At 40.4% G+C, this 72,089-nt stretch overlaps 1 protein-coding gene across 1 annotated transcript; it reads right to left on the reverse strand.

Annotated features, from left to right (window-relative positions):
• Window positions 1-12,300: 12,300 nt before the first annotated feature.
• LOC127574014 (corticoliberin-like) lies at window positions 12,301-13,733 on the reverse strand. The gene is made up of 2 exons (XM_052022607.1): window positions 13,652-13,733; window positions 12,301-12,804 (listed from the first exon to the last, which is right to left on the reverse strand). Exon 2 carries the CDS (start codon window positions 12,793-12,795, stop codon window positions 12,301-12,303), a length of 495 nt encoding a protein of 164 aa, XP_051878567.1. The 5' UTR covers window positions 12,796-12,804; window positions 13,652-13,733.
• Window positions 13,734-72,089: the final 58,356 nt, after the last annotated feature.

Here is a 72,089-nt window from a genome sequence, read left to right on the forward strand (position 1 = left end):
TTGAAAAAAAACAGAACTAGAGCTAGGGACCAATGAGCTTTAAAAAAAACACGAGAAACGAAGAACAACTGAATTTCAAAACAACACAGAAATAAGGGTCTCCTTACTTCTAATAACACAACACCACTAAGGTATAAAAAACTCAGTGTGGAATATTGGGCCCACTTTAACAACAGCACAGGAGACAGTGGGTCCCTGAATTTTAGAACAAAGCAGAACAGAAGCCTCTTTGTTTAGAAACGGCGCAGGAGTCAGTGGCCCCTTGAGGTTCAAAGTGCGGAGACTCGGCCCCTGAGTTTAATAACAACGGTTCAGAGGTCAAATATCATGCTCCACCTTATTGCACTGCACTTTCTCTGTAGATGTGACACTTTACTCTGTACTGTAATTGTTTTTACCTGTACTACATCAATGCACTCTGTACTAACTCAATGTAACTGCACTGTGTAATGAATTGACCTGTACGATCGGTTTGTAAGACAAGCTTTTCACTGTACCTCGGTACAAGTGACAATAATAAACCAATACCAATACCTCCACCTCATCTGCATCTGCTGCCTATCTCCCAGCATGGAGTTCTTTTCCCACAGTCATGTATCACTCCAGCTTTGTCTAGTTTCCTACCTTTCTCTCTGCAGCCGATTTTGAGATTATGTTCCCTATGTCCAAATTAAATTGATCGATTAGGACTAAAATGACCCCAACACTAAAGCTGAAGCATAAAATTTCCAGTAGTCTTGCTAACCAAACAAGAAGCATCCATTTGGCAAACCTCTTTTATCCTCTGTCTCTGATAACTTTCTGTTGATGCTGTTACATTTCCTCTAGTAATCATCCGAAAGTGGCGAAAACAATGAGAACAGGAAGATGCCCGGGAAACAGATCAAAATAGCTATCAATGGTAGAAAGTTCAGCAAGGTACCTGATCACTATTACTGGATCCAATGTCAACAGAAGCCTTACGTCTATCTTCTTTTTATTAATTTCAGATTAGTACAAAATAATATATATAACATTAGTAATAATTACATGTTGCAAAGAGATCAGGGTAAAAATCATAACAGTTAATATATATAATCACAAGGAGTAAAAGAAAGTAATCTAGACCGCCCGCTCTCTTATTAAGTGAACATAATATAAAAGGAAAGATTGAAAAGAGATTTAATTATATGAGAAAAGAACCCCCAAATAAAAAAAAACCAAAAGAAACCAAAAACTTCGAAAAAAAAACTGGACTGATATTTCTTCAATTAAAAAAAAACATTATTATGTCGTCAACTCCGCTCCTCTGTATTCAAGGGTTATTGAGAGGGATCTGAAAAGGGTCAGCTTATATCATATGGAAGTATTGAATAAATGGACTCCAAACTTCCTCAAATTTAAGGGAAGGATCAACAGTACCACTCTTAATTTTTTCTAAGTTTAAACATGCTATAGTTTGAGTTTGCATCGATCTTCTGAAGCCACTGAAATGGGCATATTAGTTCCACTCCGCTTTTAATACCTTTATAAAACAATTTTTCGGATTCGTATACACTCCACCTTCCACTACTTCAGGCATGTAATCCATATCGTCTGAAAAAGCTAATGATGGCAAACTCCACTTCCGATTTGAAAAACACTGTGATGCTGGAGGAACTCAGCATGCCAGGCAGCATCTGTGAGAAAAGCAGGTGGTCAACGTTTCAGGTCAGGACCCTTCTTCAGGACTGAAGATAGGAGAAGGGGAAGCCCAATATATAGGAGGGAAAAGCAGAGCAGTGATAGGTGGACAAAAGAGGGGAGGCGGGGTGGGCACAGGGTGCTGATAGGTAGATGCAGTTAAGAGATAGTGATAGGCAGGTGCGGGCATGTTTTTCATCTAGATTCCAGCATCTGCAGCCCTTTATTTTTCCACTTCCGATTTACTGCCTTGCTTTCATAAAGTCATAGCGTCATAGACTTCGGAAACAGGTCCTTCGGCTCAGCTCGACCTTGCCGACTAAGGTGCCTTCCTGAGCTAGTTCCATTTGCCTGCATTTCGCCCATATCCTTCTAACCCTTTCCTATCCATTAACCTGTCCAAATGTACTTAAACGTTGTAATTGGAACCGCCTCTACCACTTCATTGATTAACCCATGTACTTCTAAATGCACAATAATTTTATTTAAAGTAACGTGTATCTTTCTCTAACCCAAGGCCTTTGAGATCAGTTGTCCGTAACTGCATTGTCCGTTTACTGAGAGCAGATGGGTCAGCACAAAAATAGGACCGAACATTATTTCAACATGAAAAACTGAGAGTCTCAGGGGGAAATGTATAGTGCCCGATGGAAACAATCAATGGAATTATATTAATATAGGAACAGGTTATCATTCTTTGCTTGCAAGTTTTCCGTTTTGCTTTGAAATAAATTAGATAATTGTAAAAATATTGGTCAAAGGAATGCAGTAAGAAGTGTTTTCACTTGCACAGTATTCAACACAAGATATGTTCATTCAAAGTTGTGTATGTTTTCCATTTAAGTAGCTATCAAACCATGAACTCTATAATCAGTCAATCTTATCACGCTAATTCCATTCCATAATGCTGAGTATTGTTCCTTTATTCACTCAGTTTATTGACAGTGGTTGAGAAGTTCTTCCAAATAATAGTCCGGGAGACAATAATAGCTGCTTAATGAGGTTGGGTTAATGACAAATCACTAATGGGTAATAAATAAGGGCAAATCTTCGCTGGGTTTTCTGATGAGATTACAGAGAGGATGGATGAGGTCAATGTACTTGATGTTGTGTAAAAAATCATTAAAAGAAGTTAAAACCATGGGATGAAAAGGACAGCAGCAGCTTTGATAGTAAACTTGATAAGTGATGGGAAAATAATTGCAGTGAAAGGCGGATTTTTGTTGAACTGGAGGGAAGTATGCCGTGGAGTTCCAAGGTTCAGGCTTTGGGTAACTGCTCTCCTAGATAGAGACACGGGAGTCTGCAGATGCTGGAATCTGGAGCAACACACAAAAAACTGGAGGAACTCAGCGGGTCAAGCAGCATCTATGGAGAGAAATGGACAGTCGACGTCGACTATGCGTTTCCTTCCATAGATGCCGCCTAGCCCGCTGAGTTCCTTCAGCTTTTTGTGTGTTACTTTCCTGGATATACTTTCAGAGCTTTTATTTGGCCATAACTTTGAGATAACAAAACCTTTGAACTATGGCGAAGGAAAGGGATGATCGTTATACATTTCAAAACTGCTTGTTGGAATTAGCAAATACCCGGGATCTGATATTCTACATGAAGGGTGTGAGGCGATCACATTTTAATAGGAAGAATGAGCAGTGACACTGCGCTAAATGGCACAATTCTTCTAATGCTGGAATAAAGGAGAAACCTTGGTGTGTTCGCCCAGCAATCTTGAAGGTGGCAGATCAGATTAATGCAGCAACACTAAAGCAAAATCGAGATCAATGGTTTTAGAAGCAGGAGCATAAGAGTAAAAAAATTCAGGCAGTTAAGTTAAAGCTATATAAACACTAGGTTGGGCCCAGCTTGGGGTACAGGGTGAAAATCGGAGCAAAGAATAATTAGGGCTTTTTGTAACGAAGAAAGATAAGTCTGCCAGGTACGGTTTGAAGTAAATGGAATGGATATTCCGAAAGGTCTGCTCTAGATACAGTTGGATATGTATATCGCTTTAGAATAGCTCTGGCATAACCAAGGTCTATCTTCAGTGAGGGGCGGATGCATGTACGTATGAGTCAAGAATGTAAATGTATTTGAGTCAAAAAAGCAAAAAATCCCTGTACATGCTGTGCCTGGCGGGTCATCCGAAGCTTGGGGTACTAACTGTGCTTCATGCCGAATGAACCTGCATTTGTAAGGTTTGTCGGACCTGAAGGTACCGCCAGCGACCCTAACAATTCAATGCTCCAGAAAGCTTCCAGTCTGTGCTTAAAACTAACTGAGTCTCCGTCTATTCCCCTTCTTTCAGACTGGTTCTGAAAACGCGGCTCCAGTCCAAAGTGAAGAGGGCGGCGGAGGCGAAGCAAACGACGACGAGACACCCCGCCACGTCTTCTCCTTGTCCCGGTTAAACACACTGGCTAAATAGAAAAATCAAATACACACGACAAAGCCGGAGACACGTCTTAACCTTTCCAGATGTTATTGTAAAAATAACCTAACGTTCACTTCCCTCAGCATTTGAGGCTGTTGATTTGGGTTTATGCTTGTGGATTTGATGATGGGATACCTCAGGTTGTCTCTTTCCCAAACCCTCCGAGTTAATTTCACTACTGACTGTTAGGGATGACAGAGCCGCGAAAACAGTTTGATGTACTGATGGGAATTTCTGGTAACTTTGCTGACCATTCCTTATGAACTTTAATGGCAGCAACATTCAAGGGATGTGGGCCTCCCAGGTTGAGATAGCACTTAATTGCCCATCCCTGGTTGCCCTTGAGAAAGCTGTTTTCTTGAACCGCAGCAGTCCCTGAGGTGTGGGTATACCCACAACGCTGTATAGAGGGAGTTTTAAGACTTTAACCCGGAGACGGCGAAGGAACGGCGATATATTTCCAAGTCAGGATGGTGCATCTTCTGTGCGGTGGTGTTCCCGCGCTTTTGCTGCCCTTGTCCTTCTACTTGATAGAGGTGGTGGGTTTGGAAGGTGCTCTCTCGGGGGTCTTAATGAGTTGCTGCATTAAGATGGTACAAACTGCCGCTACTGTGCGTCGATGGTGGAGTGAGTGAATGGTTGTGGATGAGGTGCCTGCCAAAAGGGCTACTATGTCCCCTAGAGTGTCGTTGAAGCCGCACTCATCCAGGTAAGTGGAGAGTATTCCATCCCGCTCCTGACTTGAGTCTTGTGAACGGTGGACAGACTTTGGGGAATCAGGAGGTGAGTTACTTGCTGTACGGTTGCAAGCCGCTCCTTGGATGTTAAACCTCATTTCATTTTGGTGAGGTGGCGGGGCGAAGTGGGTGGAGGGGAAAGGCTTCTGAAGAAACGCAAGGCGCGAGTGCTGCCTTGTATCTTCAATTAAAAGTGTTCTGTGTGCAGTTTATTTAGAACATGCGAAGGCACATTAAGGGAAAGGAGAGGCATGTCGCGTTTTCTTCCTCGTTCCAACATCTCATCCTCTAAATCTTGGCATCTGCCGTAAACGTCGTCCAAGTCTCCAACTTCACCATGTGGGATGTGTTGGACCTGGGCCAGTGGCATTTTGAAAGCTCCGTCGAAAAGAAACATTTCCAGTAGATTTGGAGCAAGAGGAGAAGGATTGTTGTACGCTTTGGCCCGTGGGTTAATGTATTCCTCTTCGAAGCGAATCCTAACTCTTGCAACTAAGTGCTGCAGCTCCGATTGTTGACCAGGGCCATGTTTAGTTGATACGGAGTTCTCTAAGGCTTGACATTCATCCCCGGGTACGAACGCAACCAGGGAGACAGCAGTGCAAAATTGTAAAGAAGAATCAATAAAAATATCTGATGGAATGGTGCTTCCAGTTATTGAAAAACATAGTAAGTAATCATAAGATACATCAGCAGAAGTATCTCGACGCAGGCACTGAATTAGTAAGTCAGAAGCAAATAACTTAAATCAAGCACCTCAATTTTTGATACCCAGTGGAAATAAATCACTAATCATCATTTGTTCTTGGGCTTTTTCAACCTTTGATAATCACATCAGTAATTAAGTCATTGATCCCAACGTTGCAATGACAACTTTGTACCCTTGTGTTCTTTGCTGAGGAGCAAAACAAAAGATATGGAAGGACACATACACAGCCGATGGGCAAGGACTTGATAGACTGTACATCTAACGCTCAGCATTTTTCACAAACTATCTTAATCGGCTATACCTAGAAATGCATAATCTGTATTTCACTACACCTCCAAATACACGACCACATCTGTAAGTCAATGCTCGATGGAAGTTCAGCGGGGTTCATTCTTGGTGAAACAAACACACCAGACATAGAATTAAATCAAAATACTCCAGAGGTTGGAAATCTGAAATAAAATTGAAACCGCCCCAAACACACTAAAAGAGCATTAACACAAGGTATCAATCAAGTTATTTCAATAGTGCTTCACATGAAATGTGCGTTGGTGCTGTTCTCTGATCCAACAGCTACAGTAATTAAATTATAACATTGAGACGGGTTAAATTCACAATTGCGAGCAATTTCAAAGTACTTTGAAGGACCAGTAAGAATAGAAAGAAATTAATGGGTAAGCACTAAATACCTTAATAGGATCAGATGGACCTGCTGTACCCCGCAGTCCTGTTCTCTCCAGATGAGATTACAAAATGATAAGAAGTTATTTGGGGTACAGTCTGGCTATTGTATTTTTATATCTCCATCTTCCCCTTGTGTGTCACGACTGCATCCTGGTTGGGTGACGCAAAGGTTATCGGAGAATTCATGGATGAAAAGTGAGGGGAAGGAGACCAAAGCGCCCGACACCCTTTCTCCAGCACCGACACACACACATTCAGCACAGACGCAAAAGAATTACTCTTCAACGCACGTATAATGTGGCAATCTGTAATGAGCACTGTGTAAAGAAAGAGCGGCCTCAGTTCCCTGGCAAGAATTGGACCCAGTTCTGTTCTGTTCAATCTGGTGTTTCCCTGCCAATTATACATCGGAAAGTGGCTGCACTAATTTGAAGTTAAACTGGCAGATTCGTGGCTAGTGAGCAGCATTGGAAGAAACCTGGATTGTACTGGTCCGAATGTCTTTCATTTAACGAGATTTGGGTGTTTTAATTAAGAATTGAAAATGGAACCAGGATTTAACGAAAACAGAAGTAACAGGAGAATACAATTGTTACGGAATTGGGCTTTGTTCGGTATTTTCTTTAGTGCGCCGTGTCTTCTTTAGCGTGTACAATTTTACTAGCATAGTGAAAAAAAACTTTTGGCATAACTCTCAGAAGGTGTGTTTTGCTCTTATTTCATATGTTTAAAATATGTCGATAAACGTCGAAATTCTTTGTAAATTTCTAACACTTAGAACTTACTCATGTTGATTGTGAAAATTTCAAAATTTCAATTTGACTTTTTCAACTGTATCAAAATACATGAGAGGTTCACATTAACGTGATCAAATTTCCAAATCCTGAACATATTTCCGGAGTATGTCAAAAAATTATCCATCAATTAAATAACGATATATGTTCTCGTATATAACATGACCGAGATTATGTTAATTACTGTAGGATTGTGTGGTTTGACTGATAACAGCATGTTTTGTCATAAAAATTGGCAACGTTAATCCAAGTTGAACTACAGCTCACTAACATTGTCTTTAACATGGATGTGTATTCTACGTCGATCCATGATATTCGACTTCTCATCCCATTGAATGGCACTACATCCAAGTCAATTCATTTAACTGTAAAAAAAACCAACGTATCTTCATAATAAGGAACTTAATTTGCCTTTTGGGCTTTTGGATCCACTCTGTTTGGATCAACGATTTGAACCAATTTTGTGTCTTTACGTTGCTTCTTGTTATTATTGCCAAAGTTCTGTTGCACTGATAACCATGTCTACCTTGCTAACAGATAATCAGAGATTGATAGTAAAATTCATTATTTTGCATACAAGTGTCCATACTAAAACATACCCTTGAGGACATGTTAGAGAGAAAGCAATACGGTGTGAATTGGAAAGATTTGTCTCGGAAGATTCAGTATCATGAAAAGCAACTATGGCCACCTGATTTCAGAATTGCGAGCAAATATCAGATAAATTCCAGCGGTATATTACTCCTTACCCAATTTCATAAAAATGTTTCAGTATTTAATTCTTTGGAAATATTATTACTCCACAACTGGCATCTTCCCGTTGCAGTGGATCCCCTTCAAAGAGAAAACAATGTAACCTTTTATTTTTATATTACCTTAAAACCTTACATTGTATTGTCTAAGCAGCAAGGGAATAGAACATTTAATTTATTATCTTCTCTGTTGGTTCAGGGATATATTTTCAGTCCTTGCACGAGTGGGCAACATTTTACATACCTTCAATTTATCTTTGTTTAATTTTTTAATCCCAATTTTCTCTGACTCCTTTCTTTCCTGCTTTCCTCTCCGGACGACAAAGTTTCTAGAGTTTGCATCCGTGGAATTATCGACTTTCGAAATTCTTCATAATGCTAAAAATAAACCGTCACTGATTATGCTCTTAGCCGGCACTGCGCCAATGGCACAGGTCTCCAATAGCTCATGCCCCCACAGTTAGAACAAAGGTAAAACGCGCGGGCGCGCACACACACACAGTCTACAAACTCATGGGCACGGACACAGAATTTCACCATTCTTTTCCTCTCACCACCACCCCCCACTCCCGTGGTTTTCCCTCGCAGTCCCCAACCGATCCCCTCCCTCCTTCACGCTTTACCAACCTCTGTCCTACTCGCCTTCCTGCCTCTCTGTCTCTCTCTCTCCTTAGCGCTTCCCTCACCTTCCCTTAACCCCTTCCCTTCTTCTTTCCCTCTCGATGCCCCTGCTCTCTCTATCCCTGTCCCACACCCCCTCCTCCCCCCACCCCACCTAAACCCACAATACTATCCTCTAACTCTCCGATGCGTCGCTCAGCGCACGAGTGAGGCAAGTCACCGACTGCCGCCACTCGCCCTCTACAGGGCGGCTCCCCGATGAACAACCGCCCTCACCACGCACTGCCACCCCCACCCTTGTTGCTGCAGCCCGCAACCCAGAAATTCAGCAGGCGTTACTTCAGTCACCAGCCGAGCGTCCCGACGTTGGCGGTTTGGGGTCTGGCACTGACCTCGGACGGTCTGGCAAACTCCAGCGCACAACTTTTCAGCCGATGGAGGTGTGTTCATTGGGCGGGTGTGGGGCAATCTCACTCATCTCCCCCCTTTAAAAAATGCTTCGGCAAGAAGGATCCCCTGACTTTATAAACAGTGTGGGAGGCAGTGCTTCATAATTACAAAAAAAAAGAACGAGAGACTGAGGCCAATGAGTTTTAAAAATCACGGGAGACACAGAACTCTGAATTTTGAAACAGCAGATTATTGAAGTTCTTTTTACCTAGAACACAGAAAAATGAGGACCACTGGGGTAAGAAAAAGACTGTGTGGTTTGTAAGGCCCATTTACTTCAATAACAGCACAAGTGACTGTAGATCCCTGAGTTAAAAACAGCGCAGGAGTCAGTGGAGCCCGGAGGTTCAAAGTGCTGGAGACACGGATCCCTGCGCTTAATCACAGCGCGGGAGTCGGAGGCAAAATGCCACACAAATTGCAACTGTCACCTGTCTCCTAGCGTTGAAATGTTTTCGCACGGCCATTTACACTCTTCGACAACTTTCTATTTAAATTCTTACATTTCCTCTTGTACCATACAACAGAATCGTTCGAAAATGGCAAAATGGATGAGAACAGGAAAATAAAGCAAATGATAAACTGCTGGAAGACCTCAGCGGGCCGAGCGGTACCTGTGAGGCGATGTTTGGGGCGGAGACCTGCATCAGGACTGAGAGCGTAGAGGGAAGTTAGCCAACATATAGAAGTGTGAGGGTGGGGGGGGGGGGTGAAGAGACAGAGGCTGGAAGGTGATAGGTGGAACCAGATGAGAGGGGGTGAGCTGAGGAGCAGATGGAGCCAGGTGGCGAGAGGGGAGGGTAAGGACAGAGGCCGGTTGGGTGATAGGTGGAACCAGATGAAGCAAGGACAGTGGGCAGATGGAACCAAGTGGGCGTGGGGACAGGATGAGCCACGGGAGAAGAAACCCAGGCAGGCAGACATGTGGGTGATGGGCAAACGGAAATAGGAGGGGGTGGGGCGACGAGTCCAGGCAACGGGGGCGGGGTGGGTAGGGTGGAAAAGGTGGACTGGTGGGAGTGGGTACCTGAAATTGGAGAATTCAGTGGTCACACCGTTGGGCTGCAGACTAGCCAAGCATGCCAGTGCTACATTGTACATTCAATTTAAAGGGTTCTGTGATACTTCAAATACCACGGTGTTGTTGTTATAATTTGCGTTAGGCCATACCCCGGCAGTGGAGAGGACAGACAGGTGGGTGTGGGAATGGGAAGGGGAGTAGAAATGACCTGTAACCGGCAGCTCAAGTCGCCGTTGCGGACAGAGCGCAGGTGCTCTGCAGAACATAGTCTACGCTTGGATTCGCCGAGATAGTTGGGGTGAGCTAATATGGCATAAAGCTCAACAAGATAGCTGATCGCCATGAGTGGATCCCCTGTCAACAGAAGCCTTGCCTCTAACTTTTGAAGTCACTGAAATGGGCACATTTAATTAGATCCTCGTATGCTTCCACTTTTAATATTTTACAAAGCACTTTATTAGATTCTGTTACTTTAGGCATGCAATCCATATCGTCATAAAAAGCTGCTAGGGATGTCAAACACTTCCCATTTACTGCCTGGCTTTCCTTGATTAACCCATGCAGTTCTGAATGCATAATCATTTTATTTAAAATAACGTTTATCTTTCTCTAACTCAAGGCCTCTGAGGTCAGTTGTCCATAATTACGTTGTCTCTGTTGCCCGAGAGCAGAAGAGGCAGCACAAAAATGGGACTGAACATGACTGCAACATGAGAAATCGAGAATCACCAGGAAAATGAACCATCACCGATGAAGTCTGGAAACAATGAATGGAATTATATTAATATAAGAACGAGTTATACTTTGGAACTTTTCTGTTTTGTGTTTCGAATAAGTTAAGGTAATTGTGAAAATATTGGTCAAGTGAATAAGAACCGTATATTCACCTTGCACAGTGTTCAACAGAAAGTGATCATTCAAGGATGTGGTATGTTTTCTCCAATTAAATCGCTATCAAAATATGAACTCTTTGACAAACACATCTTATCATGCTAATTCCAATCCATAACTGCTAAAGTATTGTTCCTTTAGTCATGCCGTTTAATGCCGGTGGTGGGGAAGTTCTTGCAATCAATAATTCAGGAGACAATGGCAGCTACTTAAATGGGTTTGGGTTAATGACGAAAAATAAGGGTAAATCTTACTGATTAACTTGACAGGGTTTTCTGATGAAGAAACAGAGACGACAGATGAGGACAATGAACTTGATGCTGTGCAAATAGACTTTTAAAGACGTTTGAGAATATATCACACGTTGGGTTGATTGTTGAAAGCCATGTGATGCAAAGGACAACAGCAACATTAACAGTAAACGTAAGTGGTAGAAATAATTGCAGTGAAAGGCTATTACTTAGTTGGACTGGAGGGAAGTACGCCGTAGAGTTCCAAGATTCAATACTAGGGCACCTGTTCTCCCAGATATACTTTTCCTTGGGGGGTCCAGCTATAATTTTGAGAGCTTTGGATGACAAAAACTGTGGCTCAAAAAGGGATGGCAGTTAGGCACACAAACTGCCTGTTGGAATTAACAAATACCCGGCACGATAAAGCCGGAGAAGCATCCAGAGCAATAACAGTCATTGTAAAAATAACCTGACGTTCACTCAACATTGGAGGCTGTCGATTTGGATTTATGGATTTGAGGAGGAGATACTTCAGGTCGTCTCTTTATGAACCACCCTGAGTTAATCTCACTACTGACCGCTCAGTTAGGGAAGACGGGGCCGCGAAGACACTAAACATTTTGATAGACTGATGGGAATTTCTGGTAATGTTACCGATCATTTCACGGCAACTGTGGTGGCCGAAACTTTTCGTGTTAACCCTTATCGCGGACCCGCTATCGGTGAGGTGACGGGGCGTAGCGGGTGGAGGGGGAAGGCTTCTGATGAAACGTAACGTGCGAGTGCTGCCTTGTATTTTCAATTAAAAGTGTTCTGTGTGCTTTGATGTTTCGAATACCACGGCGCCTCCTTCTGACTAGAATCTGGCCAGCAGGAGGTCCTCAGTTCATTCGCCCAACGTGTTCCCGTCACCCTGGTACAATGCACAATCTCGACGGAGGTGGGTCGCGCAGCAACATGAAGTTTATTCCGTTCTTTGCTTTCATTGTGTGTTCATAGACAATTCCCTCAGACGTCTTAGAAAATGAACTGGATTTTTTATTAACAAACACTGCCTCCACAATAAAGCGTAAAGAAAGTAGACCGTCACCGTGCAGCTTTGATCAGAAATATAAAAGATTAGGCATTCTCTCGCACAGGATAAATGTTTGGGTATGTATGCGTTTATTATCTAGAATTCTACAGTGACCGTCAAACGCACGTTAACTTGCAGAAAATGTGCAGCATTTTTACTTTAGCGCCTGAAGAACAAACGGGAAGGGTGAGAGCAACGCTGTGTCTGTGTGATAGACGGCAGACTGTGGTCGGGGCGATTCTATTTCCCGACTTCATCCATGATTTTCTTATTTTCCTCTGCTTGCTTGGCCATTTGCTCCGCTCTAGCTATCGCCAGCAGTTTATTTAGAACATGCAAAGGTACATTAAGGGAAAGGAGAGGCGTGTCGCGTCTTTTACCGCGTTCCGACATCTCATCCACTAAATCTTGGTATCTGCCGTAAACGTGATCCAAGTCCCCAACTTTACCAGGTAGGTTGCGCTGGAACCGGGCCAGTGGCATTTTGGAAGCTCCGTCGAAAGGAAACATTTCAAGTAGATTTCGACCAAGAGAAGGGTTATTGTGCGCCTTGGCCTGTGGCTTAAGGTATGACTCTCCGAAGCGAATCCCAGCTGGTGAAACTAAATGCTGGAGCTCCGATTGTTGACCAGGGCCGTATTCAGTTGATACGGAGTTCTGTAGGGCTCGACAGTCATCCCCGGGTACGAACCCAACCAGGAGGAGAGCGGTGCAAAGCAGCAAGGGGGTCTTCATGGCAGAGAGCTGGGGTTCAAGAAGACAAAACTAGATGAAAATTGCACCTTACTTCTAGATTTCTATCATCTGTGGAATTGTTAGGAAGAATGATCGAGTCGTTCTTTTAGTTAATTAAGAACTAATATTAAATGAGGCAAAAACACATCGTTGCAGGAAGTGAACTGGTAAGTCAGAGAGGATATCAATTTAAACAAGTACTTCAGTTTTCATTACCCAGAGGTCATACGTCACTAATCAACATCTACTCTTGGGTTGTTTTAAACTTTAGATCATCATATTAGTTCCAATGACGGCTCTCTTCTGTCTGAAGTTATATTTTATTGAGCCAAAAGATACGACACGGAAGAAGCGTGCGCGCACGCGCGCACACACACACACACACACACAGGATGGACAAGGCTTTGTTTGACTTTACATCTAAAGCCCAGATTTTTCATAAATTAGCTTAATCACTTATACCTCGAGAAACACAATCTATATTTCCCTACACCACCAAATACACGACCAACTCTAATTCAACGCTTATTGGAAGTTCAGCGGGATTCAATCTTGGTGAAACACCATCAGACACAGGATCAAATCAAAATACTCCAGTGGCTGGAAATCTGAAATAAAATAGGAACTGCCCCAAACACACTAAAAGAGAATTAACACGAGGTACTAATCAAGTTATCTCAACAGTGCTTTACATCAAACGTGCGTTGGTTTTGTTCTCTGATCCGACGTCTACGGTGATTGAATTATAACATTAAGACAGGTTAAGATTCAGAATCGCGAGCAATTTCAAAATATCTTTAAAGATCAGTGGCAACATATCAGAATAGAAAGAAATGAATGGATAAGTAATAAATACCTGAACAGGATCGGGCCGACCTGATTTACTCTGCAGTCCAGATACTGATCACCTCCAGATGAGATTGCAAGGTGATAAGAAGTTATTTGGGGTATAGTCTGGCTATTGCACTTTTATATCTCCGTCGGCGCTTTATGTACCACGACTGCATCCTGGTTGGTGACGCAAAGATTATCGGAGCATTCATGAATGAAAATTGTGGGGGAGGAGACCGAGGATCGATCAATACCAACACTCACTCACACTCACACACACACACACACACACACACACATCACGGACGCAGAGGAAATACATTTCAACGCAAGCACAGGCTGCTTGTAATGAGCGGCTTCAGTTCGCTCGCAAGTGTTGGACCCAGGTTCTGTTCAGTTTGGTGTTTCCTTGCCAATTATACATCGGAAAGTGGCAGCACTAACTTGAAGTTAAACTGGCAAATTCGTGGCTTGTGAGCAGCGTTAGAACACGGATTGTACTGGGCTGAATGCCTTTCACTTAACGGGATTTAGGGGTTTTAATTAAATGATAAAAATAGTACCGGTAATTAATGAAACTGGAAGTAAGAAAACAGAGTTGTTAGGGGATTGAACTTTGATCCGAGTCGGAGCTGCACTGTGTTACCCGGGGCTGTGTTAGCGGGGTTGTTTCGTTCATACTGGTTATGAGGCCGGACCTGCGCGGAGACAGGAGAGACTGGGCTGGCATTCCATGGAAGCGGGCGAGATAGGATTGGAGATGTATGGAGTCGGGGAGAAACTCATTTGGAGTTGCATGGAAACGGGAAAAGCTTGGATTGGAGTTGTATAGAACGCAGAAGAGAATGGATGGTCTGTGCAGTCGGGGAGAGACTTGATTAAAGTTGTATGGGGCCCGGGTGAGACTGGATTGGAATTGTATGGAGGGGACGGTTGGGTTAGAATCGAGAATAAGCACCATCTAAAGGTCTAAATATTATAAACCAGGTAAACGCACCTCGAGTCGACATCTTCCCCCCCGCCCCCCCCCCCCCCCCCCCCCCACCCCCGGACTGATCTCAGTGGCGCCTGGTTCCCTAAAATATGAATCGAAAGAATAGTATTCTACGGGAAGATGGACTGCGCCTAAAGGCTCTACGCGCATGGAATTTACATCTTGAACAACTTGTGTGCCCCGAGTATGGTGGTGGGTCTTGTCAGATTGTGTGTGTCAGTTCCTGCCGGAGATTTAAATGGCACGGAGAGAATCTGCTTCCACCGACCGCCTCTGTCAACGGCCCTTCCTGTGGAGTTTGAGGCGGGCTGAGAACAGACGTGCGGGATTTGAAGGAAATATCTGTGAGACCCGCCTCTCCCCAGGCAGGACAACGACAGAGTTCGCCTCGCCTTTTACCCCACCAGCCTCCACATCATCCGTCCCATTTCCGCCAGTTCCAACGTGATCCCAAATTCCTCCCCCTTCCCCTTTCTGCTTTCTGCAGGTACCACTTTGTTCGTGACTCCCCGGTCTGTTCATCCCTCCCCACCTGCCCTCCCCCCTCGCCCAACACGTTCCCCTGCAACCATCAGAGGTGGGACACCTGTCCGTTCACCTCCTTCACCACCATCCAGGGACCTAAACAGCCCTTCCAAGTGATTCAGACATTCACCTGCACCTCCTCCAACCTGGTCTACTGCATTCGGTTCTCATGATGTGACCTCCTCTGCATTGATCAAACCAATTGTAGACTAAGCATCCATTTTGACGAACACCTGCCCTGCGGCCACAACAGCCATTTCGAGCTCTTATTTTAACTCTCCTCCTCACTCTCACACCGACCTGTCTGTCCCCGGCCTTCTCCATTGCCACAGAGAGGCCAAACTCAGTTTGGAAGAACAGCATCTCATATTCTGCTTGGGTAGTTTACAACCCAGTAGTATGATCGTTGAATTTTCCAATTTTAGGTCACCCACACACCCAGTTTTCTTCTTCCACACACACACTCACCTGTCCACCTAGCTTGCTTCATCTTCCCCAGCCTCTACCCATCTGGTACCACCTATCACCTACCAGCCCCTATTCCAACACCCGCCAATCCCCACCCTTTGTACTGCTATATAGGGGTAATCGTGCCTCTTCCCTCTCAGTGCTGATGAAGGGTTTCAACCCAAAACATCAGCTTACTCCTTTTGTTTCCATAGATGTTGCTTGCCCTGCTGAGTTCTTCTGGCATTCTGTTTTTGGTTCTCTATTCAATTAAATCATGTCTGCTCTGTATCTTAACTCCACCTACCCAAAACACCTCTGCACAAAACAAATTCATGAGCATCAGTTTTGAATTTTTCAAGTGACCTGGGCTCAACATTTCTCTGGGGTCAGGGTGTCGGAGGACAAGGGTCTGGATTTCCTTTATGTCAAAAAATGCTCTCTGACATCCCTTTGAATGGTTTTACCAATTTTCAGATTTATGCCTTTCTGTCAGAACTTCTAAAAACAGACAAGATGGTTTCTATTTACCTAGCAACTATTATCATTCTTAAACATATTTTTTGCACCTTAATATTCTACGCTCGGGGAATACCTAGTCTGTGCAATCTGTCCCGATACTTTAAACTTTTTAGCTCCGGTATCATTCTGGCAATGCTCTACTCTACCCCCTTGAAGAACAAACATCATTCCTGGAGCGCAGTACCCAGAAGTGAAGGCAGCAGTGCAGAATTCTTTAAATGTGCATGTTCATCAATGAATGCAATCCTGAGAAATGCATATTATTGATTATGAATGAATCTGCTTTCCAGTTCCATTAGTGTTCTCAAAACATGCTGTTTTGCAAAGTGACATCATATCACAACAAATTGCAGTGTATTGTTATATATTCTTAATAATACAGAGTTAAATTATGCATGTGGACATGTTATATTGTTGGCGAACAATAGGCTGATGCATCACCACTTATCCAAAAAGTATAGAATTGATTTATTTCTTTTGTCCTTTTTTTGTGGAACATTGACGATCTTTGGAATAGGTTCTTATATACGGCTTCAAAACAGAGTAGTATTTGGTCATGTGTATGAAAAACATCTTGGGCTATAGAAGGTAGCTGATTTAACAATAAAATCAGAAGACGAATTTCAATATTTATGGAAGACACCCAAGTGAGGTTTCAGGTGCAGCGATGAGGCTAAAAAGGAAAAGGGCTTCAATACACAATAGACACCAATACACATGACATGAATGCACAATAGTTAATTCAATTCCAGTATGGTTAGGTGTGTTCAAAATTATATGTTTTGGTAGGAAGATGAAGGCCACATACTGCTTGAATGCTAAAAAATTAAATGGAATGGATAATCAATGGGATGTAGGAATAAAGGTACCAAATGTGCTGCATGCTTTAATAAGGCCATAACCAAACAAATCAGGCTCCATGGTTTATTTCTGGAGGGCTGGAATTGAAGGAAGAGAAATTATACATGAACTTTTATTCAATCGTGAATCTATCACTCACGCAGACCTGTGCACAGTTCTGGGGTCCATAGAAAAAACAATAGATGAAAGACATGATCTAAAAGCGAACTTCAAAATTGTGAAATGGTTTGATGGGGTAGAGTTGGGGAAAATATTTCCATTGTGATGAAGTCCATAACTAGAGAATAGAAGATCATCACTTATAAATCCAGAAGGGAATTCAGGAATAAGGTTTTTACCTGGATGGAGGTTAGAATATGAATGTAGTTGAGAAAAAGTGGCATAGATGTATTTTAGGGGTCAGCTAAATAAGAAAATCAAAAGGTAAGCTCTCAGGATTGGATGAAGAAAAGCGGGAGGCTCACATGCAGCATAAATGCCAACATTGGGCAACTGGGCAAAACGGCCAGTCTATAAATTGTGGGTTGTATATAATTAACCATATAATTAACGACTGAACCAAAGAAAACGTGTTCCATTCCATGAGTTGGGAAGCGATAATGAATCAGTTGTGCAACCTTAATGACTCACACTGGAGTTGCTATAGCCAGACATCAACATTCTGTGCCTATCTGGTCACCACAGGACACCAATAACAAAGCTTGAGACACTTTCTCTGCTTTGAAACACTGACCCAACAGCTGGGCAAAGTTCCAATTAGAACCCTGCAGACTGTGCTGAGAATTTTTGTGCCAGATTATCGAGGCTGTAACCCTTGTTTGTCTGCAATTCCACCTATATGTTGAAATTTAATCAAAGAATAAAACGGAAAATGCTGGAAATGCTCAGCAGGTCCGGCAGCAACTATGTAGAGAGAAAAAAGGTTAAAGTTTCACATCCATAACTTCTCTTCATCAGGCCTGATTTATTTCAGACTTCCCAGCATCGATAGTATTTTGCTTCTGAATTTAAATATTGATCTCACTATCACATTGCTGGAACTCTTCTGAAGCTTGACATATTCATTACAATTAGTACTTAATAACTGAGGTTAACATTATGGTGCTCTTTATTCCTGTTCTTGCTCTTTATTCTTTGTTCCTGTTGTGCATTCCATTGCTACAACCCACGTACAAATGAAACACGAAGATAGATTCTGTGTCTTTTTCTTTCATATTTTAATGACATTTTCTCCGTGGGAATGGTAAAAGGGAGATGACGTTCTAATGATCTTAATGACAGCATGCAACAGACATACTGATCTTGCTTTGCACCTAAAACCATGAATGTAACTGCTATGTATTGTACATCAACAATGTTTTTGATGGTCAGAAGTTTGAATGAAACAAAAATGTTTAAACTGTCTTGGTTTCACTAGTCAGGGATGGTCCTGCAAAGGGTTGCATTTAGGAACTTCTCCTAAACTAGCTTCAAGCTCAACTGGCTTAGAATCACAATCCATTTAGTCAAGTATGGATTGAAAGTCTAATTCCACAACTGGAAATGTTTAATTACTTATTTTTCACTTTAAGAAAGAAATATTCATGATTACCATCAAGGACATCTTCAAGAGGCAGTGCCTTAAAAGGTGGCATCCATCACGAAGGATCCTCACCATCCAGGACATGCCCTCTTCTCAGTACTACCATCAGAGAGGAGGTACAGGAGCCTGAAGACTCACACTCAATGATTCAGAAACAGCTTCTTCTCCTCTGTTATCAGATTTCTGAAAGGTCCATGAACCCATGCACACGAGCTCATTATTCCTTTTTTTGCACTATTTATTTATTTTTGTCATTTGTAGTAATTTTAAGCTGTACTGCTGCTCCAAAACAAATCTCACATCATATAAGTCAGTGATAATAAATATTATTCTGATTCTAAAATTGTTTTGAATGATGAATCTGATTATTTTTTGCTATGTACCAGAAAGTTAAGGAATGAAAGTGACATGATTGCAGAAACCTCTTTTGATTATCTGATTACTTGACCTTTTTTTTAGAATGCATTCCAGGTCAAATTTAAGTCTGCGACTAGATCGAGTCTCATCTGATGTCAGGTCTGGGGCCCACCTAATGTCAGACGTGGAATTTAGGGCCCGGAAATTAGGTCTCTCACTGGCACCAAGTGCAGTGTCAAAGGGCTCTTTTAAAGAGCTGTTATAGGTATGATGGGTTGGAAGATTCTTTGATGTATCCAGTTTCCTTCCCAGGTTGTACTGTTAGAGAGAGGCAGATGTGCATGAAGGGATCCCAGAAAAAGCTGAGGGGGTGAAAGGCAGTTGCTGTTGAGGTGGTTCAGGCTGGAAATGTGAAAGAAATCCAGAAAATGATGAAAATACTCAGCAGGTCAGGCAGCATCTGCAAAGAAAGAAGTATATTTAATCTTTCATGTTGGTGATTTTGCAGGAAATGTGTATAGCTTCTTGACCTAGGAGGGTGAAAATATTTGGCCTCTGTCATTAAGGCAGTTTTTGAAAAGAAAAATCACTTTGTGTACTTTTTCTGAATGGCCTGGATGCTGCCGTTAGAGCTTTATGATTAGATTTCAGGAATGGATAACAAGTTGATCCTTTTCTTCTTTCTTTTCCTTAATATCATTTCATGCAAGGCCCATTGTTACAGGAGACTAACCCACTGATCCTGTGCTACTCCCGGCAGCACTTCTGCAGTGCAGCTTGTTGTAGTCTTCCAAAAGTCAGTTTCACACACAGTCTGGTCCCTTATGGTTGGGATCAGTATGGGCAGGCACGGTAGTGTAGCCGTTAGCGTAACAATATTACAGTGACCTGGATTCAATTCCTGCTGCTGTCTGTAAGGAGTCTGTACGTTCTCCCCGTGACTGCGTGGGTTTCCTCCAGGTGCTCCGGTTTCCTCCCACATTCCAAAGGCGTACGGGTTAGGAAGTTGTGGGCACGCTATGTTGGCGCCGGAAGCATGGCGACACTTGAAGGCTGCCCCCAGCACATTCTACGCAAGGATGCATTTCACTGTGTGTTTCTATGTACATGTGACTAATAAAGAAATCTTATCTTAGTATCTTGATGCCAAACTTGGTTCTTGAAGTCAAACACGATCATTTTCCCCTCATGTCTGGAATTCAGCTCTTTGTTCACATTGTAAAGAAATTTGGTGCTGAGTGACCGTGGATAACCCAAACAGGGCATTTTTTAACTGTAATTGCTGTTTCCTCCCTTCCATCATTTTCCTGATGATTGAGAGGAGTGTGATGGACAGTCACGGACCAGATGGAATTTGACCTTTTTTTCACAGCCATTTGAGGGCACTTTTCTATTTTGTCAGCTGTTGGTCAATGTTGTTGTTGTGCAAGAGAATAGGAGAAAAATATAGTATGAGGGGTGCATATGTAAACATGAGAATGTAAGATAATGTGATAATACCAGGCCAACATTGACAGTCTGAGTACACACAGCTAGTTCTGATGGAGAGCATGCCATTTGCATGCCCAATACCAGATTCCTGAAACAGACTCTCTAGCAGGAAGGGGGAGAAAACATTTCAAAGATCTTCTCGAAATCTCCTAGAAAAAAAATAACATCTTCACTGACTCTTGGGAATCCCTGACCTTTGACCTACCAGTATGGAAGAGAAGCATTTGAATAGCATAGGAAACGTCAGGTCTCTTCATTGGAAGTATGTGGAAGCCCTGCAAAACTGCACAGAAGGAGCACACCGTCTCCCAAACTACCCGTCTATTTGCCCCTTTGAGCATCTGCTGCTACACCTGTGGCAGAGTCTGTGGATCCAAATCAGTCACCTCAGAACTCTCTAGACTAGAGTGAAAGTAAGTCATCCTTAACCTCAAGGGACTGCCTAAGAAGAGAACCAAACTTTTCCTTAAATGCGACACCTTTACTTTCTTCAGCCCACTCCATATACAGCAGGTTACACATTTCTACTACTCTTTATAGGAATTCTTCTTAGTATGATTTGTTAGTGGTCAATCTGTGCCTATTTATTTTGTTCAGGAATTACACTCAGGTTTCACCACAAACACTTCACTGAAATCCTCTGTAATTTTAGCGACGTTTCACAAGCCTCCTCTTAATTTCTTTCTGGAGAATGGATCCACAGCACAAACAGTCTTTCCTCATTGTTTTACCTTTCAGTTCTCATGAGAATGTTGCAATCTTTTCTGCACTTTTCCAACTCCTAATATTCTTCTAATAGTGCAGAGAACAGAACAGCACACGGTGCTCTAAGTGTAGCCTCTCAGAGGTTTCATCTAAATTTAACATTATCTCCCTACTGTTGTCTTCTTTTCCTGTAGAACTGAACAGCAGAACTATGGTCACATTTAAATCAACTTGTGTTGCAACTATGAATATATATTTGTATTCCCAAATCACTTTGCTCCTTTACCCTACCTGGTTTCTTAACTTCCCATTATTCTTTAAACAAAGTTGAACACTGTCCTTTGCTTGGTTAAATATCAATGCAGCTTTTCAACCCATTCAGAAAGCTTGTTTATGATGACTTCCACTTTGGTGAATTCTTTAGTCTGGGTCATTGTCAATTCCTGAGTTCATATCATTTGTATAATTGGTGAAAGGCAGTAGTGCTGGGAGAGATTCCTATGGGAAACAGTTTCTGAGTTTTTGCCTGAGAAACACTGCATAATTCCTACTGTCCTTTCTATCTGAAATTATATTCTGCGAGCTGAGCTTTGACTCCACATTCTCTGGTCTTGCCCTGAGTTTTCTATACCCAAAATACTTACAGCTCAAATATATCCAGTTTATGATTTCCCAAAGTTGATATGCAAAGTTGTGGGACCTTGTAAGTAGCAATGACAGAAACAAAAGAAACAGACGAAAGTGAAGAAAACTTTTGTTTTCCATTTTTTAAATTTACTGCTATGTTTTGTAATAATTTACATTATGAATATACTTTGTATTTTAAGAAGTATTAAAATGAAGCAAATGAAGTCATTTTAATTCTCCTTCCCAATCACACACCAACCCATCTATCTGCGGCTTCTTCACTGTTCTAACAATGCCCAAAGTAAACTTTAGAAAAAGCACCTCATCTTCCATCTAGGCTCATTGCAGCCATCCAGACTCAACAACTTCAGGTAACCCATTTTCTCTATGTCAGAACTGGCTAGTTCTGCTGTAGGTTTCCATCTGTAATATATTAATTCAGTTTTTCTCTTTTCACTGTCACTGCTTAATCTGCTGGGCACTTACTGCAGCTCTGACCTGCAGTTCACAGCTCTTACCTTTGTCTTTGTATGTTTTCTCTCTCTCTAACTTACCTCATTTATCTATCAATCAGATGGCTTTATCAACAGTTTATCACAATGGCAACCCTGGCCTTACCTTATTAGAGATATTCCCTCTGTCTTATCTGTCCCTCCCCCAGTCTCCATGCAACTTGTTTTCTCCCTCTCCCAGTGCTGATGAAGCCCATGACCTGTTTCTCTTTCCACAGATGCTGCCTGACCTGCTGAGTGTTTCCAACATCTTTTACTTTTATTAAAATATAGCTCTTCTGAAAAACGGACTCATGATGTTGATAACAAATATTACTTCTGCTAGCAAATGTGAATTTTTCCCTCCTTCAGTTAGCTCTTCCTTGACTGCGTCGGTCTATCTCCTGAATGGATGGACACACTTCCAAAATGTATCAGTTTCCAGTTATGGCCACCAGGTGGTGCATTAGAGCAATGTGCAGTTCCCCGTGGTTCCAGGTGTAAACTTGAATCCTGGCACCACTGATAAAGGACAGGTGAAATCTTAGGAATTTTCCAAGCCCATAACACAAATAAGATTGGGAAAAGTGGAAAATACTAATTATGCAGCATTTTAAAAGTGTGACAGTACTTCCAGGATCACTAATGGTATATGAGAAACAAAGGACTGAAGAAGGTTCTTGTCCCGAAATGTTCTCCGCCTGCTTTTCTCTACGAATGCTGCCTGGCCTGCTGAGTTCCTCCAGCATCATAGTGCTTCAACTAATATGGTCGTATAATACATATTTCTCTGGTTATTTATCTGTTATAGAAAAAAATGTGTTGGTTGGAACACACCTATAGTGATTTCTTCAACCATTGGTGGCAAAAGTTTCAGTTATTTTTGTCCTGTGTTACAGTGTCCTTCGGTATGCATATAATATCATTTAGTATGTTCAATATATTTTAGTTTGGTGTTTAACATAAACTGGAACAAAGGGTTTCTTTTCTTAATATACTGTTACAAAAAAAGAGCTAAATAAAATAATCTGCAGTTTTATATAATGGTGACTATATGTCATTTTACAATGACATATAGTCACCATTATATGAAACATGACAACTGAACAATTTGTACAGTCTCTAAGTGCAGTCCTAACTCAGCCTAGAATTTTCTGCTCAAATCTGTGGTGTAGGATACACCCACAACCTTGTCACTGAGGGGAAACATTGCTACCAACTGAACCATATATTTTTTTTTAAAAATCAGAAAATACTGGAAATACTCAGCATGTCAGGCAGCACCTAAAAGAGAAACAGTATTAATGTTTCAGTCAAAAACCTTTCATGGAAAATAACTGGAAAGATACCACCAATGCTGCTTCCACAAAATCCACCAAACCCACTGGCAAGATAAGTGAACCACCATCAGCATGCTCTCCTGGGCCCAACATCTCAGGCAATAAGGGCACAATTACATCCTTTGCCTTCCCAATACAGTGAACCCCTGCATTATGGCAGTTCAGGTAATAGAAATTCGCCCCTACAGAATTCACAAATCACTACTAAAAATGTGAGATATGGAATAAAACTTTGCCTCTAGGGAATTTACGAGAGAAAAGAATAACTAAATAAACACAAGATACAAATGAAGCAACAAATTTTCTCATTAGTTTCAAGTGTTTGCATTACAGAAAATCATGCTGCAGACAGTTTTCTTGGAACACAACCCCTCTGTAACGGAGGGGGTGGGGTGGGAAGGCAGCGGGTGGGGGTGTACTGTATGAGACTCCCGAAACAATCACTCTATTCTTGAGCTCCATCATGGCAAGACATTAATTACCAGGTGGACAAATGAAAAGATTCAAGGAGGTTCTGATGTACATCAGAACGCCTGATAACATTGTAGATGGTGGAAAAACTTTAAGAAGTCCAGGTGTGAGTAACTTGCCACAGTCAAGCTTCCAGTCAACAGTGACCTCCAGGATAGTGGGTCACATGGCAATTGTAATGCCATTGAATACCAAAAGCCTGTTGTTACTCTCTGAGATGATCATTGCCTGGCATTTGTGTGGCATGAATGTTACTTTCCACATGTAAGTTGCTTTTTCTAGGTCTTGATACCTTCAGCCATGGGCTGCTTCCTTTTCCAAAGAGAACGGATTTGAACACTGTGCAATCATCAACAGACATCCCCTTTCTGACTTTCTGATGGAAGGAAAGTCAATGATGGAACAGCTAAAAATGATTTCTAGGACACTGCCCTGGGGAACTCCTTCTATGAGCCTGCAAAGTATAGAATCTGAGTAAAACAAGGAATAGGATCACAAGCATCACCACGGCAGTGTGAAGCAAGATATTAGCCATGGAAGAGAAAATAAATACTCATAAATATTTGCTAGGAACAATTGTGGGAGACTATGATATTGAAACAACTTTTTGATAAATTTGAGAGTTGTGTACTTTGTATTGACTCTCAGGTTTAAACGTTTCTTCAGTGGAAGCAACAGCAGCAGAAGTCATGGACCCATGATAGGACCACTGATATATTACAGAATGGATTGAACTATTGCAAAGAGTATTTGAGGGGTTACATCGGGTGACACAGAATTTATAGCCCATAAATGGAAATTGCTTTTACTGGTCTGTGCTGAAGTTAATGTACTGCATGAGTCCACTCCCAACCAAATTGCCTAATCCAATCAGTACATCCTTTTACAGTAAAATTCTGACAATCAGGGACTTTGGTGGTGCCAGACTGGCAGATTGTCCGGTTCTTGGAAATTATGTCGGTTAATACTCCAAAACACTTTTCATTCACTTTTTTTTTTAGATGTTGCACAATATTACAATAAAATTTCCACTGAGGCTCCAGCAAGTAGAAAGAGCACAGGAAGCAGGCCCCGGGGGCGTGGAAATTGAGCGCAGGACCCAGGGCTCCGATGAGTGGAAAGGGAGCGTGGAGGTCATCATCTGGTGAGCTGAGCACTGAACTATTGGGATTTCCAAATTGTTGGATAGCAGATTATTGGAGTTTTACTGTATTCTTTATACGTGAGCAGGTAACCTGATAACAGTCTCTGCCTGCACAGCTGATTTTTGATTTGTGATTTTTAAAAAATCATCACAATTGGTGGTGTAATCCTGCTGATAGCATTGAAACGCAAGAAGTAAAAGCAGCAGTAGGCCATTCATTCCTTCAGCGTGCTCCACCATTCAACAAGATTGTGGCACGGGAGTGAGGCGGTTAGCGTAACGCTTTAACAGCGCCAGCGATCCGGGTTCAATTCCGGCCACCGTCTGTAAGGAGTTTGTACGTTCTCCCCGTGTCTGCGTGGGTTTCCTCCGGGTGCTCCGGTTTCCTCCCACATTCCAAAGACATACGGGTTAGGAAGTTGTGGGCATGCTATGTTGGCACCGGAAGCGTGGCGACACTTGCGGGCTGCCCCCAGAACATTACGCAAAAGATGCATTTCACTGTGTGTTTCAATGTAGATGTGACTAATAAAGAAATCTTATCTTATTTTCCATCACAACACCATTTTCCTGACCTACCCCCAGATCCCTCAATTGCTCTAATAATCACCTCTGCTTTAAATGGAACCAATACCTGAACAGAAAATTCCAAAGATTCATCACCCCCTGAGTGAAAATATTTCACATCATCTCAGTTCTAAGTGGCCCACCCCTTATTCTGAGATTGTGACCAATGGCTCTAGACTCATCAGTCAAGGGAAACCACCTCCCTGCATTCTGCCTGTCAAGCCCTCTGAGAATTTTGTGTGTTTGAATGAGATCACCTCTCATTCAATCTAAACTCTAAAGAATAGAGGCCTAGCCAACCTAACCTTTCCTCATGTGACAAACCTGCCATCATAGGAACCACTCTGGTGAATCATCGCTGTACTCACCCTATGGTATCTGCATCTATTTTTAGGTAGGGAAACCAAAATTGTACACCACACTTCACCAAAGCCCTGTATAACTGTAGTAAGGCATCTTTGCAATTGTAGTAAGACATCTTCAAGGATGTGTATATTGCTTTAATATCCATTTCTGTATTATGATTATAAGTTTTGATTTTGTCTGATCCATACAAGTGCTTTATAAAAACAGATACTTAAGTATGGCTCATGAAATATAGTGAACCAATGATTACATAACCACATTATAAAAAGATAGGTTGATAGAAATATTTTATTAGAAATTATTTTTGACAGAATTTTATCATTACCGAGGTGGGGTAGGTAATTGTGCAGTGAAAACACATCTCCTAGAATTCTTTTGGAGACATTCCACATTTACTGCATACTTTTCCTGGAATTTTTGCAATATGTTTGATTTTGGTGAAGAACCACTTCCACAGACCCCACAGCTACTTTCCACACACATTAAAACAAGTGACAGATGAAGCTAAGTGATAGATATTGAAAGCCCAACCTCTGGGCTACTTCAGCCTGTCATCCTGGTTTTCTTTCTGCAGATTGCTTTACGTATGTTATTAATCATCCTCTTTTTTGACAGTGATTGTGGAAATGTTCATTATTTTGATAGAAATAAAATCTTATTTAAAGTTATGGTAAACAAGCTAATTCTGAAAACCTGTTTTGGTCAAAGGTGGCCATGTTTACTTATAAAGCAATCAACGGAAGCTGAGCATTCCTATTCCTTTTGTAGTGTTCTTTCAAAAATCATTAAACTTACATCATTAACTCACCAGAATTATATAGATACTATAGTTAATGTGTCTATTCTCACAACCTTGGTTTACAGCAAAACTTTAGTTTGAAACCAGTTTGCAGTTATAACTACATTTACTAAATGCAGAATTAAATATAATGTAACCTTTTTGCTTACCAGTTTTCTCCTCTTCAGTCTTTTTCAGAGAACATTGAATCCATTGCAGACTACAGCTCCAATGGCAATGGACATACTTTGGACAGTTTTAATAGACCGCAGGACTCCAGGCTCACACCTACATTTTGCAGCTTCGCATGCTGCCTTCTAGTCAACCCACAGTCTAGTCCATTCACCCAACATTCATACTTCAATGGATAGTAGTTTTGAGCAAAATACCAGTTAATTTTTCATAATCACCAGAGCAGAGGGACAGCTCATCTATTTTGAGAACAAACCGGTGAACTAATGGTTTACTGGAGACACAAGAGACTGCAGATGCTGGAATCTGGAGCAACACACAAAGTGCTGGAGGAACTCAGTGGGTCAGGCGGAAATGGAGTCAATGTTTCAGATCGAGACCTTTCATCTGGACTGATGAAGTGTCTCAGGTGAAGGGTCTCAACACAAAATGTCGACTGTCCATTTCCTTCCATAGATACTGCCTGACCCGCTGAGTTCCTCCAGCGCTTTGTCTGCTGCATCTAATGGCTTACAATAGCTGTTCACTGGATACATTTAATGGGTAATGTAGATATTTAAACTCCATCTGCGATTGCTCTAATTGCTGTCTGTGGAAATCAAATAACATCACCGATATTTTGGCTAAATTGAGCTGGGTCATGAGGATGGCACTCCTGTGCAAAATATCTGCCTGTAACTTTCCGAGAAAGACAAATATGGGACTACAAAATTCCCTGGCCTATGTTATACACCAAAATGTGTGTAACACAAACTTATTTAGCAGGGCAGAGGCTTACACTTTTGAGCATCTGCTTAATTGATTGTGGCTTTCATTTTAAAGCAGACTTCTCGTGGTCACTATGGTTGCTGTGCCCATTTCAGATCAGGGTGTCTAACTTTATAAGCCCTCATCAGACATTATGCAATGCAAACTTCAATGTGCATCTCCCAATTTTTTTATTAGCAGAGGAGGCAACTTAAAAGGAAGTCTAGAACTGCTAAAACATGTCCTAAGAATATTGATCCTTGCAGAGTTTGAGAGAGACAGAATGGTGAAGAGAAATTCTTTTCCTGTAACGACACAAAGTCCTCTAGGCAGTTAATCAAACAGCAGAGAGAGAAGTCGGGTACATGGTCAACATGATGGGAGCTCCAAGGTGATGTGTGCAGTGCTGCAGGAACTTTACTGATCTCACGTGTATGGTCAAGGTCAGTGAATCACATCTCTCACCAAAGGTAACACCAACCTCACAAGTGTTCCATGCAATGCAGCCCATCATCCATCCATCAATAACTTCTATCAATCAGAAGCCCTTTCTAACCTTCATAAGTTCCAGCGCACCATGACACACCTGTCATTACTCCGAGCTCACACTCACATTTTGCAATTTCACACACTGTCTGCCATTCCACCATCATGGGTAACAATGCACTTAACTCTCTCTTGCAGAATACCTAGTGTAGGTGGGCATCAGGAAAATTGGAAGAAAGTAATGGAATGTGAGAGAGAATAGGTTACAGGGAAATAAGTGGGTATTGATGAAAATCTTCTGAGGGCCAGCATGGACTTGACGAATTGAATGGGATCCTCCTAAGTCATAAGGAAAAATGACAATATGAGAAACCAGCAGCAGCTGACCATTTGGGGACAAACATAGGTCCAATGGCTTATGCACCAGGAAATAGGGTGCTGACCATAATCAAAACAGTTACCAAAGAACTCACGACCAGCAGCCGGACTGAAATCATTGAAGACAACAATATGATCTTTGCTACTCCTCCCTTTCACAGTAAAACTTTCTGTGGTAATCACATATTTGAGGCTTCAATTCTGACAGTGACCTCATTTGAGATCTGTCCTCCCACTGTTGCCTTGTCATATGCTCTGGAAGTATTGCCGGAAATGTTCTGAGACACAAGAAATTTTGCAGATGCTGGAATCTGGAGCAATACACAAAAAGTGCTGGAGGAACTCAGCAGGTCAGGCAGCATCAATGGAGGGAAATAAACAGTTGACGTTTCAAGCCAAGACCCTTCATCAGGTTGACCATGTACTCGACTTCTCTCTCTGCTCTTTGATTACCTACCTAGAGGACTTTGTGTCCTTACAGGAAAAGAATTTCTCATCACCATTCTGTCTCTCTCAAACTCTACAAGGATCAATATCCTAAGGACATATTTTAGCAGTTCTGGACTTCCTTTTAAGTTGCCTCCTCTCCTAATAAAAAAAAATCAGGAGATGCACATTGAAGTTTGTATTGCATAGTATCTGATAAGGGCAAATGAGACACCCTAATCTGAAATGGGCACAGCAACCATAGTGACCACGAGAAGTCTGCTTTAAAATTTTCTTTTGGTTTCGGTAGTGTATGACATTTAGTTTTTTGGGGCATAATGGAAATTCAGAGCTAATATTTAGGGGGCACAAATGAAAGAAAGGTAAGATGTATGGAATCCTGTCCTGATGATGGTCACCATAGCCATCACATCATCTTTAATTATTAATTTTCTAACTCGGCAAGTTTACCATAAGGTGAATGACTCCTTTCACTTCTGTGCGGGTGACCATCCTTTCTAGAAGATGATATATTCTAAGTATGGTAAGGACACCAGAAATACAAACTGAGTGATATGTTTACTTAGTAATTATTAATGCCTTTGTGCGGCCTAGTACAACAGGACACTTAACAACATGGCACTTGGCAGGGCAAGGCGGTGCAGCAGTCGGTGCTGCTGTCTCCCAGCTCCAAAGTCCCAGGTTCGGTCCTGACCTCAGGTGCTCCAGTTTCCTCCTACATCTTATTACTGTAAGGTACTCCGAAGTGTAGGTAAGTGGGAAAATGGTCAAAGGGCATTTAATGGGCATATGATAGAGAATAAATTATCAAGTACAGGGAAATAAGGAGATTGGGAATGTGTGATTGCTCTGCTGGAAGCTGACATGAACCCAACAGGCCAAATGGCCTTCTTTGTATCTAAGTAACAGCATCCTCCCTCTTACTGTGCCTCATTCATCTCATCATCATGAAGAAAGTTTAAAACTGCATGATACAATGATGTGCATCATGTGAAATATGTTACTGTTGCATGATGCATTTTACCAGCATGAATATGCCGAGAAGCCTTGTACTAAGGTATTGAGATTACATTTTGCTTTGGAAATACTCAGATGTTAACTCTCTCAAGGCTGAAAACCAAAATCTCCAAATATTGGATGATGCTCATCCACATCATATTTTCCTCAGCACACTCCACACTGCTTCATTAAGCCAATACACAGAAAAAAGAAAACTTTGACTTATTTCTTAATTATAAACTCAAATGTAATCATTTGGAAACCAAATTCTACAGAAAATAAATAAGGTTTCATCAAGGGAACATCCCTCCTAACATTAAAGAGCCTTTCCTGTATAATGGTTACTTCAGGGAACAATGGACAAATAAAATTAAACGCATATAAACTACTGTGCAGAAATTCCCTTCAATGATTCAGTTGTAAATAGTAGGTTGAATTTGGTTCATTAATATCAGTTTGCACAGGAGACCTGATACCACACATGTGCTTACTTGACATAAATTGTAAACTAGTTCAACTGAGGGCTGTTGTAGATATTTAGAATCAGCTTTCAGTAGAAGGAAAGAGGTAAGACTTAGGACACGAAATGAAATTAACTCATTTAGATCAACGTGTTGCCATCAACCTTTATCAATCTTTTTTGTTTTTGTATTAGAATATGAGACACTCACTCAGGTTAATGATGAAGAAATCAGAAAAAGCCATAAAAACAGCTAAAAGAGTTAGATACTCTGGAGTGTTGTTGAATAGGGAGACCTAGGGGTACAAGTATACAGTTCCCTAAAAGTGGCAACACAAGTAGACAGGGTGGTGAAGAAGGCATCTGGCACACTTGCCTTCAACGGCTGTGGTATTGAGTACAAGAGTTGGGATGTCATGATACAATGGTTAGACTTCCACACAGATATAGATAGATATAGATACAAATGCTGCAGGCATGATAGGGGTGCAGATAAGAGAGGAGGGGGAGTTGCCTTCTTGATGAAAGGGGACATAACAATGGTCATTAGAGAGGATATTCTTGGGGGATCATTCAGTGAGGCCATGTGGGTAAAACTTAGAAATAGAAAGGGGATGGTCACTCTGATGGTATTGTATTCTTGGCCCCCCAATAGTTACATGGGAATTGGAGGAACAGATATGTAGAAAAATTGCAACTAGTTGTAAACATAATAGGGTAGTATTAGTGGGAGATTTTAACTTCCCTAATATTGACTGGGCCAACCACAGTGTGAAAAGGCTTGGATGGAGTGGAATTTCTGAAATGTGTCCAAGAAAGCTTCTTTGATCAATATATAGAGGGACCTCCTAGAGAGGGTGCAACATTGGACCTCCTCCTGGGAAATGAGGTAGGGGAATGGCGGAAGTGTCTGTCAGTGAGCACTTTGGGTCCAGTGACCATAATTCTATTAGTTTTAAAATAGTTATGGAGAAGGATATGGCTGGTTCACAGGTTAAGGTCCTGAACTGGGGCAGAGCAAATTTTGGAGCCATTAAGAGGGATCTTGCAGTGGTTGATTGGGCAAGATTATTTGCAGGAAAAGGAGCTTCTGCTATGTGGGAGGCCTCTAAAAATGTGATGTCAAGAGTTCAGGGCCTGCATGTTCCTGTTATGGTGAAGGGTTTAGGGAACCCTGGCTGACAAAAGATATTGGGGCTCTGGTTAAGAAAAAGGGGGAGGCATACACTGCGCATAAGTAATTGGGAACTAGTGAATTTCTTGATGACTACAAGAAGTGTAGGGGTGTACTTAAGAGAGAAGTTAGGACAGTAAAAAGAGGATCTGGCAGGCAAGGTGAAGCAAAATCCCAAGAGATTTGAAAGGTATATTATGAGTAAAAGAGTGGCTAGGGAGAGAGTAGGTCCCCTTAAAGATCAGCATTGCCATCTGTGTGTGAAACCAAAGGATATGGGTGAGATTTTTAATGAATATTTCTCTTCAGTTTTTATTGTGGAGATAACGATGGAAGTTAAGGGGAAATGAGTGGTGTTGTCTTGGACTACGTATGATTTCACAGGGAGGAGATGTCGGAGGCCTTAAGGTGCATTAAGGTAGTTAAATTCCCAGGGCCTGACCTGGTGCACTCTCGGACTTTGTAGGAAGCTAGAGAGGAAATTGCAGAGGCCCTTGCAGAGATTTTTGCTTTATCTCTGGCTGAGGTTCCGGAGGATTGGAGAGTGGCTAATGTCATACCATTGTTTAAAAAGGGTAGCAAAAACAAGCCAAGAAACTACAGGCCAGTGCGTCTGACATCATTGGTAGGAAATTGCTGGAGGGGATTCTGAGGGACAGGGTCTACCAACATTTGGACAGGCAGGGTCTGATTTGGGACAGTTTTGTGCATGAGAAGTCATGTCTGACAAATCTCTTGGAGTACTTCGAGGAGGTAACCAAGAGGGTAGATGAGGGTAGGGTAGTGGATGTTGTCTATATGGACTTTAGCAGGGCCTTTGACAAGGTCCCTCATGACAGGCTGGTCTGGAAGGTTAGATTGCATGGAATTCAGGGGGAGATAACGGATTGGATTCATAATTGGCTCAGTGGTAGGAAGCAGGGGGTGATAATTGAGGATTGTTTCTCAGACTGAAGGCCTGTGTCCAGTGGTGCTGGGACCTTTGTTGTTTGTAATTTATACAAATGATTTGGATGTGAATGTACAAAGCATGGTTAGTAAGTTTGCGGATGATACTAAAATAGGTGGTGTTGTAGATAGTGTAGAAGGTTATGAAAAATTGCAGGGGCTCTTGATCAGCTACATATGTAGGCTGAGGACTGGCAAATGGCTTTCAATCCAAATAAATGAGAGGTATTGCATTTTGGGAGATCAAACCAAGGTGGGACATACAGTGAATAGTGGGGCCCTAGGGAGTCTTGTGGAACAGAGGGACCTAGGAGTGCAAGTGCATGGTTCGCTTAAAGTGGTGTCACAGGTAGATAGGGTGGTGAAGAAGGCATTTGGCACACTGGCCCTCATCAGTCAAGGCATTGAGTATAGGAGTTGGGAAGTTATGATGCAGTTATATAAATCGTTGGTGAGGCCATACTTGGAGTATTGTGTACAGTAATGGTCACCCTATTATAGGAAAGATGTTATTAAACTAGAAAGAGTGCAGAAAAGATTTACCAGGATGTTGCCTGGACTTGGGGGCCTGAGTTGCAAGGAAAGATTGCATAGACTAGGACTTTATTCCCTGGAACGTAGGAGATAGAGGGTTGACCTGATAGAGGTATATCAGCTCATGAGGGGAATAGACAGGGTGAATACACATTTTTTTTCCTGGGAGGGATGCTAAAAACAAGAGGGCATAGGTTTAAGATCAGAGGTGAGAGATTTAAAAGGGTCATTACAGGCAATTTCTTCACGTAAAGGTGATGGGTATTTGGAATGAGGTGCCGGAAATAGTGTTTGAGGTGGGCACATTACCAACATTTAAAAGCCATCTAAATAAGTACATAGATAGGAGAGGTTTAGAGGGCTATGGGCCAAACACGGGCAGCTGGGACAAGCTTGCTGGGTAACACAGTCAGCATGGATGAGTTGGGCCGAAGGGCTTTTTCCATGCGGTATGACTCTATGACCTGGAATATTATGTGCAGTTCTGGTCGCCATGACATGGAAAGGATGTGATTAAGCTCGAGAGGGTGGAGAAACGATTCACAAGGATGTTATCAGGACTGGAGGGCTTGAGTTAGAAGGAGAGACTGGATAGGCTGGGGCTTTTCTGCCTGGAGCAAAGAAGGCTGGGAGGGATCTTATCAAGGTTTATAAAATTATGAGGGGCACAGATATAGTCGGTAGTCACAGTATTTATCCCATGGTACTTGTGTCTAAAACTAGAACACATAGGTGAAAGGGGAAAGACTTAAAGGGGATCTGAGGGGCAAGTTTTCACACAGAAGGTGGTGAGTCACACACAATATATCACTAAATGCTACTGGACTACTTAAACTATTTAATTTAAAATCACTTAATTGCCATTGAAAGAATGTTTATATCTTCAAAAATGAAATTACGTTATCAGAGATAGCCTTCGAAGACTTGTCCTCAAAATGAGGAATTTTGAAGAAAATGCTACAGGTCATCAAAAATGTTTGATGAATGAGGGGTGTTAATCATTACAGTTTCCATACAGTCATCAGAGTGTCTTCAGTAACTAGAAGAGTAAAATATTTACCGTGCCCTATATCTAACAGCAAATATATTTACCTGGTCTGAAAACTGTATTTCAGACTTTTTATGGGAATTGCTCTTTACATTTTTCTTGAGGAACAGTGTAGTTGTTGTTGAAGCTATCCCTTTAAATATAACTCACCACATATCATTGGGAGGCATTGTATTTTATCTTTTTATTGGATTATTTTGAAGTTTCTTGATCAATACATGATCTAAGTGTCATGAGTTATAAAGTAAATGATTTAGTGTACCACCAGCATGAATAGATAGATATACGACAATCTACAGGTTCCTTTCAAAATGTGTAATCACATGCATTCAACATAAAATGAGGTGGAATTAATAAAATTAGAATCAACAACATAAACTTTCCTGAATATTAATGTGATACTCAAGTGTCAAAGCTAATTTAAAAAAGGAAATAGCCAAAATGTGTACAGGTATGTGATGTGGAACATTCAAACAAGACTTAGCTCTACTCTTGACAGCCTATTGACAGGAATACAGTTGACCTTTAGGATTGTCTCACTGAAACGATGTAATTTCACGAGAGGGTTGCATTTTTAATTAGGTGTGATCTATATGTGTGGAGAAATGTCTATCAGCAACCAATGTCATAATTAGTTAACTAATAATATTAAAATATATTAGTCTTTGGGCTAAACAGCACATGTAATCTGACTGAAATCTGAAAGGTAGTTACACATTTTGACGTCACTGATTTGAACCCTTGGCCCAGCAAAAGGCTAAATTTTACTTTAATGTAGTAGAAAGTAAAGAAGAGAAGCACAAAAAAAATAAATGAAAAGAAATAATAGCAATGTTACATGAGAAATATGTATAAAGATCAAAGTGTCTTTTTATTGGATTACTTTGATCAAAGTGTCTTGAGTTATAAAGTAAATAGGTTAGTGTATGGCAGTATGAAGAGACAGCTATTGCTACATAAGTACCTTTAGGTTGATTTCAAAGTCAATATATTATATGTACTCAACATAAAATGAGGTGGAATAATTGCAGCTTAACTTAATAGAAGTTTACATAAATATTAATGTGGTGCACTAACGAGTGCCAAAGCTTATTTAAGAAAGGAAATTGCCAAAGTGTACACAAGTATGTGATATATAAATCTGGGAATATTCATTCAAGACATAACTCCATTCCTGATGGCTTGTTCACAGAAATGTAGTTGACTTTTCGGATTCCCTCACTAAATCAATATAAGATCCCATGTGATATTGGTTTGATATACATATGTAAATTCTGACAAAAGGTCATTGACTTTAAAGGTTCTTTGTTTCTCTCTGTTCAGATATTGCTTGGCTTGTAGGATATTTTCAACATTTTCAGTTTTTAATTCAAAATAGAGGAAGCTTTCTGTCCAACATAATCTGGAGGCACAAGTGTGGCGAAATCTTCTCTAGCCAGAAAAGATAAAGATAGTTTAAGCAAAGAGATTATCATTGCTAGTGACTACAGAGGAAGTAAACTCAATGGGAAAATTTCCTGTCATCACTGTAGAGACTGTAAACTCAAACTGAAGAGTTCTTCCGGTTAACACAATGATAAGACACTTAATGGAGACATTTTCTTTGAAACCAATTTCTTGCAAAATAGTAAACTGGTGTTTTGTATCATAATGTGTGGTATATGAATGTAAATCAGTTGTGTATCCATTTGAGAAAATCAAACTCAAATCTTTTCTCACTTTACAAGGACTCATTCTTAGCTGGGGAGTGTAAATCTGATTTAGTAGAAACCCTGAGTAATTGTTTCCCTCCTTACAGCAGGGATAGAGCCAATTAGAGAGATATCCTGACTGCGATAATCTAATCCAACATGGACCAGGAATCAAACATTTGGTATCAATTGGTATATGTGGCTGTATTCGTCACTGAATAAACACAATTAATTAGATACCATTTCATTTACTTATTTTAAAATACACAACTGGTAAAACTGCATAAAAATGAGCACAATTTCTTGTCACTCTTTCATCTCTTTGCCCAGGGAATATCCACCCAGAATTCTGTTCAGGTAGTGGATTCATTATTTAAACATTTCAGTCACAGCAAATTATGTTTGCTTTAAGTAAAATAAAATGTAGTTTTGGATAAAATAGATCATTGTTCATAGGATCTTTTTCTTGATGTGGATGTGAAATTAATTACATTATTGATACATTAAAGACTTCTTGATTCACCCTGATTTGGACAAATGAAAAGTTGATATTTGTTCTGTACATCACTATCTTGGAAAAAAAAAGGAACTGTTTTAATTCCAGAACGACAGTGTGATGTGTTTTAAATATAAAATGTGCTGAGATCAAGGGATTCTGTAGAATAAGATAACCACTGGTAGAATCAACACTGGAAATCAGCAGCAGCATAATACCAGCATGTGAACCTATATTGTTGGCCTATGGGTTATCCAGGCTAATTTGTCTTTTCCAACTGTATCTAAATATTGTTTGTTCTGAGTATATTAACATGATTAGCTTCAGGATATTCCTTGAAAGCACCAAGATAGGAAGACCACCTGATATTAACAGTTAAAATATTTATGACATTTAAACTGTAAAAGTTAAAAGTAAACTTAATTTAAGGAATAAATTTGTGCTGATATCACCAATGGATGGAATCGAAAGATACCTTGGAACAGGCTTTCTATAATAATTACCAGCATCCTGTTAAAACTGAGGAACCATGCAGCTTCCAATCTTTTATCCTTTAGTAATCAGTTATTTCATTACACTGGTTACCTTGATTGTATCAGAAATTGAGTCCAGTTTATACCCTCTGTAACCATAAAGCTTTTTTTTCCTTTCACTGTACACTTTTCACCTTGCAGTATCTCTGTTCCCTCAGAAAAGACTCAGGCATTCTTTTCGTCTTTCACTGTAATTTCAGTAAGTCCAATAAATTCAGTTTTGTCTTGAACTAAAGTGCTCACTTTTTGACTTACCAATGTAGCCACAGAAAGCAGTACAATTCATCAATAATGAACAGAATAAATTGTCCTTTTCTGTCATTCCATTTATGACATTGTCCCGTTTTTGGTGATGTAGAAATCCTTTGTTGAATGTTTTTGCAACAGACCTGGATTAATAATCTATTTATATTTCCTATTGATGCTTGTTTCCTTTTAGTTATATCAGTTTTCCGCATGTGGCTCCTGTCATATGCATTGGACACAACTGTGGAGGCAAATCAGGGGTTTAATAGCAACTGATTCAATAACTTTCAAATCAGATATACATCAAATAATATCATTCTTTTTGCATTGGTCATTTTGGACTCTTCTCAGATGACAAGATTTTAATAATGCTATTCTGGGCTGTGTCCCCACTATTTTTGACCTTCTGCCCTTTGCAGTCCCCAGAGGTAGCATTATCCCTCCCCCATTAATCTAACTCACCTGTATAATGACCCCACTCCCCATATTCCATGATCCCCTGATTGCTTGAACTTCCTAAGCACCATTGATAATCCCAACCAATCAATTCTTTGATTTTTGAACTCTCATTCAAGGCCCCAGTCTCTAAGCCCTTCCCTCACCTAACGAACCAATGGTGTCCAGCAGGCAAACACACCAGCAGCCTCCAATTCCAAACAACACTGGCCCTTTGATATCTGAGCCTCCTCCCAGACCTCAAACAGGCGCTGACTGATGGCCCTCTCACAATCCCCAAACCCTGGACCTAGTCTTGATCGTGGACACTTTGTTTTCTTTTGCACTATCCACAAAGCAAGAAGGGAAATGTATAGGTCTGATTAATTAGCATCTTGGGCTTCTTACAGCACATGTCAATTTCCAAGCCTCTGTGTGTTGGTTTCCTCACTTATTGCAAGTTAAGGGCAGTTGTGGGGTATTTTCATGTAAACAAATGTCAGAGGAGTAGAACTGTTCCATTCACCTGATGATGTCAGCAGAAGGCCTGAACAATTTTTGTGATAAGGTAAGATATATTTTATTAGTCACATGTACATCGAAACACACAGTGAAATGCATCCTTTTTTGCGTAGTGTTCTGGGGACAGCCCGCAAGTGTCGCCATGCTTCCGGCGCCACAACTTCCTAACCTGTATGTCTTTGGAATGTGGGAGGAAACTGGAGCAGCCGGAGGAAACCCAGGCAGACAAGGGGAGAACGTACAAACTCCTTACAGACAGTGGCCGGAATTGAACCCAGGTCACTGGCACTGTAATAGCATTACACTAACCATTACACTACCATACCATGGGTCAGGCTTGATCTGTTTTTAAGAAGCAAGCTGTCGGCACAAATTGCCTGGCCTATAAGTAGAATCTGGTAGTCGGAAACCTGGTGGTTATGCCACCACTTAAAGGTTGCATACAACACATGACAAGAAGTTTACAGTTAGGAGTGCATCACTGAGACGGAAGCTAGCATGACTTCACTCTCTTGACCACATCTGATGCTGCTTCCATTCATCATGCATGTTCTATGAAACTGCCTCATTGTTCACAGGGTGCTCAGACTCAGTCCCACTTTCCTTGTAGGAGGTCCAGTGAGTAAGATTCCAATGAGGTTTATCATACTACTGCCACATATAAATGTCTGCCTGTGAGTTATTGGCCAGTTGTGGTCCTTCTTAAGCGCTCTTTTATCTACTCTAAGGATCAGATGAGGTGCCTCTCACATGACTTCAACATAGAAGGATTAAGGTTGCTATGAGCAGGAGAATTTCACTTTACGCTGCAAACTCTGCTCTAATAATTCAGAATCTAAATATACTCAAAAGCAGCAATTAGTTTTGACTATAGGCACATGAACATATAGAGTTACGCTAAAAAATTGTTATGTGAAAATAATTATTATTGAGTTCCAGAATATATGTCTTTGATGTAGTTTTGGAGATATGCATATTGATTAAAAGCTGACGTATTTTTTACAATATTAGTTTGGGTGTTCAATTAGAATGCAGTTGAATTGTTGTGTTTTATTCTTTCATTGAGGTCCTATTTTGGAGAAGCTTTTGACAGCTTTCACTTATTTTACACATTCACTAAATAGGGCAGAAAGCTCTGGAGAAAAGCTGTGATTGGTCAACATCTGGAAAGAGAAAAGATCACATTTTGGGTACAAGAATAAGCATACAAAGCTGAGGAATACAACACCCAATTATTCCAATGGCTTTATTTTATAATAATACTGTGTATCACAAGCATTTCATTTAGATTTAGTTTCCAAACATTTTTTTCTTTGTTTTTTATTATTACAAATGAAAGTTTAAAATATACAGGCAAATGAGTGATGTTTCACTGCAGCAAACTTTGTATCTGTTTTCTCTTGTCAGATGACATTGTGAATCATAAACCTATTCATTTTATAATATATTGATTTTGACGGTGTTTTCTGTGTTATATCCTTTAAGATCAGAGATTTTAGTTATTCCTTTAGGATTAACAGAATTTTTTCATTGTTTTCATCTGCCTTTTCACATATAATCCTTTAATTTAATTGTAATATCCTTACTCTGGTGGCACTGGGTAAATAAGTATCTTAATCTCGGTCTGTGTCAGGAATAGCTAATGTATTCTGCACTGATGTAATTTCAAACATGTTCCCTCAGTTTGTTGTGCAGAGGGACAGACAAGGTTTTGAACAGCTTCAGTGAGTCATTACAGCCAATTCACTTGAAAGTACGTCACTGCTGCTGTCAAACTGCTCATGGTTATGCTGAGATCTTTTAAGCTATGCATTTCTCTTCAATGGGCTTAGATCTATTAAGAATATTGCAATTTGTTCTTATTTAAGTTATGCAAATTATATTTCTTCCTTTGAACATAAGAAATAGGAGCAGACATAAGCCATACAACCCCTTGAGCATGCTCTGCCATGATTGATCCTTGGCCTCAAAACTTGAGGACTGAGAAGTGTAATAGTATATTACCTCTGTGCTTGTGCATTTAAAATTATAATAATCAAAAAAGGAAGAGCAAAACTTATTTCATGAACATCAAGCAAAGAATTGTTTCTTACTTTGTCACTCCTTGAATGATGCTATTAAGAGAGCGTTTCTAATGTTTTAAATTATACTACTGATCTCTGTGGATTAATATGTACTGACACTGAAGATAATTTTAGAGCATTGTAATCAAGCTTCATGGAGCTTTCTTTTTATAAATGCACAATAAACAGATATAATGTAGTTCTAAATCAATGACAATGGCACTACACAAGATGATGACATCTCCAAGGATTCCTCTCATGGGAGGTTGCCTGATCCAAGTGACCAGTAGGACATCCAGACATCTGTGTTAAATGTATTAGTAAAAGGAATTTCAATACTGAATATGATGTGGGAAACTGATGACAGAAGTGCATTGCAACATTAACAGTGCATAGGGATGCAATGCCACATCATTCAGTGGCTTCAACAGCTCCATAGCAGATACCAGCATTGTAAGTAAGATCATAGATGTATAGATTAGCCGACAATATTAACCAACAACACTTACAGCTATGGCACTTATGGCTAGCTCAGTCTTTCCTGAATTGGCTTGCTTAATCATGAATGAAAATGCACTATGTGATGTGGCCTCACCAAAGTTTGAAATCTGATGGAAGGATGCCAACTAACAAACCAATGGTATTTCACTTAGAGTGTGAGTCACTTTTTAAATGATCCAGAAACACCATCGGAATTCTAGCCCAATAAGTCACTGTTTTAAGTCATTGTATGACTCAAGCCATGTCTTATCTGTCATTTAGTTAATAAAATTTGGAACCATAATAGTATTACATAAAGACTCAAGGAAGGTAATTTTGACATTTTGCAGTAGTGCAAAGTAGTAGTGTAAAGTTTTACATCTATCCTGGTTTTTATTTCTATGAAAAATAAAAGTCAAGAGAGACACAAAATTGGTTGCTCACTTACAATAACCCATTTAACACTATCACACAATATCCGATTACCACTATTCGCATTAAGTACATACAGTACAATGATGATAATCTATTTTCCAGCACAATGCCTCAATCATGAGGGATTTTGAATTATCTCTTTACATGTGTTAATGTGCAGTTCATTTTGCAATTCTGTGCAAGAATGAACTTTTGATATTCGTTTCCTTGGATCACAAAGCACTGATGCTTACAATCATGTTAGAGGAATTTAGCTAAGGAATCTCTCTCTCTCTCTCTCTCTCTCTCCCTCTCTCTCTCTCTCGCTCTTTCTCTCTCTCTCCCCCCCCCTCTTTCTCTCTCTCTCCCCTATATCTGCAAGTACAATAATTGAAATCCAAAATGAAAAGTAATAAAACACATCACAACCACAAGGACAGTTCTTTATTTCCTAATTATATATTGCAATATCTATTGAAGTGCCATTCCATGTACTTCAACTATCTTTGATCAAGAGATTAGTGATGACATAAAATACTAGCCAGTGAGGGTGATTCTTCTCACAGCAAAATCTAGCCCATTATAACATGACAGTGATATGACTTCATCCCACATCTTGTGTCTTGATATTAGCATCTGCATTATATAGCCATTTTAATTGGCTAGCAGTGTTGCTGGGATAGCTGAGAAAGTTCATTCAAAGAGACAAATAAAACAATGCAGGAAACAGATTAGTGAGAATTGTTGTGCCACTGACAGTTTTCCAAATTGCTCGATCAGTGAGCTAGTGTGCTCCCTAAAGCAGGCCTCACATTTCCAAGGGCTGTGGGGAGAAAGGAGAGGTAAAAGATGGATACCTGGTGGCTCCCTGATAAACTTGGTTTTCTCATTAATAGAAACAAACTGGATTTAATCAGCATTTTCTCAATTGTCAGATTTTGCAGCAGGTTGGGAGAGTTCCCACAGAGCGAGGGGGAGGGGCCTCTACCTCAGACCTCTCATCTTTGACTGATTTAAATGTAATCGAATATTTTCTTCATTAATTTATCTCAATCAAATGATTATTGACTTATTCCTGGGAATTTATTTAGGAAGTCGATCAATTAATTTGATTTTTATTCAACTAGTGGATTAGTATATGTTTAATGTCTTTTTCATTCAACCAAGCTTGAAATTTTAATATAAAATATATTTTTTTAAACTCTAGAACTATTATTTATTCAGATAAAACTTCATGAACTAGTCAATATTGGTGCATGTAAACTTTACACTTCCGATGAGTCATTCATTTATTTCAAACTAAGCATTGGTCTGCCTGAAATTATTCAGCAGCAATGCTTCCTTCTTGGACCTTTCTTCTTCCCTGATTTCTGAGCAGTGTTTCCTCAGAAAAAGGCCATTGAAGGAGGGACTCTCGGACAGGTATATACTGTATCAGTAAAAGCTTGGCAAGGAAATCAAAACCTGGAGTAGTAATGGCTGGAATAAATTAACCTTAGGTGTAAGGCTGTGATGGAAACTGATCACTGGAAGTAGAATTAATTATTCAGGCAGCTGAATCCTTTGAGTATTTCAGCAATTCATTTATTCCAGACTATCTTTATCCCAGTTAGCTTATTATAGCTTAAATGTAATAAATTATTTTCTTCCTTCAGTTATTGATTTATTTAAATTAAATTATTATTGATTTATTTCTGTGGAAGAATTATTTTGTATTCTACTCAACTAATGGATAATTATTTTTGTAATTTTTTTGTTTTATCTGATTGGAAATTTTAACATAGGATATCATTTATTTAACTCTGCAGATTGTTATTTACTCAGTTAAGTCTTCATGAAGCGGTAATTTGACTCTGAGCTGAATTGATCTTCATCTCATCTACCTTCATTTATCCCTGGAACATGACCTAATCTCCACCCCTGCTTCAACCTACCTGCTGCTAATGCACTCATTCATGTCATTGTTATCTTCATACATAATCATTCTAATGTTCTCCTGGATAGTCTCCTAACCTCCCTACCCCTACCCTCCATTAATATTGAAAATACTTCATCCTATCTTCAACAGGAGCTGTCTTGATGTATAGTTGGTGCTGATCCTCATCAACACACTGGAGGACATTTTCATCTTCAACTGGGCGGTAACTGATCAAAGTTGGTTATCTGTTATAAAATCAAAAAATGCTGGAAACACACAGGCAGTCAGGCAGCATCTGTGAGAAAGCAGAACTTCAGGTCTGAAACCCTTCATCAGAAATTAGGAAGAAAGAAAACAAGTTAGTTTTCAGTGCAGAGAAGATGGGGGAGCGATGGGTGGAACACAGGGAATACCTCTGATATGGTAAGACCAAATGCATTAATGTGGCAGTTTCTCTGCATTATGTGTTGCTAGTAACAGGGTTGTTGGGCATGCCCAGCTAAAGTAATGGAGAGGGAAAAACTGAGCCAAAATCACAGATGGATGACAAGTAGAAATGATCAGTTCTAAACAGATAGAAAGAAAGAGTGATTTACCCAATGTTGGAGAATTCAACATTGAGTCAAAAGGCTGTAATATTCCCAGACAGAAGATTGGGTGTTGTTCTTCAAGCTTGCATTGGGCCTTATTATAACAGTCAGGAGGCCACAGGCAGATGGGTCAGAGTGGGAGTGGGACAGAGAATTAAAGTGGCTGGCATATGGAAACTCAGGATCACTCTTTCAGACTCAATGCCCTTGAGTAGATAAGTGTAGAAGAGTGGTAGAATGTGAGGGCAGTTGATAGGAATGTATGGAGAAGAAAATAGGATTAATGTAAATGGGTGATTGATAGTTGGCTGAAGAACCTATAAGTGTGCTGCTTGACTCTATGAAATAGGAGTTGAGAATGGGATAAAACTGTGTAGGAGAGAGAAAAATGTTTCTTTCTTGTGTGTTAAGCAGAAGTCCAGCTCAGCTCCATAGCTGTTATAGTAGTGATAGTTGTTATTCTCTTTAGAGCATTGTGCGAGAGGTACAAGCTGATGGTCAAGGTGTTGTATCAACAACAGCCTGTGCTACACAGAGTGTGATGTGGCCATGGTCCATGACAGATGAATAGTTTACAAGGCCCCAGACAGTTTCTGAGACATGTAAATCACATTCAAAAAGATGGTGTCAGTGACTCAATGGATTAAATGGTGAACCAACACTCCCTGAAACTTCAGGAAAACTTTGCATACTTGTGTGTGGCATCATCACTTTGGTACCATCAAGATCAGAAGTAGAAATGAAGATGATTGTTGATTTTTTTAGGACTCTAAGGATTTAGAGCCATTTTCTTCATAAATTAAGCACATTGAGATTTTGTTTGGAGCCAACAGTATCTTAGAATTGGATGAAAGTACAAAAAATGCTGAAATATTCAACAATATTCACACCTCAAAAAGCAATGTTTGTCTATTTTGCAGAAGATATAAGCAAATGAAAAAAAGCACATTCAACCCTAGACCTTCAGAGATAACCAAAAGAGAAATGCATCAGTGATTACATTATGGCATTGAAAAACCTTTCATTGCGTTATAACTTCGGTAAGTTTCTGAACAGAGCCCCTGAAGGAATAGATTCTTTTGTGGATTGGCTTATGAAAGGACTCAAAGTTAGTTAAGTATGCCTGACTTACTTTTGAGAAAGCCTGTCGGAGAGCAGCTTTGATGGAGATGGCAATTTCAAATGCAAAAGATGTCATCCATGCCAAATGGCCCATACTGTAAGTAGTTATAGCACTGTAGGGCAGACAACTGCATTTAACCTGAACCAAACAGAAAACAGTATGCTTAGACCATTACTTATGGGAAATGCAACGACAATCACATAGAACAGTGATGCAAATTTAAAACAACCATCTGCAATAGATTCCAACATAAGGGTCACACTGCAGCAGCTTGTAGGTCACAGAGTAAATTGAAGACTGGGTCAGATTATCACATTAATCTTCATTATGTGGAGGTCGAGGGGAATTATGAAACTGGTATATATAGTGGGCAAGCTGTAAGTGGGCAAAATGAAAAACAGGTGAGCCAGGACTTTAAGACATGAGTTTTAATCAACAAATCAAGATGACTATCAATGCTCTGAGGATGTTGGAACATTAGAATGTTAGAAATAGAAGAAGGAATAGGAGTGGAGTAGCAATGAGAGTGCCTTTTCTGTCATTCAATAAGATCATAACTGACCTTTTATCTCAGTACCACATACCTGCACTAATTCCATACCCCTTGATTCCCTTAATATCTCAAAACCTAACAATTTCTATCCATTATGACCCAGGATACTTGTTCACAGATTTTTAACTAGTATACCTCGAATGAAAATCATTGTTCAATTGAAGGTTTATTCAGGAAAATTCTCCAAACATTGGAACTAATGCAAGGTTTAGTAAGATATAACAGGTAATGCATGATACTTGTTAAAGAAGGAAAATATAATAGACCAATCTTGATAGGTAAGATCTGGCCACAAGATAAATTAGGGAAATGTATTTAGTTCAGAAATGGTAAACTGTTATCTGGACAGCCTCCTAAATAAGTATGAAGACATATTTAACAACTTCACTGATGATGTTAAAGGTTGTAAGGTCCACATATGCATTAAACCAAGTGTTAATTCTGTTTCCTTCTACTGGTTTCTTCTGCATTGAATACCCAGACCGAACAGGAATGGGATCAACTGGAGAGGTATAGACCTTTGGTGAAGATAGTTCACAATGACTCAGAAACGCAAAGTGTGGTGTTTCCAAAAACAGAAAAAGTTTCAGGCTACGATAAGATCATGCTCAATCAAGCAGTAAATGATGAGCAATATTACTGCCAACATCATAAGAAGTTTATGCAAAATTAGCTGGAGGAAAAGTATTTACAAAATTAGTTTCCTTCATGCACATGCGCATCTAGATGTTTGCCAGGACAATCAACAAATTTAACTATTAATATGCACAAGGGAGTCTATTCTTACCACAAGCTCTAATTTGGTGTAAATCTTCTCATAAACTCTTCCAAGCCACCATGGACACAATCTCACAAGGAATAAATCACTGGTTCTGTAATCAGGATGGTTCTCTGACCATAACTTACACCAAATTACATCTTAAGATTCTAGTAGAGGTGCGAAGCAATTACACAGGCACGATATGAAATGAAAGAGAAACAAATATGTTTTCACAAAATGTAAAGTGGTTTATCTCAGTTTCTGAGTGGATGCACATGGTTTGCACCCTATGAAAGGAAAGGTTCTGAAGGCTCTGAAGCCAGGGAATGTACCTGAACTGAGGTCATTTTCTGTAATAGTATATCATGCACACCTTCTCCCAGATTTGATAATAGTGTTCTTGACATCTCAGTATTTACTAGTGTCATGTGGACAAGAGGCAAAGAGCAACAGTGTACTCACAGTGTGTGTAAAATAGAGTTAGTGGTAAAGCTCTACTAGTCCATTATGACACCTCCTAACTGTCAAAAAGTTCTATCAGCACCTTCTTGAAAGACCATTCTCACAGCTAACATTTGACATACCATTAATGGCAATTATGAGCTCAAAATTGTGTACTCTACCAATGGCAGCATCACAAAAGCAGTGATAGGCAATTCCTCTATATCTCAGCATGACTACAAGTTAGAAAACAAGAAATCAAAGCAGAATGTGTCATCTAAACTATGCCATGGGAGCTCTGATGAAAGAATTAAAGTACCCTAACTTAAGTGAGTGATGATTTTCCAGTGACGGCTTCAAATACTGCAGATTGAACACATGCTTCTAGGCTGGACTGAGCTGAAAAAATGGACAGATGAAGAACTGAGACCATTTTATTTCCAACCAAATGAGTTGTCAATTTTCCTTGCCACTGGCTCTAACCTGTTATCACCTGCAGGATTGTCAGAATCAAAGTACATTAACATGGTCACAATAATCACATTCCTTCTTGAAAAAATTCCCACCACCCTAATTGCCCTTCTGCCCATGTATATTGGACAGAGCACTAAAAGTTTAGCTTTCCACTATTACTTGGCATGCAGGACTCTTTTTTTTGCCCAAAGTAGCACTTTGTCCTGCTCCATATCCTCCATAAACACTGCTGCTTTCTAATCAAACTTTGTCCTTCCTCCTTTCACTTTTATAATGCTGGAGAAATAATAAATTATTATTATAAACTACTAATAAGTGATAGAATTTTAAAACAGTTAAGAGCATTTACCCACTCTGGCAGACTATCAGCTGAAACTCAAACACTCGTTTATCTACTTCCAAGACCTCAGGCCTGGCAAACAATGTTTCTGCAACAGTTCTTCAAATTTGTTTTCCTAATTGTCCCTAATCCACATCAAGGTCAATAGAAAATTATGCACTACTATGAGTATCCTGTATATACACACACCAGTTGATACCCACCCATTATCTTACTCAGGCAACCCCCTTCCTTGAATAGATACCTGATTCCTAGTGCTCAGTAGCTTGAAAATGAGATGACCTCATCCTTCATTTCCAAGCTCCCTTGTCTTCTTCCATGCTCTGCTATTATCGGGGTACTCATTTTCCAATTTTCCACAACCAATGCCAAAGCAAACAAGATTTGAGTTTATATTTGCAGGACAATTCACTACAACAAAACCATACTTTGGTCTCCTCAAATGATGGGGTTTATTGAGGTTTTGAAAGGGTGAAGTGAAGAGTCACAAGATTAATTCTGTCTAAATTAATTTAGGCACCCAGGGAGACTCAAGGGGTGTGTACACTTTAGAAAGTTGTGGCCTTGGGGTGATTGCATTGACTTTTACTGAGTAATGAAGAGACTGTACTCAAACAGCAAATTCTTCAACCGGGGAGATTTAGGATAGGGTGACATATACAAGTTAGATAATTGCAGTACTGGCTTGGTTATTAGACTATCTATTTTCTCAGCGAATATGGAACATGGGCCAGATAGTTGGCTGATGTCATGAATGCTGAACTCATCTTTCATTCTAAGTTAGCTGGATCAGTTTCTGACTGGGTAATGATCACTTTAGTCAATGTGGAGGTACACTGAATTAAAAATCAAGGTAAATGTGACCTTATGAACTAGTTTGGATCACCTGAAAATTTTCAAGACTTTATTTCTTCAATAGTCTGGTGATTACATGGTTCCAGGTTGTTAGGATCTGGCTGCTTCATGATACATGACACATCACAAACAAATGTAACACAGGATGAACTTTGGATTTTTCACGTCCATTGTATACGTCTATATATTCATAAAACCAGAATAAAAAGAGCAGAGGATCCCAGCTTAGAGATAACATGGAATAAGCCGTAATGGGAATGTGCAGTAAATGTAAAAGGAGTCCAGGGGCGTTATGTAAATGAAAATTAAGGGTATAACTTTAACCCAAACAATTGCTGGGAAGCTGGCAAGATAAGAATAACATTCAATTTCACACCCTTACCAATTTTACTTTTCATCGCTGTCTGACATAAAATTATTTCAGTTGCTAAAAATGTGGCCAGCGGCCAGTCCAATGCTGCCTGTTACTAATAATTGGATGGGTTGAAATTACCCCTAAGGACTTTGAAATCAATGCAATAGAAAGCAATGAAAGATGAAAACAACATTGTCAGATGAAGAAGCATTCGTACAAAGTCAGAGTTCTGGAAGAGTTTGTGTGGAACGAATCATGGAAGACTGTCAAGGAGACTGTTGAACTAGTCAAATCTGAAACTAATGGTTTCCTGGAGGGTTCAAATGGAGACCAGCAAAGATGTGCCATTGGAAATAGGGACATTGAAGCCCATTCAGAGCCGAAGCAGATTTGGACTTCCACCATTATATTTTCTTGGTATTTGCTTCCTTGTATAGACACCCTAAGAATATCTTCCAATTATTCCCAGAGACCACTGACGTGTTTTTTCATTTTTTCTTTTTACTGCCATTTAACTTTCTACAATTATTTAGACATTTTCCAGTTTTACTCCTTCTTTGTTTTCTTCTTAAGTCATCCATTGCTCATTCTTCCCACATTGAACTGATGTACAATTCCCGAGAGACAAAGATCTGCATCTTTTCAACTGAGCAATAAGGGCTCTGGTGTAGTTTTCCTGTTAAACCTCCAAGGAGCAGTTACTTTCAATAAGCAACCATACTCGCCAATTTAATTTTGAAATTTCTGCTTCTATAGTTCATGCTGCAGATGTCAGACATCATGTCAGCAGAAGAATTAAACCTAACGTTTACAGAAACGATCTTCCTAATAATCAATGGACCAGTGTCTTTATCAATGAATCAAGCAAGTACACCCATATGCAATGTGTGAAGTGAACCAGATTCAGATATTCAGAACTAAATCCCAAATATCTTTGTTCAAAAACATTCAGGTTGTTGAAAACTGCATTCTTTATTACTGACCATAAAGCTGTGCTTTTTTTATCATTCTGTGACTCCTTTCTCTAAATCCAACCAAATGTAAGATAAAGTACATTATTTTGTTTTTCAAAAGGACTTTGCTGTGGCTTGCATCAAATTGTAGGTGAGGAGAAATTAAGTTTAATAGCTTCTGATTAGATTGTGAAATTATTCACTAATACTGGCTCAGCTGAGGTATTTTCAATTCCTAGTTTACTAGTAAGTAAAAGCATATGTTTCAACAGTTCCCTAAACACAAGATCAACGACAGAACAAGTTGCTTGTCTGATTATCATGTTCTTGGCACTGCATTCTTATCCTATGAATACATTTCTAATTCTGAACCTGTTGGTTAGCCACAGTTCACTCTCACTAAATCTATTCACTGATCTAATTCTAAAATAAAGACTTCTTTTCATTGCATTTTTACAGATCACAAAACACTTCAGGTCACATATATGATGCAGTTTGTAAACAATGTAAAGTGGTTTCAGCACAGCATAGATACAAGGTTTGCAATACACCATTTGGGTGCAATTTCTGAACAGATGGTATGCAGTATTCCTTGGCAGGGTCAGTCTCCGTCCCGCAATGGTTGTTCAATAGTTCTTTTGACTGATCTAAGATTTTCCAAGAGAATGTTTGCCAAATCTGTGAGGACCTCATTAATTTATATTAAAAGCAGCAGGAAGTGATGAAGTTCTAAAATCCCAAGACCTGCTCTCCTTATTGTACATTGAGGTGTACCTGTTGCCAGTAGCAATTGGTCCTGGTGGAAATGTTTTAGTGTGGAGTCTGCATCTTCAAGACACCTATAAAAAAAGATTTCTAAAGTTATTGAAGATTTTTCAAAGAATTGTTTTGCTTTGAATTCCACGTGGATCAAACTGGACTTGCGTCCAGCAGCTTGAGGGATGTTAAGGCCACCAGGAAAGGTTTGATTTGTTCTCCCCACCATGCTCCTCCACCGCTCCCTCCCCACCCCCACCCACACCCTCACATTGCAACCTTGCAATAAGAGGTTCAAAGAAACAGAAAAGGGATTCTTGATCAGTATTCTCAGATCAAAACAGAGGAGGGGCAGAAAATACTGTAAGGAGAGCGTGGACAGGTTTGAGAAAACACTTTTCTATAAGATTCTACCTCTTCTTGAGGAACTTACTATCCAGCAAAAATCTTAGTCAGGAGTCACTGTTCTGGAAACTCAGCCTGTGACTGTGAAAGGCATGCTGCATTCAACATTTATCCCACAAGCTCATGTATTCTAAATGAATATTATTCCTGTATCATTGCACCTCATACAAACTTCTTCAAGTCTTTAACATTTTCAATGATGGAATAGACTTTCCGGAATTGTTTGCCAGTCATTATCTAAGTTTCGCATTATTTCATTGACCAGCAGCTTTTGTTTGTTTATATTCAATTTCAAATTGTGGTTCAAAATGTTTGTTAAAGGAAAATGTGTTATGCATGAAATAGATTTTAAAAAATAGGAATGAATGGTGTGAAAAAATGCCTGTGATTGGTCACCAATCAGCAGTTCAGAAGTGATATGTGCTGAAATCCTACTCATCAGGTTGAGAGGAGATGGATTTTCTTGTGGAAATGATGACAATTTTAGTGGCTTCAGGCTCATTAGTATCACATGGCATATATGAATGTATACCTCATGTCACAATTAATTGGGTGATTAAAGAGTTGTGGTGAATTCATGATGAATGTAAATGTCATAGCAAACAGAGCAGGGCACTGTTTATAGAATTTAAATCAAACCTGAATTATCAGAGTGACAGAACACTTGGAATGACTAATTTCCTCAAGCTAGTTCTATTTAAATTAAAGTTGAGAATTTTTAATTTTAGTAATGTAGTGTGGACTTTGCTGGCAAGACCAGCATTTATTGCCTATCCTTAATTGCCTTTGAGAAGGTGGTATTAAATTGCCTTCTTGAACTTGCTGCAATCCCTGTGGAAAAGTTGCTTCCATACTGCTCCTATTGCCATCCATGTGGTGAAGTTATTTCAATAATGCTGTTAGATAAGGAGCTCCGAGATTTTGACAAAGGAATGATGAAGAAATGGCAACATTCCCAATAAGCAGAGATGTAAGACTGCCGATGCCGTAAACTGGAACCACAAACAATCTACAAGGGGAACTCAATGGGTCGAGCAGCAACTGTGGGGGGAAAAGGAATTGTTGATGTTTCAGGCTGAAGCACTACATCAGGACCGAGAAGGAAGATAGCCACTATGAAGAGGAGGAGGGGAGTGGTGGAACAGGGGCCAGAAGGTGGACCGAAGATGGGTGAAGGATGATGGGCAGATGGAGCAGGGTGGGGGAGGGGGAGGGGGAGGGGGAGGGGAGGGGGAGAGGAAGGGGTGGAGATAGGAGACAGAGGCAGGTGGATAATAGGTGGAGGCAGGCAAAAAAGGGGCAGATGGAGCCAGATGGGAGGAGGGGAAGATGAAGGTGGACACAAATAGGACATACTAGATCCTAAGAGAGATTGATAGGGTAGGTGTTAAGAGATAGGTGTTAAGAGATATTTTTCTCTTTTTTGACAGAGTAGAGCCAGCACATACTTTCGGGTTTAGGGAGTCATCCAATACGGATTGAAATGTGGAGAATTGTTTCAATGCAAAGTGTAGTAAGTGTTTGGAATCCTCTGGCTAGGATGCTGGTGGATTCTCAATGGTTGAGTACATTTGGCATCACGATCAGCATAACATCATGGACCTGTCCAGTGCTGTTCTATGTACATTTAAGACTGAAACTGATAATGTTTACAATACTACAGGCTTAAGAATGTTGAAATCTGGTGGAAAGTAGATTTGAGGATTAGGATCAATGGTGATTTTAGTGACTGGTTATGCAGGGCCATGGGGCCTTAAAGTTTATTGTTGCTGTTATTTCCTGGGCTTTTATTAAGTGGATTGTAATTCTTTCATGGAGATATTTCAAAATATGATGGATTGGAAAATAAAATCCATTCTTTTTTTTGTTTATTAATGATATTTCAGCTTCTTCCTTATTTTATGTCTATGTTCCAATATCTAGCCTCTGTAAATTGATTAAAAAATTCACTAAGGATTGTGGCTTTTCCTTCCTGATTCACTATTTGTAAGAATGTCTCATTATTGTCAGACAGTTTTTCCAGTAATGGATGTACAGAAATTTCCTTTGTTTAGAGGAAGCCCTTCCTTTAATTCTGCTGAAGTCACAGGTGTTGCATAACTTAGGAGCAGATGAGAAAGGGGAAAAAAACATCTTTGTAATTCACCACAAGTGGATACACAGGTGTTTATAAAAATGTTGGGTTTGTCAAGATATAAAATTTGCCCGTCTCCATCATTTGCCTCCCTTATCTGGTCCATTTAAAAGCAACCATGACACCACCCATCTTAATGCTCTTTGTCTGAACTCTTTAAAGAGTACAAATACATTTTTCAGAACAATTTTCTCCTCAACAATCTCACAGGGGACTAGGAAGGTAATTGTGAGCATTGAGCTTTTATTCATAACAACATTCCTAACCTTTAATCAACCCCATGAATTTCCAGACACGTTCACCTCCTTTTCACCGATGAGTTGCTCAAACCCCAGGATACCTCTGCAGGAGGCATTAATTTCAACTTGCTGCCAAAATCTCATTAAAAGGGTCTTACTTAAATATTAGAATTTCATACCCATCTCTCTAGAGAACATGACCTGGCTAAAATGGAAGCCGGCATATTTGAGGCAATTGGAGCTGTCTGTTTCTGAATTTGTTAATTTAACCTCCCCCTACCCATTCTGTGGAGAGAGGGGGATGGTTCAAATTCTCCCAATGTCTCAACTTCTACCAGCTAAGAGCTATGGATGAATTTATTTAAAATTTAAAACAAAGTCTTTTAAAAAAATTAAGTCATTGTACATGGGTCACACATGCCTAAAAGTTGCTTGCACTGATATATTTGGTGTGCCATTTCATGGCTTTGATTAGTGCTAATGCCCAATTGCAAAAAAAAACTCCACAAAATTCATCAAAATCCAGTTTCAAATAACATTGGTGTGGTTTATATTTGGAAACAAGTACTAAAACGAAGCCTGCATGATTCTCAGCAGGACTTCACCAAACTTTGCTGTGCAGCAGAAAAAGGCATCAGCCCTTAAAGGCATACTCCCCATGACAGGCACCTGGAGGCAGCACACAATTTAGCTGCCATGGAGGAGACAGAGGTACAGAGGAGAGGAAGCACAGCTCCCATAATCACTAAGGAGGAAGGTCATTTGGCCAGAGGATCCAGGAGACTCATTGAGTATAAGAGATCGACAGAAGAGGCTTCAGTACTTTCCTCCTTTCCTCTAGGAGAGGCAACTGCTGCACAATGAAACAACGCTGAAAGAAATTTCTTGTTTATACAAGATATGTCAGGGAGATCTGCCCCACCACCATTTGCACTTCCAGTGCAAAGAACCTCACAGAAATGTGTATGTGGAGGACTGAGTTCTTTCAGCAAGGTGCCACTCTTCAGCAAACACAGAGATGTTCTAGCAAGCCTGGAAAGTAATTGGAGCACGGATTAATTTATTCATGTTTTATAATCTGTGCAGGATTTGAAGGGATTTTATGCATCATCTGGGCCCTCCCAGCAGCATACTGGCACTAAGGACTGCAACATGAAGCTGATTACATGGTAGGGAATAATACTCTGTTAGCTTCTAATGAACATCACTTGTGTAGTGGTATGCACCTGAGGGCCTGATGGAGTAAGTACCTACTTACTCAGAACAGCTGGGAGATGAGGCTGTGGAGACCAAGCAGGCCATTCCCCTCAATAGCTGTCACCTCCCTCCTGCTCTCCAGACCACACCTCTTGGCCAACAGGCTCTGGGACTCCTACCTCCAGCAGCAGTTGCTGTCTTTGAGGGACAGTGGTCAATGATGAAGCCTTCGTATCCGCTTAACATTTTCTATAAGGTGCCCTAGACTGATGCAGGTGATGAAGTTTCATCTTCAGAATGCCTGTTATACTTTCCACTATGATCCTTGTATTTTTGTGGCTCATGTTGTAACTCTTCTGTGATTGAAGTAGATTAGGTTACTCCCATTTCCAGGGCACCAGGAATGATGCCATTCCTCATGCTCCTTCTGGAGCATTACAGGGGAACTGGGCCTTGTTGTCTTTGGGGGCAGGCATTGTTGGGCATTCCCAGGACAATATGGCCTAACTCATACAGTCCTGGGATACCTGTAGAAACATAAATTACGTAATTCCATCCTTAAACGCCATCCCAGACCCTTTCCAGCACTGAACAGAACTCCCCATTGTCCCCAGGATTGCCACACCAACCCTCTGACCTGCAGCCCATGCTCATCTGCATTTCTCCCCATTCAAAAGACTGGGCCTGATTTCTTCTGCCCCTTACGTTTTTCCTGCTGCCAGTCACAGTTCCAAACCTGAGCCTACCACCACCAAATGCCAACCTGCCTCTGATGCCCTAAGTGCCACACCTTCCTGATCCCCACCCCCACCACCCTGCTGATTTTCCCTCAATAACCCACCACAGTGCCACCTTCCCCTGCCTCCAAAACCAAACGCTTTTCCTCCAGCTCCCTTCAACAAATTCTGCCCTCTGGTGTACCCTGATCCCTTGATTGGATTGAGCCTGTTGGCACCGACCCCTAGTATCTCAGCTACAGAGATACATAATGCCTGGTCTGTTACACAACAAAGTTTTCAGCAAAGGACAAGTGAATAAAATGATCATTGGTACCCCACTGCCACAGCATTTTAGCTAACCTCATGGGTGCACTCGAATTTCCAAGTATGCATATTTTATCTTAGAACTCCTTAAATCTCAATAATAATTTAATATTCATATCCTATTTATATTACGTAAATTTAATAATTATAATTAGATTCTTATCTAATGCATTTTTTGATCCTTAGATTTTACTGGTTGATTCTCCCTAATTCTTTGAGCTTTAAATGCATTCACACAGGAGAAAGTAGTTTAATAATGTAATTATAATGCCATTTTTCAATAATTTAGCAAACTGACAGTAACATTTTACGAACAATTCAGGGCAGTGACCCTGCAGCTCATTGATTTAATCTAAAAACGGCAAAATGCCATCAGTGAGACAAATGTGCTTTCGTAGGTTACAAGAACGAGGTGACTCTGAAAAGCTAGTTTAAATATTTATTCAAGGCCTCTTCCCAATTATAGTTAAAGGGATACAATATTGTTTTTAGTTTTAGATAGATTTAAATTAGATTCAAACCTTGTCTAAATATCAGGAGAATTTGAAGTGTAGTTTTTCCTTGTTATTCCAAGTCCTACCTTTTAAATTGAAACTTAGTCCAGAACTGTTGAGCTGAGAAATGTCAGTGAGTGGGTTTGCTAATGGTAATGATGCATGGGATTCTCTAAGTCCTAGATGCCAATCAGCAAATTTTAGCATCTTTGATTTCATTAGCAATTGGCTGCTGCTGTAATACTTTCTTCAACAAGCTCTGATTCCACTGACCTGTGACTGGTGGTTTCACACAGAAACTCTGGCTGTCCTGTTTTTGGGTCAGCTTCTGTACACTATGTATGTCAGGTACCCTTTGTGAAAGAGGCTGGATGTAAAGCAGTGAGTCCAGCAGCAAACCAGGAGGCCACCCATGCTCATTTCTGTCCTTCAAATTGGAATGTGCAACTGGAGGAGCCAGAGATAACCTGACCTCATTCGAGGTGCAGCCAGAATTTCTCTGAAAATGGGATACTGGCCTTGATTGATTGAACCGGTAAGTTCATGTGCATGGTTTATTTATTTTTCTTTACCTTTGTTTTCAAACCAGTTTCTCGTAATCAGGCAAATGGTTTAGGCAGTAAACGAATGCAAAAAATAACCTATGCTGAAATGAATTTGGTGACATCATTCATCAGGTACTGGAAATCTACCAAAAGCTTATTTTATTTACAATTGCGAATGAATATTTCAATATTAACATCTTCTTGGTACAATGAATCCTAGAAAACCCTGTGCTTTCTATTCTATTAACACATCCTCTTCTCACTCCCTCCCTGGTAACGAGTGCATTAACTGCATTTCATCTTTTTCACTTTACTGTTTAGTTGATGATTGAGGGTGATTATCAAAGATAAAACCCCATTATCTCCAAATTAATCTCCAAATAACGTACTATTACTTGGAGAACCAGAGAGTAGCAGAGATAAGCAGAAATAAAATTAGAAGGCAGAGAATTATAACCAGCTTAAAACCTAGAAGTATCTCAAATATTGCAGGCACCAGATTGAAGATAATAGCAAAAAATGATGAAGGAAATATTAAACTGAATTTTCACCAATGTCTTACCAATTAGATAACGAATAAGGTCACTGAGCTGCAGCCGCAAATTGTAACCTCAGATTAAGACGGAATTGAATTAACAGATACATGGCTCAAACAAAGCCAGGAAGGGTGTCCATAGTGTTCTTGGTCACTAGAACATTCAGAAATAAGAGGGTGTGTGCCCATATTGATTAAGAATCATGTTACAGTTCTAACTAGAAAGGGTGTAGTGGACAGTCCTAGGGCTAAATCTATTTGTTTTGGGTTGAGGAACAGAGGGAAAAGAATTAAACTATTGGTAGATTTTAAGAAAGATTCATATCGAGAGAAGGAAGTAGAGTAGTTGAGTAAATTTGTTGGCAAATTTCAAAAGTCTGCAACAGAAACAGAGGAATAAATAGAGGAGAAGGATGGTAAGGACTGAGAGAAACATAGAGCTAAAGAGGCTGAAGGAGAGGAATTTCTGATAAACATATGAAAGAAGTTTCTTGATCAGTGTGTCTCCAGTCCAGCAGAGAAGAAAATGTTGCTGGCCTCTCGAGAATCTCCGAATTTAATCACTTCACCAATGACTGCTGTGCCTTCAGCTGCCAGGCTCTGTGCTGTGGAATTTCCTCCCAAAGCTCTTCTGCCTCTCATCACTTAATACAAACCCTAAAATCTAACCCTTTGTCTTCTATCCTAAATTCTCTGCATCATTTTTTGATAACACACTTGTCAAAGACCTTGCAGGTTTTTTTGCTACAATAAAAAGCAATTTGTGCTTTTATTATTAATAGTGGCATCAGTCATTTTACACAGCTGTTCTAGAAAATCTGCCACGTTATTGTTGCAAATAAGTTTTATTTTATTATGAAATGTTATTTCACAATTAATGAATTATGTAATGCGTTATAATTACGCTCACTTAACAAAAACACCTTAGGAATTTCAATAACGTGAAAAAGTTGTCTCTGGAATAAACAAAGTTTATTACCATTGGTACATTATGAATAGATACCGCCCCTAATGGCCTTTAAGGGGCTAAATGTGGCATTTTTGTCAGAAACCCTATGATAACCTTAAAACATCTAAAAATCCTCCTGCATTACGTGCACAGGTAACACATTGCTTACCTGTTGTGTGGTGCCGCCTTCTATGAACGATTGTTCTGTTGGTCTGTCCACATCTCCTCTTTGATTCACTGTTAGACATTACACATCTTTAATGCAGAAAATTTGGGTCCAGTATTCACTTTTTAAATGAATACTACCATAATATTGTCCTCTTCATAAAACACAACAAGGCCAGTCCTAATTTAGAATGAAGTGTTTTCTTTGCAATTTGACGGTTTATCAGTACTGATCATTACAAAGTCTTAAAAAGATTAAAGGAAGAGGCAAGTTTTTTCTCAAACGTATTTCTGTGTGGCCAGCTGCAGCAGTAAATGCTCTACCAGGAAGCCCTAGGCTAGGGGCTTCAATCCTTCAACTCTCCACCACAACCCCTCTCAATGGCTTGTAAAGTGCAGCTCTGTAACTCCAGCCTTAATGGAAATTTGATTGGGTGGGGAAGGGGGGTAGGATTAATTTCAAGGATGTTACTAACAGAAAAGTGAAAATATCTTCTGTGATAGCTGATGTCCTATTATAAAAGACTGCACTGAATGGCTACAGCTTTGATTGTAATGGAAGCAGAGTTCTTGGTATCAGATACTTCACGATGGTTGGTTCCACAAGTGTTGAAATAGAACTAGCCCTTATTGATATGGATATGCTTGAGGCCCTATGCAAATCCTGCTTAAGGTTATTGCTGGACTCCCCATGCTCCTTGACAATGCTCACATATTTTAATCATCCCTGACTGACTCATCCAAGTGTTCATCTTATTCCTCTGTGGTAGAACTTGTGTACAACCTTACCCTCCAGAAAGCTGATACCAAGGTCCTCTTTATCCATGGCCTGGCTACAGCCACTCATGCCTTGCAATTCATATCTGTAGATTCTAAGTCCAGGTTAAATTCTATCTTATGACAACATCTAAGCTAGTGGCTGCAAGCACCAAACTGAATGATTCCTTTATTTTTGCTCTCTAGCTACTGAGCCACACCCCTGGATGGTTTAACCTTCTTAGATAAATGAAGGGAAAATGACACAATGATAGGGTTATGATGCAGAAAAGGTAGGGCTTAGGAAGCAAGGTGCATACCTACACCAATTGCAGCTTATAATAAGAAGAGACTATAGGGTAAGGAAATGTGGAATGTGAGAAATGTGTGGAATGTGTGCAAATTTAGTGTTATCTTCAATTTTCTCAGCATTGCTGCTGGCCACAGACTCTATTGCACCTTTTCAATAATAACCAGCATTCTTTCTTCTGAAGCTTGGTGAAACATTGCAGCCAGGTGTGTCCCATGCAGGTTTGTTGTTGGCACCAATTGTGCAACATCATTTCCCTCAATGTATTTGATGACACGCCTGGCGTGTTTGAATGCCTGACAGGGTGTGAAAGCTGCCAGATATGGGCAAGAAGCCTGGAGAGTGATTAGTACGGCAAGGCATCTGAAGATTAGATCCCAGTCCTGAATGAAAGAGGATATCAATAGGTGGGTGGTGGGATCATGGTGAAATGAACTATGTGTGAGGTGATGGTGCAGTTGGTAGAAGATGATTTTTGGAGATGTTTTCATTGGCATTGACTATGTGTCTGAACTTCTTGCAGCATTGCATTAAAATGCTTGAGAATGCATTCACAGTACTCGTCTTCTTATCTGCCTCCCCCTACTATTGCTTCTGCGTATGTCTGGAGGGCCTCCTGGTCCCTTGCAAGTAGGGAAACATTCCATTCATGTCCATCTTGTGCGCCAAGAAAATCTAAATGTCTGCTCCTGCCCTTGCTTAACTGTGGCTTCAGCAAGCTACTGGATTTCAGGAAAGACTTCCGCTGCAAGGCCACTCCTCTTTAAAAAGTACAAACTGACTTTAATCCACCAGAAATAGCAATCGTGCATTGGCGCTAGCCACTCATAAAAATGATTCAAGTGATTCACAAAAACAATGAACAACTGTTTGCTGGAATCATGACAATGACGCAGCAGCAGAAATTTTATGTGTGGTCTGCACTGGGTCAAATGGGCAAAGATTAATCATCCAGCAGTTGTGTTCCAGTGCTATTTAACCTAGTCCCCTTTTTGTCCTGTGGGCTTACTATGACTTTATTTAACATGCATTGGGCATACTTCCATAGTGTGTGGCAGAGGATACTCATTAGGGCAGATAAATATTTGCAATATCTTTGGAATGGAAGGCAAATATATAGCCTGAGAATATTTCACAACAGGAATCGAAGGTGTTGACAGCAGGGTAATTTACACTTCAAGGCACATATATATGAGTGATGGTACTAGTGGAGATGTGTGAAAACTGTTTCAACATCTTTTCATGTATCATTTACTGTCTATAGAAATATGGGTTCAGAAAAACCCAATAAAATACAAGGGTTATAATGTTTCTTACCCTATTTTGTTATAATGGGAATGGGGAAGGTTATTATTTATCAGACTCAAATCAGACAGAGCAAATTAGTCTGAACAGCCAGGTTTAGAAACCTATAAAACCCATATTCAAAATGTTGTCCATTGACATAAGCTGTTTGGTAAATCTCATTAGAAATCAATAGAGGTATACAAAATTATGAGAGGCATTGACACAGTAGATTGTTAAAAACTATCACAACAGGAATCAAAGGTGTTGGCAGCATGACCAAGGTGTCTAAGACCAGAGGGCATAAATTTAAAGTGAGGAGTACAAGGTTTACAGGGGATCTGAGGAAGATTTCTTTCACCTAGAGGGTGATTGCATGCTGGAATGCAATGCCCAAGATGATGCAGGCAGGTACTCTCAACACTGTTAAGAAGTTCCTGGACGAGCACTTGCATTGCCAAGGAATAGTAGGCTACAGACTAAGTGCTGGTAAATGGGATTAGTATAGATAGGACTTAATGGTCAGCATGGTAGGCCGAAGGGCCTGTTTCTGTGCTGTATGACTCTATGACTCCATGACTCTATGATTCTTACTTTTTATTTGTTAAGCTCTCCAGCATGTCCACCCTCTGACTGAAACACAGATAGGGTACAACTAAATGAGTGACAGTGCTGTAATCACAAATAAATCCATGAAAATCAAAGTACAGTAATAAAAGAGAAGAAAATTAAGTTTCCTTACAGATTTTTCAAATTCAATTATAGCTTAAATGATATCACATCCTAATTATGTGGTTCCAATAGTTCACTAATTATGGTGGAAGAATGACAAGAAATGGTTTCAGAAGTATGAACACCACTGCAGGGCTTCAGCACAGAAACGCAGATTCATAAATAATACTGGGAGTAAAACACTGCGGATGTTGGAAATATGAAGCAAAAACAGAGAATGCTGGAACAACTCAGCAGGTCAGGTAGCATCAGTGGGGAAAGAAAAAGAGTTAATATTTGGGTCAAGGACTCTTGCTCAGAACTGGAAAAGTAAGACAACAAGTGTGTTTTATTTGTTTTTTTATTATTATTGTCACATGTACCAAGATAAAGTGAAAAGCTTTTTGTTTTGTGTGCCATCCAAACAGATTATTCCATACATAATTACATCAAGGTAGTAACAAGAAAAAGAGAATGCAGAATATAGTGTTGCAGTTACAGAGAAACTGCAGTGTTGGTAGACAAATAAAGTGCAAGGGCCATGATGAGGTAGATTGGGAGATCTACAGTTCAAGAATTCATCTTTTAGGTCATGAGAGGTCCATTCAAGAGTCTGATAACAGTTGGATAGAAGCTGGTGATACATGCTCTCAAGCTTTTTTATCTTCTGCCTGATGAGACAGAGGAGAAGAGAGAATGGCCAGGGTGGGAGGGGCTTTGATTATGCTGGCTGCTTTCCTGAGGCAGTGGGAAGTATGGATGGAGTCAATGGAGGGGAGGTTGGTTTGTGTGATGGACTGGGCTGCGTTCACAACTCTCTGCAATTTCTTGCGAATTTGGACAGAGCAGTTGCCATGCCAAGCTGTGATGCACCTGGATAGGACACTTTCTATAGTGCATCTATAAAAATTGGTAAGAGTTTTAATTAGCTTAAATTTTGCAGGAAGGTAGAGGGTTGGAGAGAACAGAAGGAATGGTTGTGATTGGCTACAGACCAAAGTTGTCAAGGAATTACTTAAAGAATTACTTTAAAAACTGAATTTAAACAAAGGTAAAGATATACCTGTGGAGCAAAAAATTGTTAAAATTGCTATTAAGTCCCCAGGGTTGTAATGTGCCTAGTCAGATGAGGTTCTGTTCTTCAAGCTCAGCAGGTTAGACAGCATCAATGGGGAGAGAAACTGGTCAATGAAAGGTCAACAACCTGTAACATTAACCCAATTTCCTCTCTCCACAAATGCTGCCAGGTACTTCCAAAATTGTCTTTAATTTCAGATTTCCAACATCTGCAGTGTTCTGAATCCACAGCTCCAGCACTTTTTTCTCTCTCTCCTCTGTCCCCTCATGCATCTCCCTCTATTTAAATCTCCTTCTACCAGATCATCTGCAATGAACAAGCCTTCACCCCTTCTCTCAGCTGGCAGCACCACTACCTGCATCATGGTCTCTCTTGGTCTTTGATTGAACACAAATGTTCCCTTTACTCTCTCCATCGCTCACCCTTCTCTCCAACTTAAGTCATGCTTGATCTCTAGCATTTCCTAGCTATAATGAAAGGTCATCGCCCTGAAATATTAACTGTCTCTACAGAAGCTGCCTGACACGTGAGTATTTGCAGCATCTTCTGTTTTTTTTTTATTTAAGATGAGTTCAGATGTTGTCTCACCTATACATGGCTGTGGCTGTCTCTCCTTGTAACACAGGCACTCCAGTCCTGGTGACATCCTTCTGAGTCTTTTCTGCACCCCCTCTAGCTTAATCACGCCCTTCCTATAGTGTGGTGACCAGAACTACCATGTCCTTCCTATTGTGTGGTGAGCAGAACAACCATGTCCTTCTTATTATGTGGTGACCATGTGCATTATGTGATACAATTTCAATGAATAAAGCTGTCACTATGGAAAGTTGAGGATTTATCATATGGATTGGGAGGGCTGTAATTTCTCTCCATGCTATAGCATGTCGGCTTGTGCGTGACATGCTATAGCATGGAAGTGCCAGACACATAGTAGTGTCCAACAGCTCCAATACACATCATTGGTCTCCTTGTCTATGATTTTTCTGTCACACAAGCATAGCCCATCAATAGCCAGCACCATTTGTGCATATGCGGACCTAAGCAGGCTGTTTTGATTAAAGTGGACCTGCCTGAGCAAGTCCTAGGCCATGGACTCTGACAGGTTCCCTTTAAGTTATATATAAACCCCTTCTAATGCTTTTCCATTGGGCTTCCCAAAACCCCACCAAAAGGGTTGAGTTGTCAGAAGGAATCAGCCACCGGAGACCAATGGACAATTCCTCCTGATGACTCAACCCAACCCTTGAGTTCCCCACCTTCCCCAAAGAACATGGCAACCTGCCAGAGGGCTATCTCCCCCTTGGCTGCACCACCAGAAACTGGAAACCAGACCCTAACAGTCATGCGAGAAGGAAAATCCCTTCAGTACAAAAGGCAAGCATAATCCAAGCTATAGCACACAATGCCTTTAGGCTTCAAGTGCTATAGAATTTTGCAGCAATACACCATCAAAAAAACTCATTTGTTGGAACCCTATGTACTCTGTCACGTGTTAATACAACCTATGTAAAAAGGGAACTTCCATTCCCTCCTACCTTGTTATATTGCTGCATGGTGCTATCAATTCAGTGGAGACCAGATAATGCAAAGCACCTAAAGAACATGACACAAAATTGGCATGGTTGCAAAAATGGACAGTTAAATCCCTCCTGATCTGGGTACTAATACCATGTCGATGAAGGATTACATCAAAGCTAGCAGGCTATCCAACTGCACTTATCAAGGTGAACCCTGGAGATTTTAAAGACAGTTCATTTTCTCCTCTTCTAGAAAGTCTGTACTTACTACATATATTTCTTGTTTAAATATAATTATACAACTACAATACAAATTACTGAAATGCATGGAGAAAGGAAACAAATTAAAGCCTCAGATGAAAGGAACTAGGCCAGTAAGGTTAGCATTGAAAAACTAGGAGAAAAAGCAAGGTAATGGAAACAATTAGTTGTATGATGTCTAGGCTAGATTTAAATCTCCACAGACAGGGAGAAAGGGAATTAGTGAAGTAAGAATTTCATCAGTTTGAAATCCTGGGAAAAATAATTTGTAATGTCAGACTTAACATTAAATATTGATTTAACAGAGTGATGGCTGTAGCTACCAAACAGGTTGGGATGATGGTAATTGGTAATTGCTTTATTATCGTCACATGCACTGAGAAACGGTGAAAAACTTTGGTTTTCATGCAATCCATACAGATTATTTAAAACCTAAGTACATTGAGGTAGTACAAAGGGAAATACAATAACAGAATGCAGAATATAGTGTTACAGTTAGTTACAGAGGAAGGAGAGTGCAGGTAGACAATAAGGTGCGAGGCTATGACGAGGTAGATTGTGAGGTTAACAGTTCACCTTTATTCTACAAGACATCCATTCTGGACTCTTAAAATAGCGGGATAGAAGTTGTCCTTTAGCCTAGTGGTATGTGTTTTCAAGGTTTTGTACCTTCTGACCAATGGGAGAGAAGAGAGAATGTCCAGGGTACGTGGGATCTTTATGTTGGCTGCTTTCCTGAGGCAGCAGGAAGTGTAGACAGAGTCAATGAAGGGGAGGCTGGTTTTCGTGATGGACTGAGCTCTGCAGTTCCTTGCGGTCCTGGGCAGAGCAGTTGCCATGCCAGGCTGTGATGCATTCAGATAGGATGCTTTCTATGGTGCATCTATAAAAATTGGTGAGGGTCAGCAGGGACGTGTCGAATTTTCTTAGCCTTCTGAGTAATTAGAAATGCTAGTGTGCTTTCTTGACTATAACGTGTACGTGGCTGGACCAGGACAAGCTATTGGTGATGTTTACATCGAGGAATTTGAAGCTCTCAATCATTTCCACCTCAACACCATTGATACATACAGGGGCATGTTCTCCAAGCCACTTCTTGAAGTCAATGACCGGCTCTTTTGTTTCACTGACATTGAGGGAAATGTTGTTATGACATCATGCCACTAGGATCTGTATCTCCTTCCTGTACTCCACCTGTTGTTATTTGAAATCAGGCCCACTACGGTGATGTCATCTGCAAACTTGTAGATGGAGTTAGAGCAGAAGCTGGCCACACAGTCGTGAGTGCATAGGGAGTAAAGTAAGGGGCTGAGGATGCAGCCTTGCGGAGCACCAGTGTTGAGGATGATCATGGCAGAGGTGTTGCTGCCTATCCTTACTGACTGCAGTCAGGAAGTCAAGGATCCAGCTGCAAAGGGAGGTGTTGAGTCCCAGCTCTCGGAATTTGATGATGAGTTTGCTTGGATTTATAGTATTGAAGGTTGAGCTGTAGTCAATAAAGAGGAGTCTGACACAGGTGTCTCTGTTATCCTGACGCTCTAGAGAAGAGTGTAGATTCAGGGAGATGGCGTCCTCCATGAACCTGTTTGATGGCAAGCAAATTGCAGTGGGTCAAGGTTGTCTGGGAGGCTGGAGCTGATATCTGTCAATGACCAGCCTCTCGAAGCACTTCATGATGGTGGATGTCAGAGCCACCAGGCGGTAGTCATTAAGACACGTTACCTTATTTTTCTTTGGCACCAGGATGATAGTGGTGTTCTTTAAGCAAGTGGGAACCTTAGATTGGAGTAGGGAGGTTAAAAATGTATTTAAGTGTATTTAAAGATGTATTTGCATTCAGAATACTAAAACATTGAGTGCCATTGATAATGTAAATAATATAAAGCAAAACAAAACAAAATGTAATCTGGAGAGCATTAGAAACTCGAGGTACAGGAAATGTTGTCTGTTACATTTAGGTGTTGGCACAAGTATCTCTGATATCCTGCAATAAATCACGTTAAAAAAGGAAATACTAAAATATTTCTACTCCCTGTTCTCTCTACATTCTTGACTGTGCGTCTAAGGCCAAGAAAGCTCACAAGGGCCTCTACTTCCTCAGGAGGCTAAAGAAATTTGGTTTGTCCCCTTTGACTCTCACCAACTTTTACTGATGCACCATAGAAAGCATCCTACCTGGATATATCACAGCTTGGTACGGCAACTGCTCTGCCCAGGACTGCAAGAAACTGCAGAGAGTTGTGGACACAGCCCAGCACATCATGGACGCCAGCCTCCCCTCCTTGGACTCTGTCTTTACCTCTCGTTGTCTCGGTGAAGCAGCCAGCATAATCAAAGACCCCACCCACCCGGGACATTCTCTCTTCTCTCCTCTTCCATCGGGTAGAAGATACAGGAGCCTGAGGGCACGTACCGCCAGACTTAAGGACAGCTTCTACCCCACTGTGATAAGACTATTGAACGGTTCCCTTATACAATGAGATGGATTATGACCTCACGATCTATCTTGTTGTGACCTTGCACCTTATTGCACTGCACTTTATCTGTAGCTGTGACACTTTAGTCTGTACTGTTATTATTTTTACCTGCACTACATCAATGGACTCTGTACTAACTCAATGTAACTGTACTGGGTAATGAATTGACCTGTACGATTGGTTTGTGAGACAAGCTTTTCACTGTACCTCGGTACAAGTGACAATAATAAACCAATACCAATACCAATAGCTCAAACACCATCTATAAATTCGCAGCTGACACCACTGTTGTTGGTGGAATCTCAGATGGCAATGAGGAGGTGTACAAGAGTGAGATAGATCGGCTGGTTGAGTGATGTCGCAACAACAACCTCGCATTCAACATCAGCAAGACCAAGGAACTGACTGTGGACTCCTGAAGGGGAAGTAGGGAGAACACACATTAGTCCACATTGAGGGGTCAGCAGTGCAAAGGGTGAGCAGCTTCAAGTTCCTGGGTATCAAAATATTGGAGGATCTATCCTCAGCCAAACACACAAATGCAATCATGAAGAAGGCGCGCCAGTGGCTCTACTTCGTTTGGAGTTTGAGGAGATTGCGTATGTCACCAAAGACTCTTGCAAATTTCTACACATGTATGGTGCAGAGCATTCTGACTACTTGCATCACTGCCTGATATGGAGGCTTCAATGCACAGGATCGCAAGAGGCTGCAGAGGGTTATAGACTCAGCCAGTTCCATCATTGGCACAACCCTCCCCACCACTCAAGAAGATGGCATCCATCACTAAGGATCCTCACCATCCGGGACATGCCCTCTTCTCATTACTACCATTGGGGAAGAGGTACAGGAGCCTGAAGACCCACACTCAATGATTCAGGAACAGCTTCTTCCCCTCCACCATCAGTTTTCTGAGTGATCCATGAATCCATGAACACTACTTCATTTTTCCTTTTTTTTTGCACTATTTATTTATTTTTGTCATTTATTGTAATTTTTATGTCTTTGCACTTTACTGCTGCCACATAAAAACAAATTTCACATCAAATAGGTCAGTGATAGTAAACCTGATTCTGATTCTGAAATATAGCCTAACCAATAAAAGGCAGAAAAAACAAAAATTGATAGTTTAATCACTTTACAAAGCATTATATAAAGATTAGAATATATACATAGAATTAATGTACAAATTGAAATATTATAAATCAACTTATAAAAAATTAAAACTTATTTTGAAATTCATTAAATTTTGATGGATTTATGTAAGTGTGGAGAAGGGTACAAACAGCAGAGCCAGTGAGGGACATCTGAATTACTGAAAACTCTGGGATTTCCACAATAAATTATGCATGCACAGAAATCCTAGCTGTTAATCTCACAAAATAATGACAGATTTTCACCATCATTACAAGCACATAATGTTGGCCATTGAATGATGACAGCAAATCACAGACTGTTAATGTTATATTTAGAGTTAGTTTGTGCCAAGTGTCAATGCAAGCCCTCCCTGGGTTATGACTGAGTGTTTGGGAGACCGACGGGATGGATGGGAATGGATTTGCCTGTTGCTGGGGGCTGCAGGCATCTTCTGTTGGATGGGAACAGGGCATTTCCACATGCCTTCTCCACGCCACTCCCCACTTCCCCACCCCTCCCCCCCACCAAGCCACTACAGTCAGAGGATGGCTCAAGCCAAGCAGACCTGGGAGCAGTGAACAGACTCACTCGGTCATTCACTGAACCAACGAGGCCAGCTGGTGGCTGCTCTTCCCATGCCTGCTCACTCTCCTGTCACAGCTGTTTCTGTGATCCTCTCCCACACACTCATTTCCAAATTAAGAACAGTTCTGAGTACAAACAGTTCTCAGGAACAGAACCATCATAACCTGGGGACTTGCTGTAAAGCTTTTCCAATTTCTTTAAACCAAGACAGTGACATAATACTTCAATCTTAAGTAATGTAGTAAATCAAGTTGTCCTTTTTAACCGTTGTGCATTGTATATAGACTACTACTAGACACCACCAGCATTCTAGTTCTCAGTCTTGGCCTTGCATAATGAAAACTGAAATGAAGTGGGGCACCTCACTCAGTGTCATCAAAATAGCCAAGAGCAGCAGGTGACCTCATAACTCACTTAAGCACTGCCTTTGGGTAGCGAAGGTTGGTGTAGATCGAAAGGGAATAGTTAACACTTAAATCCATCTCCAGCTGCTGACCATGTGCAGCAAGATAAAATATTTAGGCAATAGCAAGTAGCCTCACCTGCAGGAAGAGTGGCTAACTGTGGCTAGGTGACTGTATGAGCAGCCGTACAGTAAAGAAAGTGTGGTTTCTGAGCAGAGAACCAAGGGGTTGTGAATGTACAAGCTATGAAAGGAGAGTAAGCGGGAGGGAGAGAGAGGTTTTTTACTATCCACAGGGCCATAATATTTCAATATTTTCTTAAGATATTGGAGGCTATTCAGCTCATTGAGTCCATGCTGGCTCAGAGGGCAATCCCATTTCCCCATTAATTTTCCCTGCAATCTATACTCTATACATTCCCATCCCACTTACACTAGGGGCAATTTACATTGGCCAATTAACCTGCCAACCTGCACATCCTAAGCACGTCGGAGGAAACTGGAGCACCTGGAGGAAACCCATGCAGTCACAGGGAGAATATGCAAACAGCACACAGACAGTACTGGGGGTCAGGATTGAATCCAGGTCACTGCAGCTGTGAGGCAGCAGCTCAACAAGCAACGCCATCATGTTGTCCCATAGTGAGGGCACACTGGTATCCTACTTAGCACTGATTCACTATAGCCATCTTGGTCCTCCAGTCCAAACACTCACAGGGCCCCCCACTCCCACCCATACCCCCCATACTTTAAAAAAGACATCTGTTTGAGCTACCAGCTTATTGTGCCAGGAACCTGGTGTGAACCGCTGTCCTCTGCTGATATTATCACATCTCCTCCTCTGTGTATTGACAGACTGTCTGGATCCTATGGCTTCACTCAACACCATCTGTTGGATTTCGTGTCCCCCCCAGATATTCTTTTGGTTACTATTTCTTCCCACTCCAAAGACATCTCCAGGTTTACAAGCTCAACAATGGTCACAAGCCTTTGAGTTTGCATAGCCAAACAAGGAGATGAGGATACAACAGCTTCCATTTCATTCAACTGGAGGTAATGAGAGAGAACGCAGGATGTGGAAGGTGTGTCAACACAGGGAGCAGGTGCTCTCAGTCCCCAGCGATGGTGCACACTCATTGTGCCTGCAAGGTTGAGTCCTCAGCCCCACTGAGGCAATGCACCGCTCACCCAGCCCGTTCAACACCAGATTTATTGTTGCAAAAGCCCCAGTGCAGATCAGGGGGTCACACCAGCTTCCCAACACAGCAGTGCTATCAGTAATGCACATCTGTATACATAATGCTATAATGACCCTTTTTACTGGTGGCTCCAGTGGCACATGTTCCTGGGAATATATCCTAGGCACTAAATAAGGTATCACTCTATTCTCAATGTAATAAAACAAAAGGTTTCACAGTCAGGAAATACTGAGTTGTAAACAATGAGAAAAGTGCAGCAGCTGTTTGTTTACACGTGGAATTTCATGTCAATATGCAGTTAATTGATTTCATGCAGAAAGAAATAAAGTTTGCATGTTCCCACATGAAATGTAACTCCATTGTAACTATGCCATTCTAATGAAACTCCCTCCTGAAAACCCCTTGAAAGGAAGTGTAACCCTTTGTAAATATTAAAGTTGTGTTCCACCACCTGGAATGTAACCCCACATTATTATTTTGTAACAAATTGAAAACTGTATTAAAAAACTGGCACAGCTACCAGACAGGAGATGGGAAAAGAGCTAAACCCTATCCATTCAGGTCAGGAGGGGAGCAGGGATGTGAAACATTGTGTTGGATCAAAGGGGAAACTACAGTTACAATTGTTTATGGCTAGCAAAGGTTTAATTTAAAAGTAAGACATCTTGGCCACCAGGGTACTCAGTCAAGAGAAAGGTGAGCTGATTGGATACCACTTCATGCCTCACTGAATCATCAATAGATTGACCACTCCAGGATGGCCATGAACATATGGAGGACTCAGCTCATAACAGAGAGGTAGATAGAGGCAGGAAAGAATATCCTACTTTCGGTTGTTATATTAAGATTATTGTAATTTCTCAACATCAAGTCCAGGTATTTCACAAAAGAATAAGGATTTCTGTTTTGTCATTTATTAAAAATCCATCATCAGAACTTCTGCACAACTGGCAATAATCATATTACCAATCTGTCGTAAATGTGAATGGGTAGGAGAAGTCACCAGTCCTACAGCAGAAAAATGAGGTTTTTTTAAAATGAAAAAATACAGGCTTTGTACTTGTCTAATTCAAGCAAAAATAAAAGAAAATAAGCAAAATTAAACTTTAGTACTGATCCAGACCGCGTAAGAACATTTTGACCAAAGTAAATTGAAAATTATAGTACAGCAATTTAAAGAGGTTGGTGAGCCAAAATTTACAAACACCAACATCTACATTCTAGTTTCAAGTCTGTTGCAGTTATCTTCTTCTGTTCTTTTAACTTGTCTCTGAAGACAGAATGAGCAACTGCAAACAGCCAAATTAAAATACAAACCACTGACTGAGCTCAGTTCACAGACATATGTATGTAGAGTAATCATAATGATCATATTGATTTAATTCAAGCTGTACATCTTATACTAATACAAAGTATTACTCATCAGTCAGCCTATTTGACTTAAACAAGACAGGTTTAGCTATAAACCATTTTTAAACTCCTTTGCCAAGAAAAAAAAGCTTATGAGCAATCCTGGCATCATCATGGCTTAAACTACTTAAGAGCTAAACTGCTTGCTCATGGTACTGCTCTATTTTACTTTCCCTCAATAATCAATACTAATAATCATAATCAATACTATAAGTGTGTGATTTTTAATTATCAAGATTAATGAGTTGCTTGTTAACCATATTAACTATTTGTTGTCTCAGATCTCTTTAATTTGTGTGACCGCTGCATACCATAACCTACAATGCTTAAAATAAGACAATGATATAGTGTTACATTTAGTCTACAGCATAGGAATTGGTCATATGGTCCATTTTGATCTATGCCAGTTTTACATTCCATGAGAGTTACTGATCACCCGTCTTCATCTAAATCTTATCTGAATAATATTCTATTTCCTTTTTTTGTCATCAGCACAAACCAGGAGATGCATAATGAAAGGCCTTATTATGAAGTGAGCAGTCATAATCTGGAATTAACTGCCCATCAGAGTTATTGAAGAAGATTCAATTATTCTTTATAAAAGGAGTTAGTTATGTACTTGAGGGAGCAAAAATGTCCAGGTCTATAGGAACAGAACTGGGGAATGAGACTTGATAGTTCGTGTAGAAAACCAACATGGGTTTAATGGGTCAAATAGTGCCTCCTTCTGCACTGTAATAATTCCATAATTCATCAGCTTATCTAGTTCACCATTTAATGAATCCATCATATTCACCTCATCTACTGCATGTTTAGTGGCTTTCACATTCTAACCTCTCTGTGTAAAGAACATTCTCAAGAGTGAAAGGGATAATATACATGAGTATATATTTCATCTCACAATGAATCTGGGGAATTTATAATGGAAAACAGCAGAAGGGAGATTATTA

Source organism: Pristis pectinata, chromosome 9 (assembly GCF_009764475.1).
Source record: "Pristis pectinata isolate sPriPec2 chromosome 9, sPriPec2.1.pri, whole genome shotgun sequence".
In the NCBI taxonomy this organism is placed as follows: Eukaryota; Metazoa; Chordata; class Chondrichthyes; order Rhinopristiformes; family Pristidae; genus Pristis; species Pristis pectinata.

Excerpts from the sequence above, each read along its gene's own strand:
- LOC127574014 (XM_052022607.1), bottom strand. The coding sequence starts at position 12,795 with ATGAAGACCCCCTTGCTGCTTTGCACCGCTCTCCTCCTGGTTGGGTTC.